Below are 67,146 nucleotides of genomic sequence, written 5' to 3' on the forward strand. Positions count from 1 at the left end.
ACTTTGAAACATCTTCCAAATGGCAGTAGATGCTGGTGGCACTGCTGGAGCTGTCGCGATGCAGGAAGATGCATCAGACCTTGATCATCCTGTTTGTTATTATTCACGAAAAAAGACAAACATCAGATAAATTATTCAACCATTGGAAAAATAACTCTTGCTCTATTGTTAGCTTTGCAAACACGTTAATTTGAACTGTACTTGGGTACTATTTTGTTTCCTATTCAAGTGTATACGGATCACAATCCACTGACCTTTCCTCATAAAAAGAATTTGAAGCTTCAATTATTTGTAAACTTTCGGAATAGCATGGATGCATGTCAAGCGTTATAGAAACCGAAACATGTGGACTCTCCTATGATGTTCTAGTGACACCGGACTGGTGTAGCACTGTGTGGAAGTGCTGGAAGCTTGTTAGACTATATAAGTAGAGCGGGTGCGTGGCTGTCTTATGGCACGTTTCATCTGGTATTACATCAAGACCAGCTTTGGTGTGAAGAACACTTTTCGACCTGGTGTTCAGCCTTGGCCTATCTCGGAAGCTTGACCACTGTTGCGGCGAGGTGATTAGTGTTCTATTTTATGCTGCCATTAAATATTGTACCACCACTCTATTGTGTAATGCCATTTTAACGACTGATGTGCAGCAATTTGTATTGATTTGTAGACGTAGTTATTTTTGTAATACAGCTGTTGATTGTATACCATTTGTTGTTTGATTTTCGGTTTCACACTAAATGATTTTACGTACAGATTTTTACCCGTGAAGATCCGGGGTAGATTAGGTCTTCAGCAACCCAAGCTTGCCGTAAGAGGCGACTATGCTTGTCGTAAGAGGCGACTAACGGGATCGGGTGGTCAGGCTCGCTGACTTGGTTGATGCATGTCATCGTATCCCAATTGCGTGGATCGATGGTCATGATGTCAGTCGCCGGATTGTCTGGTCCAGACTCAATTATTAACAGACCGCCGCCATATAACTTAAACAACAAACAAACGTATAAATTTCTGAGTTAACAAAATATTGTTTCAATTTGGGAAATTTCAGTCACTCCCTGGAATAAATAACATCCCTGGCAACCGGGTGGATTCACAGTAAAACAATTGCGTCGGTAACACTGTACATACATTTTAGAAATACATACATTGCGATTCTTCGCAGTGACGTCACTGCTGGGTGTGACAGGTAAAGTGATATTGTAGCAGGACTGCCTCCATCCGCACACAGATAACAGAAGCTACTGTTTTCTTCCAATGGCCAATGATTTTTTTCCAGGTGATTTAAGTAAAACTAAACCTATATCAGGTGTATAATGTAACAAATATAAAAAAATGTATAACAGATATACACATATAATTCATGTGTCAGATGTCCGCCTCTTCCCAAATGTGAAGAAAGAACTGTCTGGCAAGCATTATGCAAATGATCATGACGTCAGTTCTGCTGTGGTGTATATGTTGCACCACCAGGAGAAAGCGCTCTACGCCAGTGGGATCCAGGCACTCCAGCATCTTTGGCAGAAGAGTGTGGACCTCTGAAGGGATTATGTTGCTAAATAATTAGCAACTGAACCAACTCCATCAACGCAGTCAATCCTAGTAAATTGGGCCATATTGAGTCGCCGAAACACTGCACACTTAAGGTCAATACAGAACTATAATAACCGTATCAAATAAATCACCAGCGAATAACCATTCCTTCTTTGTTTCGTTTTTAGCTACCATCCAACTTGGGTGTATACTTTCTTTTGGCCGGCAGTTTACTTTCAGACCCGTGAAGATCCGGGGTAAAATAGGTCTTCAGCAACAATGCTTGTCGGAAGAGGCGACTAACTGGAATTCTAGCTGGACGACGGCGGTGTGTAAATAATCGAATCCGAGCCTTACAATCCAATCCCATAAAGAGGCATCCCACAACAAACAATGGATGCTGAAGACCAAGTCTAACCCGGATCTTCACGGGATAGAAACATCATCCCAAATACCATTGCTACATATACTTACGACCCTGAACTATGAGTTACAGATGGGAATAGCCTCCTTGGTCAGTCGTTAGAAATGTCGATAGAAATCATGTCAACTGATGCAGTGTCGTGAATCTTTGGTGCTCCGTAATCGCGCAAGGGTTGTTGCTTAACGTTATTACTAATTAATTCATAACATACGTTGGTGTTCATGCTACTATGAAAATGCAACCTATCTTTTCTTATAATCGATTTCAGAGAAAGCTGCAAACCTTATTGCCTGGCTACACCTTGCGACCACAGTGTGTGGTCGAATCAGTTATTCATGCGCCACCATTAAAAGCGACAACACCCTTTATAGGTGTCCACCATAATAATGTAAAAGCGACAAAACCCTTTCAACCCGATTCCGACTGTATGATGTAAAAGCATTGCACGATACGGGGACTATACCGACTATATCATCAGCAAATGTTTATGAATAACCATCCAATAGTGATGCTATCAGATGTTCGCGAAAAGTCGAGCGTATCCTGCCCAACCGGTGGCCCCCGTCGCAAACACATGCAAGGGGAAATCTATCGCGCACATGGAACAAATCAATATAGGGAATTGCATCAGACATTACCACATTTGTTTGTCGCGTGGGATAATGTACAAAGTTGAAGAAATCAAATGTTTTGACAAAATTGAACTGGTTCTTTTCTTTTTGCAAGCGATGTCTTTTTCTCAACGTTTTAGATAGCGTGCCAAGTTTCAGCTGGTACTAAAGAAATATAACTACACCCCTCCCCGTAAGATAACAATTTCATTACAACTCGTGTATTTCTTTTGATCACCCATACGTTTTGAAATAAACGCATTTTAATAAAAACGGTTACTAAAAGGGGATTCGTTTAGCAATCTGTAACTTTATCCTGATGAGTTTAAAATGAATGTCATGCTATCTTTAGTACGTACTTTAGCCAAACTCCACACAGCGATATCACGTTCCTGAAGCTATATATGCTGTGATACAAGGCACTGGAAAGGAGCTTGGGTATGGTGTGTGTACAAAGGGAAATAACTCGTATACGTATTGTCATTTTTAGAGTAAAGCGTCCATGTATCAAAAACGATAGTATTTGTGTTTTGAAAGGGATGTAAATTAAGATAATAAAAACTGATACAATAAGCCTGATGATGTTGATTATAAATAAAAGTGACAAAAACTGTTTCCATATGACAAGAAATCTCTATTAAAAGCAGATTCCTTTGTACGATTCCGATTATGTCCTTAGCGTATCACATAGTTACCATACAAGCTGTTCCCGAAAAGGTGAGCGCAATTTTCCCACCCATCATAAACACATGCAAAGCAAGTCAATTTGTTCACCCGAAATTATTCAATTTCCTATATTGACTTGTACTGTAAGTTCCCGTAGGGTTTTTCAAGTGAACAATTGACTTACCTTTTGACTTATCTGTTGTTTTGTACTGACCTATAACTTGGCATTAAAGAGGGATTCTGTTATTCACATGACATGAGGTAATCTGCCCCGCATGTGTAGGAGACAAAACTAATACCGGCCTATTACAGCGAACTGGTATGTACAACTGGGATCGTCACCTAAACGAATACGAATAGTACACCCCCGCTTTTCCTTTTTCGTGTTCAAAACACGAAATAAAAGAAGAAACTGTCCAAGTCTATTCTGGCCATGGCACGGCTCAAACTTCCGGCCAAAATCTATACGTTACATTAAAAAAATGTCAATGTGACAATAATAAAATTTTCTCAAATAAACTGTCACATTCACTCATATCTTCATGGTGTGAGAATTGCCCGCCCACTGGATGAGTAGGAAACTGATTGTCGTAGGTTTGCTAGGTGCGGAATAGGCCTAACTGTAGTTGCTTCTAGCAACCAGATCATCCCTTGGTACATTAGAGAGAGTTTCCTTCGTGGAATGCAAGTCTCTCTTGTTGAGACGATACTTTGCACAATCGCCAGTCTTACACTAACATGAGCGAGGTGTGTTGGTGCAAGCAGTAACGTTATCTGGCTCTTACATTGCCACGTGCCAAAGCATTCCCTGGATGTAGGGATCTGTCACAGTGATTCCTTTGGCTCAATTTAGAATCCACCATTGCGCCTTGCACACATTCACATTCAGCGAGCTCTCGTGTCAGTAAATCTGAATTGCTTGGTGCGTCAGTCCTTAGACGTCTACCCAGTAGCTTGAACCCATCTCACTTAATGCAGTGTTGCAGCAAGTAGGGACAAATAGGTGTCATCAACCCCTCTGTTTAGCCTTGAGCAGTTGTTGCTACACCGTCTGCACCGACTTCTCAGCAAGGAAACTTGCTTGTGGATACAGGGGTGAGGAGGTCATATATTCAACGTTCCACTGTTGAACAACTTGTCTGCATTCCGCTGAGGCATAATGCAGCCCTTTGTCGGAGACAATTCTGTAGGGTACACCATGTCGAGCAAATATCGATTTCATGTGAGTTATGACTATCGTTGACTTTGTACTCGACAGTAGCGCAATCTCTCAATGTATCAACTGTAGTAATCAACTACAACAAGATAGTCAAGTCCATTCAGTTGGAATAAATCAGTTGCCACAATCTGCCACAGTAGAGTAGGAATATCAAAGGGTATCATTGGCTCTTTGCACTGTTTAATCCTGTTCTGTTGAAAAGGCCACAAATCTCAACAGTTCTTTCGATGCCAACTGTCATACGGGGCTAGATTATGGCATAACAAGCTCTATCCTTGCACTTCACAATTCCCATATGGTCTGCATGTATCCTTTCTAACATCTCCTTTCACATGGAAATTGGAATGACAATTTTGTCACCTTTGTAGACAGTGAGTTTATCTCGGAATGTTTATAATTCAGTTATGCTTCTTTGACAATCATACAGATTCTCAGGCCATTCGTTGAATGATCTTTGTAAGAATCACATACTGATCATCTTCACTAGTTTCTTTTCTTATCTGTTCTTTCTTATGGTAGTTTGCTTGTCATCATGTGTATATGACTGATAAATGTTCATCAAATGATAGATCATCTTTGTTTGATGAAAATTCTATAGAATGCTGAGACAGCATGTCTGCCAAGGTAGCATTCTTCCCCGATGCGGTTTCTACATCTGCATCATAGATCTGAAGTCTCATTCTCATTCACTGAACTCTCAGAGGAATAGCATGTGATGGCTTCTTTAATACAAAATTATAATTTTAATTTACTTCAAGTTGATCAGTTCTGACTTTCAAACAAAAGAGTATGACGTCTCCTTTATTTTTTGGGCATAATTCCTTTGTGCACCTGTCACTGCCTTAGATGCTGGAATGCCCCAAGACTATTCTGTGATGCATTGTTCTTTAGCATTACTGGTTTCGTTGGGTCAAACTATTGTAATATAAGCCCTGGTGACTTTGTGATCATATTCCTTATCTCTTGAACAGTATCCTCATATTCTTGAGTCAAACAGAAGGAGGTAGCTTGCCTTGTTAGCTCTCGTAGTATGTGTGCCTGCACCGATAAGCCAGGAGCATACTGTGCCACATAGGTAAACATACCGAAGTATCCTTCTAGCTCCTATTTGAAGTAGGAGTGTTTTTGTCCTTGGCCACCTGATCTTGTTTCTTTCTATCAGCTGTTTCTTTCACCAAAGAATTTCACTTCTTGTTGACCGGACTATTGGAAATTGTTTGTAGTGACAAATGGGTACATACAAAAGATATTACTTGGCAAAAGATATTTACAATTCCGTCTTTACACCTCGTAACGCTGGCATACTGTAAACTTTGTTCAAGTCAGTCGGATCCAGGCAAAGCCGACTTAGGGAAACCTAGGAATTCCACCAACTGGTAGGTTCATCTACTTTACACACCACACCCAAATCTGTCATCCTTTGTAACTCTCTCTGAATCTTAGGTTCCAAAGCAACATGACCTTTTCTCACTGCATGTACTACTGGCACTGCACAACTCTCTCTCTATCTGTATGCAATATTCATCCTTGATACAGCCAATTCATTTGAACACATCTCCAAATTCCTTCAGTATTTCTCTTGAAGCTGGAAGATTTCGCAACCGTTAACACGACTTTCTCTGCATGGTTTGAGTCCCAATACTGGAGGTGAATGTATGCCATGATTAGCAATAATGAATCCAAAGCTTTTTGTCACTTCCTTGTACTGGCACTGTAACGTTCTCAGTCCCGGGATTCTAAGTGGAGTATCTCCATAACCAACTAGTCTGGCTTGAGTTGGACGTAGTGGACCTGCTCGAACACATATCAAGCTTCATGTTTATTTTTTGTTCACTTCTTTTTACGGTCATGGTCACACTAATCTCTTCCCTATCAGTCTTTTTCTTATCTTTCCCGACACGCTTTCATTTTGTTGCTAATGTCGTGAACAAAATCGAATCTCATGACTATTTTCTTTTCTTGCGAAACGCAGTTTTTATTAAATATGGCATACGGCATATGAATTTTCTCTTTTCTGTCAAATCCCACGTATTAAATATATCTCTTCCCGTCTGCCAAATGTGTCTGCTCGTCATTCTTGCCTGATAGTGAACTTGTCATCAACAAATATAATCTGTCTTGTAACCTCTAATTCAACTTATCATTCCCTTTCTCTTATCCCATCCTTCCACCTACCTTTCCACTCTCATAGCCCATACTTCTATCTACCATTCCTTTTCTCATAGCCCATTCTTTCACTTATCTTTACCTTTCCCTTTCCGATATCCCATACTTCCACCTACCTTTCCCTGTGTTATAGCCTATACATCCACCTACCTTAACCAGTCTCTTATCCCATACTTCCACCTACCTTTCCCTGTCTTAGAGCCCATACATCCACCTACCTTAACCTGTCTCTTATCCCATACTTCCACCTACCTTTCCCTGTCTTATAGCCTATACATCCACCTACCTTAACCTGTCTCTTATCCCATACTTCCACCTACCATCCACTTCCTCTTATTCCATCCTTGCACCTATCTTCCCCTATCTCTTATTCCATCCTTCAATCAAGTTCGATCCCCGGCCGCGTCATACCAATAGACGTTAAAACGTGGCCCTTGTTGTTACCCTGCCTGGCGCTCGTCATTAAGGGGATAAAACAAGGACTGGTCGGCTCGGAGTCAGTATACTGTATCTGATTTGTGTATTCATGTTAAATTGCAACATGGCATCTCAGTGGGCTAGCACTATGAAATCGGCATTAGACCGGACTATTGCAAACAGCCACGCACGCACACACACACACACACACACACACACACACACACACACACAAGCAAATATTTGAACGTCGCTATATAAGTTTTAAGTGCAAAAATATTAAACTCGACGTTAAACCCATCCTTCCATCTCCCTTCTCCTTTATCTTTTCCCATCCTTCCACCTGCCTTTCTCTTTATCTTATCCAATCATTTCACCTATCTTCCCCTTCATCTTATCCAATCCTTTCATCTACACTTCCCTCTTTCATATCCCATACTTCTACCTACATTTCATTTTCTTTTATGTCATCCTTCAACCCCCATTTCTCTTACTCTTTTCCAATCCTTCCACTACCATTCCTTTTCTCATGTCCATACTTCCACCTACCTTCCCCTTTCTCTTTTCCCATCCTTCCACCTACCTTTCTCTTTATCTTATCCAATCATTTCACCTATCTTCCCCTTCATCTTATCCAATACTTTCACCTATCTTCCCCTTTATCTTATCCCATACTACCACCTACCTTTCCCTGTCTCTAATACCATCCTTCCAACTACCTTTCCCTTTCTATTTTCCCATTCTTCCACCTATCTTTCTTTTTCTCTTATCCACTCCTTCCAACCACATACCCGACCCTAGTCCTACCCTTTTCGCTCTTCGCTCAGCCTTCCTTTTCTCCAACCACCTCATTTCCTCACCGAACTCGAGTCTCTTTCTCCTATTCAGCCTTTACTCCTGACCTCTTTGGCTTCTATTTACATCCATTCCCCTTACTCCCTTCCCAGTCTCTACTCCGCCCAGTCTTTCCTTTTCACATCTTCTCTTCATCCAATCACTCTCGTCGCACCTTTATCTTTCCTTCCATTCCCTTCCCTTCCCTTCACTTGTTGGGAACATTAGGGTTGGCAGATCCGCACTCAAAGTAGTTAAAAACACCTTACGGTTGTACTTCAATTCAGTTCAGGTCTACTCACAATCCTGCCATGAATTTGGAAATTACTCGATTGTCTGATTGCTCAACCAGAGGTATCGAATTACAATCACAACCTCTGTCTGAAAAAACTCATTTGACGATCGCGTCACCGCAAAAACTATTTATAGGAAAGTACTTTTTTCTCAGTCATTATCGGTGGGGATTTTTAAATGATTACATGTACAATTTCAGGTTATGAAATGCATATTTGGGGTGATTAGAATATTCAAGTGTGTGTCGAAATTCAGTTTGTGCAGAAATCACGACAGAAATCGATTGAGAGAGTGTATTTCATGCTTTGGGGACATTATAGCATACTAGTAGCAGCCCAAAAGAACCTTTGAAGTACCATAGCGTTATGTATGATATGCAGTATAAATATAGAATTATTAAATTTGTCACTGCTTTATAAGTATGTCTCTTCATGTAAAATCTGGAGATGGTGATTCTTTAAGACTACCATCTTGCTCTCAGTGTTGGTATTTTGAGAGGGGGGGGGGGGGGGCGCACGGGTGGCCCAGTCGTCTAAGGCGCCGCGATTCGGTGTGCAGAGTTGCGTCCCTTGGGCACGCCAGAAACTTATGATTGTGGGTTCGAATCCCGATTCGTCCCGATTATGTTTTTAGGTTTGTCAGCACCATACCCGTGCTCGTGGGTTTCACCGAAGTGGTAAACGTCTGAGACCTGCATCACTTCGGGCTTTCCTCCCACATTAAGCTGACACGCCGTGATATAACTGGAATACTGTTAAAAGCGGCGTTAAACCCAACTCACTCACTCACTCACTGGTATTTTGAGGAAATGATAACTTCAACTATTACACATTTCCAATGGTTATCACACAAATCTTTAAATGTTGCGCTTCAAATGGAAACACAGTTTATGTGTGTTGTGTATTGTTCACACAAATGCACCTGTTCAACTCTTCATTCAAGCATGGTACAGTGGTGACGGAATAAAAGAACAATTAAAATAACGACGCCAACAACTAAAGGTAAATTTCTTCACTGTTTTATGACACATCTGAAACAATACAGACAACATTTGAAAAAAAAGTAACATATAAATCCGCTGAATACATTGCAGTTTCCCGGGCATATTGAAGCTTGGCTAACCCTGCTTGCTTCTGCTGTTACTTTTAGATCTCCGTTGGTTCTTCTGTCAGTGCACATGGGTCCTTTTTACAATTAAAGGGTTAGTTAAGCTCTTAAGTTTCATTAATAGCATTTTGGGGAACATATATGCCCAATGCAGTATAACCTAAAATATTTCAATGTGAAATATGACATTTGACATAACCTTGCCACTGGGCAAGTATAGAAGAAAGTGTTTATGAAATATTAATCAATAAATAATGTTTTGTATTATTATTCCTTAACTCATTGACAAGTACTTCATATTTTAACAAAAAGGTTTCTGGTGACCTTCAACGTCATGGGAGATCGTTGAGAACCTTCGAAAAAACACCTAGTGATTGTGTATATAACGTTTCGTGATATTCCAATCAAAAATGCTCAAAATATTGTGCAAACAAGCTCTTCGAGACATCTACTTCACTCAGCGACCTTCGCCTAAAGTGTCATCAAATCGAGAATATTGCTTGTTGAGAACACAGGTGACGTGATAAATTCGTTTTCTAACTATGTTGACAACACTTTCCTAAATTAAATTAACAACAACTAATTTGATGTGTAACCACGCCAGAAGACAGGTATTAGTTAGTTACGATTACGATTGGAAAAGTCATTTCATTTTTATACATTAACTCGTGATTTCCTACATTTTATCCATGTTTTATATACATGTGTGACTTCCAGTGACCTTGACTTGTTACGCTGCTCACCTAAAGGCTAATGAGATAGAGACCCTACCCTAGTGACCATATATACCAAGTTTCGTCAGATTACAATCAGTGATAGCATGTACATACGTGTGTTGAACGCCTTGTTCATAAGGGGTAGCTTTTGAACTTCAATGTGATCAAATTATTAAACATGTCACATATGAAGTTATCTATCATAAGCTTATATTTGAGCAAACAAAATAAACAGCGCTTATGATTCATGGGAGACTACAACTACTAGTTGCACTACAGCTGCTGCTATTGATGCTGCTGCCACTGCTACTATTACTACTTCTACTGCTGCTGCAGTGTACACCTACTAGTTCCTGCCACTGCTACTAATTACTACTATTCCTGGTACTGCTACTACTAACACTACTGTTGCTACCACTGCTAGCATTACTGCTACTGCTGCTACTATTACTACTTCTACTGCTGCTGCAGTGTACACCTACTAGTTCCTGCCACTGCTACTAACTACTACTATTCCTGCTACTGCTACTACTAACACTACTGTTGCTACCACTGCTATCATTACTGCTACTGCTGCTACTATTACTACTTCTACTGCTGCTGCAGTGTACAACTACTACAGTTCCTGCTACCGCTACTAACTACTACTATTCCTGCTACTGCTACTACTAACACTACTGTTGCTACCACTGCTAGCATTACTGCTTCTTTCTGCTGCTACTATTACTACATTCTACTGCTGCTGCAGTGTACAACTACTACAGTTCCTGCTACCGCTACTAACTACTACTATTCCTGCTACTGCTACTACTAACACTACTGTTGCTACCACTGCTAGCATTACTGCTACTGCTGCTACTATTACTACTTCTACTGCTGCTGCAGTGTACACCTACTAGTTCCTGCCACTGCTACTAACTACTACTATTCCTGCTACTGCTACTACTAACACTACTGTTGCTACCACTGCTAGCATTACTGCTACTGCTGCTACTATTACTACTTCTACTGCTGCTGCAGTGTACACCTTCTACAGTTCCTGCCACTGCTACTAACTACTACTATTCCTGCTACTGCTACTACTAACACTACTGTTGCTACCACTGCTAGCATTACTGCTTCTTTCTGCTGCTACTATTACTACTTCTACTGCTGCTGCAGTGTACAACTACTACAGTTCCTGCTACCGCTACTAACTACTACTATTCCTGCTACTGCTACTACTAACACTACTGTTGCTACCACTGCTAGCATTACTGCTTCTTTCTGCTGCTACTATTACTACTTCTACTGCTGCTGCAGTGTACAACTACTACAGTTCCTGCCACTGCTACTAACTACTACTATTCCTGCTACTGCTACTACTAACACTACTGTTGCTACCACTGCTAGCATTACTGCTTCTTTCTGCTGCTACTATTACTACTTCTACTGCTGCTGCAGTGTACAACTACTGCAGTTCCTGCTACCGCTACTAACTACTACTATTCCTGCTACTGCTACCAATAGCACCACGGCTGCTACTATTACTACTACCATTGCTTCTAACTACTACTATTCCTGCTACTGCTGCTACTACTGCTATTACTACTAATATTGTTACAACTACAACTACCCCTGTTATTGTGTGAAGTCCGAACACACCTTGTGAAAGGGAGGTAACTGCATCTAATGGTAACTACTTGCAGTTGTCAGCATGGTTACGTGTTCGATAGTCAGCCTGAATCTGTTTGAATGTAACAATTAAAGCACTTCACAGACGTTGTTGTGAGTCCAATACAGATTGCAAATAATGAAAGATAAGCGAGCCTAGTTCAAGATCAGCATCATGAGTAAATCCTTGTATGTGAAAAACACTCTTCAAAAACTTTGAAATGAACAATCGACTGTTAAGTACATTTTGTTCAGTATCGTGAACGATTTTGTAAAATAATGTTCTAGTCAATAATAAATATAACCATCAACCTCATCCTTGCAATTTCATACGCATACACATACTACAAACATTGTCGTGTCAGTACAAAAAAAGTGATTACAGTGGAACTGTGAAACGCCAGTAAAATATACGAATGCTTCCTTTATAATCAAGCATTAGGCGCCTGACGGGTCTTTATTTATCGTGGGAGTGGATTTACGCCCAATTTAGAAATATTCCATCAATATCACGACAGACACAAAACATGGGCATCACACATCGTAGTCACGTCATGCTTTAATTAATATACTACAAGGCTATCCAAGTGCGTACTCCTTATATTGCTGAAACATTAAGGATCCGACGTATAACTTCAACCTGCTCTATGTGTATTGACCACTCCATGTCAAGCGGGTTATACATGTATTCGAGTACTTATTGTTTCTGCAATGTGTTTCTCCGATGTTAAGGCAGAACGATATGTTTATTACTATAGCTAGACGTACGTTGATTTTAATTTGTTGAGTCTCCAGGGTTAAAGTGTCAGGCATATCTCTTTGTTTTCTGGCAAAATACCTATCCATACCGAGATATACAGGACTTGAAGTTGTTCTTCCCATCGAGGCTATAAATCTACAATGGCATAATTTGGATGTATCAATCACTGGATTGTTTTGTCCAGACTCGATTACTAGTACTTACAGGCCGTTGTCATACACCTGCCATATTGCGGAGTGCTGCGTTAAACAACAAACAAAAGGTTATGGATGTATTGAAATCGTATGTGGTGAATAATCGGCAAAAGATAACCAGATTCTATCCCCAGACAGAGGTAAACGTACTAACTGGGTACAAGGAAGTAATACACACACTTTAATAGTATCCATACATTCTGCACACTGCTCGAAAAACATCCGGGGATTCAACAGGCTGTTGGCAGCAAGGAGGTCATAAAAACATGTCAATAATTTTCATATTGAATGTTTCGTGCAGAAAACACATTATTTTTCTTAAGAAGGGTTCATGGGTGCACAATGTTTACGTTTGTCAAACACACACTCAAACAAGATGTATTTACCTTTTCGTTTACTTTGAGAAAATGGTTCAATTTCTCTGTAAACACATACCTGTTTTAAAGATGGAAGTGACTGCTTTCAAAGTTCACCGTTTGCATCAAGACAGATTCACAGGAAATTTTGTTCAGTCTGACAAGTTTATTGCATCATAAGTACGAATAATTGCATGCCCAGGGTGAATACTTACAATCACACCATGAACACTTACAATCTCACCATGAACATGTACAATCTCACCATGAACATATACAACCTCACCATGAACATGTACAACCTCACCATGAACAATTGCATGCACATTGTGAATATCTACAATCTCACCATGAACACATATTCTCATTGTGAACACTTAAATTCTCAGCCTGAACACTTACATTCTCAGTGTGAGAACTTACTTTCTCAGCATGAACACTTACATTCTCAGCATGAACACTTACATTCTCAGCATGAACACTTACATTCTTAGGGTGAACACTTACATTCTCAGTTTGAACACTTACATTCTCAACATGAACACATATTCTTATTGTGAACACTTGCATTCTCAGTGTGAACACTTACATTCTCAACATGAACACTTACATTCTCAGTTTGAACACTTACATTCTCAGCATGAACATTTACATTCTCGTGTGAACACTTACATTCTCAGTGTGAACACTTACATTCTCAGCATGAACATTTACATTCTCAGTGTGAACACTTACATCCTAAGCATGAACACTTACATTCTCAGTGTGAACATTTACATACTCAGTGTGAACACTTACATTCTCAGCATGAACATTTACATTCTCAGTGTGAACACTTACATCCTAAGCATGAACACTTACATTCTCAGTGTGAACATTTACATACTCAGTGTGAACACATACATTCTCAGCATGAACACTTACATTCTCAGCATGAACACTTACATTCTCAGTGTGAACACTTACATTCTCCATGTGAACACTTACATTCTCAGCATGAACATTTACATACTCAGTGTGAACACATACATTCTCAACATGAAAATACAATGCAAACATATGTACATAGTTTAGATCTAAAAACATTGGTTCTGTTGGAATATTGCTGTCATGTAATACTCCCTCTGAGTGTCTGTGGCTTCTGTAAGTTGTGTTTCCATGTAAACTTACAGGCCTCCAAATCTCAGGGCTGGTTTATGTATGCATATGATCGCGTCACCTGAAACACATGATATTGGGCATCAGTACAGTGAGTGAGTTGGTTAAGGTCATTTTGGTGTTGGAGGAAAGCCAGTAATTGAGACTCATAAGCACAGATTTGGTGCTGACAAACCAGAGTTCATAATAAGGGGAAATCTGGGATTATATTCAAGCCCACCAATCGTGGGGAAAATTTGCACAGAAAAGAGCAACAAGTAACCCCGCTGGTCTAACAGCATCCTCTTGTCAATGAAAATATTGAGCTTCTTAAAATATCATGGTTCATCCTTCTACACAAAAAGAAGTCCACAAACCAATGCGAACATGCAGCCTTACCGCTGGTGGGAGTAGATGTTTCAGCTGCAGGATGTCTTTGAGTTTCCCCGGTAGAGGCAGAAGATGTACAACACGATGAAGCTGAATGCCGAAAAGCCGTCGAAGCGTGAAACAAGACATGTCCTGTAGACTCCTAGGATTTGAGGTGACCATTCTCAGCTTACCCAGCATGTTTCGACCGTATGTGGTCTTCAGATAGGGATGGTCATCTTCCACCGTCACCACACTCTCCTTCAAGACCGGGAAGTACCCAGCCTTCAACAGACTGCCTGCAGCACCTGCCAGTTCTTCACTTTGAAGCGCCAAAGAATATGGAGTTTGGTTATTACTGTTCACCTTGTCTAATGCTACATTTAAACCAAAAGTCAAACACCTAACGGCCGGAGTATTCCCTAACACCAGATGGACAGGGGTGTTGCCATCGGAATCCTGGAGCTCTGGGTTAGCCCCATAAGACACAAGTAGCCTCACTGTGTCTAGGTAGGCTTTATTTTTCAGGCTGCCTTTTAAATTGCCTTTGATAAATGTTTTTGAGACTTCACAAATGCATATGATGTTTATGTCAGCTCCAGCTTCTAACAACACATGGCATGAACCTGCTTGAAGATTCATAGCAGCAAGTTGTAGAGGGGTGCTGCCTTCACTACACACCCCTTTGACATCACATCCTTCATCTATAAGAAGCTGGCACATGTCTGAATGTCCTTTCTTCGCTGCATCATGAAGAGGGAAAAAAACTTGATTCCCTCTGTTTAACATTGACAAGGATATGCCCTTCTGTCTTAAATACTTAACAACACACACTGAATTCCACTGTATTGCTGTTTTTAAAGGTGTGTTTCCGTTTCTATCTGGGCTCTTTAAACTTACATGATACCTGTCTACAAGAGTTCTAACCACATCTAGGTTATTACACTGACACGCTAGGTTTATAGGTGACACACCCAGCATTCCTCTCGGAGAGAACCCCTCCGATATCAAAGCAATCATCAGATCAACATTCCCTGTGATGCAAGCGGTCTCCACAGGCCCTATTCGGTACATCGGGAGTTGTTTATAAGACTTTTCTGAAATGCGACTGTCCTTGATATACGTTATAGTTGTGTCCACATCTCCTTCGTGTATAAAATTCGTCAAAGTCCTGAGATTGTATAGTGTGACCTCATTTCGCGCAAAGTAGTCTGTATGACGAAGACACTGACCCATATTGACAAACGCGATCATTCCTTTACTGTTTGGTCCGTATCATATGCGTTGTGTGTTGTCCGCAGGTCTCGCGTTCTTGTCTTGAAGTTAATAACCCGCATTCTGTATATCAGGCCATGTAGAATGTAAATGTTCCAGAAATAGGTAACATGTAAACACGGACAAGTCCAAACAACTGGTTACATGTGTTCGATGTAAACACGGAAGTTGTGGCACACCTTATGGAAGGGAGGTAACTGTTTGGTTTGTAAGGTAGTTTATATTCTGCCGGGAGTCAGGTTACGGGTTCGAGACTCAGTGGTGAAGCTTTTTTTTTGTATACATGTAGCAAAGCTTTTGCAGTCGTTAATTACGACTCCAGTATCAGATATCAATAATGATGTCTGATTTCGGGATTTTTTTTAACAGCCACCATCTTGTGTAAATCAATGCATGTAAAAACAATCCTCTAAAACTAAAAATAAATAAATACCTATACTGTAATGTCAGATTAGTAATATAAATGATATATGAATTTTAGATAGCTGAATAAAGAAGTGTTCTTCGAATATTATTTGGTAAATCCTTCAATCAACATTCACACATACATACATACATTTCAATACAAAATACAACAGGCTCAGTAAAGCTCCTGTAAATTATTCGAATATTCGACGTCACACAGGTCCAGCGTGTGTGAGTATTGTTTTACACCGCCTCAGGCGATTAACCACAAGGATACCCACATCGCACTCTAACTGTATCAACAGCTCCTAATCGATCGATTATTTTCGATTCTTCTTTCTAATTGAAAACGGTTTATGTGCGTAACCAAGCGGTGAAGGTAGAAAGATACGTGATTATTAGAATTATATCTAGCTACATGGGCGGATACAGCTTTTTTGAAAAGGGGGGGGGGGGGGGGGGGGGGGGGGTGCACAATTAAGATCTATTTATTGTCTTTGGCGGTAATCTATACAGAAATAAAGATTTTTTTCGAAATAAAAAGGGGGGAGGTGAGCACCCCCGCACCCCCACCCCCACCCCCTCTGTATCCGCCCATGAGCTAGATACACGACGAGTTTTTGTTGCAGCCTGGTTCGCTTTAACAGTGCATCAATTTGGGGATACCCTCTCTGTACAATATACCGATGTGTCCTGAATAATGTGATGAACCTGAAGCAATGTTACTCATCGATGACAAGTATCTCCAACCACAATTGAAAGTCAATCATCGCTGTGTCGAAATCTGATGTGCCGTCGGTTTTAATTCTTATCCCGGAGAATGGTAATCAACGTGTTTGTTCATGTGAATAACGATCTTCGGGTATTACGGCCTTTAAGGACCAATTGGAGCTAAATATAAACAAGTCACTAAGCACGCGGCTGCTTTCTGTTCTCAGAATATGTCATGTTTGTTTATTGTTTATTGTTTTACGCCGCACTCAGCAATATTCCAGTTATTTGACGCCAGTCTGTAAATAATCGATTGACACCATGAACATCGATCTACGCATGTGGGACACTATGATATGCATCAGCCAAGTCAGCGAGCCTGACCACCCGATCCCGTTAGTTGCCTCTTTCAATACCGCATTGGTTGCTTCTGCGCACGTATCCTAGTGCATACACTACTGGAGGAAAGGCTATTATATACCTATCATGACGCACCAGTATATACCGCTTATACGGACTTCAGATATCCGGAAACCTCGGTTCCCGGACGGTTTTCATTCAAAACGAAATAATTACTATATAAATTTACCCGTATATACGGAAATGTACTTATTAAGATATTACTTCTAGTAAGAATTGAGGTATAAACCTGTAATAATCCGAGTTGTGGGTCCCAAAAACAAAGTTTGCCGCTTGACTGTAAAAAATATTCTGTCTCAAAGAAAATGTCAGTCGCCAACCAGGAATATTTAAAGGCTGGTCCCTTACGTTGGCCATCGACGTTTATAATAATGGCGACGGGACTATAACAATGCACTGTTTGTTCTCTTGAGCTTTATTCACATAACAATTATATCCCACAAGAATAAACATGATGAGACCATATCAAGTAAATATAGAAATCAATACCGCCTTGCCTCAATACATGTACTTAAACTGATAACATCTGAGGTACTGGTGTACAACACACCCTTCTGTGTTCACGTCATGTATTGATTTTGAATCCATTAGCATGTTTAAATCCACCTCGTTGCTATTCAACAGCTGATGATATGTATTAATGTACAAGGAACTTCCTCAATAAAAAAACATTTGTCTCCACGCTGCCGGTTTACTATTTGATTTTCTTATTTTTCTTATTCTCGAAGATTATTATGTCATATTGATAGGTCGTTCGAAAACATCAAGACAACAACGTGCCAAAAAATGAAAATATCTTGACCTTGAGTTCATCACACTGTCTAGTTCGATTGTATTTTGTTAGACAGGAAAGTTTTTTTGTACCTTGGTGGGAAAATATAAATATGTTTAATAACAGTAAAATGTCTTCGTTATCCTACATGCAGCACGTCGATTCCGTCACAGGTTTCTGGATTCAGAGGTCATTTCAGTAGCATCACTGATTGATGTTCTGGTGTTTACATCTGAAACAAACAAGTGCTTAGAATTTACTACAGTATATGTGTTGGCGTTTATGTAGGTATAAACAAACACCGGTGTGCTCACGTTGTGTAACTTTACACAGTATTCACACTGGTGTTTACGTTTAAAACTCCATAAACGCAAAGAAACATATTGAAGTCAATTCTTGTAAATAAAAACGTCAACAATAATAACTTCACCGAACGCTTATTCAATTATAACCACACTGCAGATACTGTAGACAACAGTACCAAATCAGTGACAGCATTCAGTGCAGTAATGCAACACAAGTCACGCCCGTTCTGTTATCAGCCAATCAGGAAATAGTAGTCCGCCATTTGGCGTGGCCTGTTTCTTTTTGGTTTATGGAAACAAACCCAAAATACATTTCTGGTTTGCCAAACAAAAGCCACGGAAGAACTTGTATTGTATTTAGGAAACACTGATGCAGTTCAAAGTGACATTTAAACCGTGCCATTATTTACCATAGACAACAGCTCGGGGCCTACTTCCAGTCTTCATTGTTCCCGCAGCTCTCTGAAAGGTCAAACAAGAGTAGATCACTTAACAAAACCGTGTTTGCATACGATGTGAATCATTAAGGATTTATCATTATTAGCAGCCCAACCTAATATTTAATCGTCAGTAAAATATCGATATAGTTTCTTCGTCAACTGCAACACCGCTCATGCACGGACACGCGCATGTGTTATGTTTACTCCGCACATTTACATGCAGTATCTGTCATAGAAAATGAAAGGGGAACGTCATGTATATGTACATTAGCAAAGCATAATGTACCCCCGGTACATGTACTTAAAAACTACCAACAAAGAGTTAACATAAATAAAAAAAATTATTATCCTTCACGAGCGAATTTGATTTTGTATTGAACAAGCTCTGGCGATGACGTTTCAACAATAATTCACGAGGGAGAGATTATCCGTATTCCAAGGTGCAAGGAGGTAATTCCACATACAGTGAAGTCCCGTTAACCCGACATGGTTGTTTGCATAAGATTGTGTCGGATTAACGAGTATGTCGGACAAACGACATTATGTAGTATCAACGTTCGTGATCGACAAGCTGACAACTACATGCTAGATAACGACCCAAACAGGTTGTAACAAACAAAACTGAAGAAGGAAATATTCAAATTGTTATGTTATATTGTAAGCAGAATGTTTTCCAAACATGCAACCTCAAAAGCTTAACACAAAACATACTGTGACGGGACTGTTATGTTACTGTTATGATTGATTCAAAATACCTTTGAAAGCGTAGTCTGGAAAGGATGTGTACAGTATATATTACCCATAGCCTGTTTCAAGAGAAACTTTCATCTTCATCTTCATCTTCTGCCAAAAACTTCATTTAATTTTTTTAAACGGTTTAATACAGATTCAACCCCTGAGGTAAGAAAAAGCTGAGGAGGAATACGTTGATGTTAAGAATCATATTATCTGCTGAATGTTATCAGAGATATTTATGCTAAAGATATGACAATAATCCATAAACATCCTTGATGATTAAAACGTGTTATAATCTATTTTGTCATTAATGTACAGCTTGGTCCTTTGTTTGGTTAATCCATATAATTAAGAAGATAACAGGCAGGGGATTAGCTGTGCACTAAACTGCGAACTTTGTTGTAATTAGTTGTGGGTGGTATGGGAAGTGAGGGTTTGGGGAGGATACCCTCCCTACTGTTAGAATCACCTTGCTTAAAATGCTCTCTAACGTCATCAAAAATAGATGACATTATCTTGGATAATTGTAAGTAATATAAACAATATTATTTGTAAGCTTTCAAAATGACGAAAAAGTTAGCGTGGGAGAGTCAATCAGCGTATGGCGAAGTAATCATTCGCGGTGAGACAAATTGATACTAATTCCCCTGCTAGCCATGCTCTACGGGTAGTCTTTCATCCCTTTGACATACTACACCTCAAGGACACGTCGTCATGGTCTCACTACAATACGCTCGACTGGTAACCTAGCGCGTCAAGCGTTGGTTCGTCGCGCCGAGGACCCGGGTTCAATTCCCCATAGGGGTACAGTGTTGTGAAGCTCACGTGTGGCGTGCCTCGCCCAGGTATTGGTGGAATGTTGCTTAAAGCAGCGTTTAAGTATACTCGCTGACAGTTCTACATACCTGTCTCGTGATGGACGGTAAAGTGTACAGTATAGGGTTGAGGGCCGAGTTGATTGGAAGAATGAACACAGCTGTCCATGCATACACCTCTCCCTGTATGGAGGTTCCGCTCAGTGCCACTATTCCTTTATACACAGAGATGTACATATATCACAGGGGTTCGTTTCCACATAGACAGTTAAAAAATATTACGTGCTTACGGACCGATTACTGTTATATTTAGCATGGCGAGAAAGAGTTGCCTGAGATGTATTTGCCAAGAAACCGTTACAAAAATGTTTGAAACTTTGCATCAGATGTTACATCCAAAAAAACATTTTTTCACATTGTGTCCTAAACAATTGCGTTGTTGGTCAAACAAAAACTGTTTGTCTTTTCAAGATAAAGTATGTCTTGGTAAAGTGACAGAATGTTAAATGGCTGGACCCCTCCTGTCATATATTTTGTTTTATTTTTTTGACGCACTCAGCAATATTCCAGCTATACGAAAGCAGTCTGTAAATAATCGAGACTGGACCTGAAAATGATTAACTTAATGAGCATCAAATCTATGCAATTGGGATACGAAGACATGACCTCAACTAAGTTAGCGAGCCTGTACATTGAGTCGCCTCTTACGACAAACATGGGTTCCAGAAGACCGATTCCGGATCTTCAAGAGGGTATAATTACCACACAAAACAGTATTAATACTGTGCCAAATAACTAGAAGTGGCAGAACGATGTACATTGAGCTCCCATACACGGGTACCCTTGAAAACAACATGCAATACGCGATGTACGTACATCAACCAATGAATGAGAGACTATGTAAGGTTATCTTAACAGTATAGGACATGAAAATATAAGCCCTTGACACAGAAGCTGATGAAATTTCTAAAAGGTTTATGGTTGAAATCTTTTTACCTGGGCCCACTTGCACAAACCGATCTTACATGTAGCCTTGCGAACATTGTAAGTTCATATTAGAATAGCAGACTTTACAACAGTTTTAGTGCTAAGAACGTTTTGTACAAGTGGGCCATGTATCTTTCATGCAGCCCTGACAATATTACGAATGTCTTATTCAAAATTATAGAATATGATACTCTTTAGGAAGTTGTGCAGGACTTGAAACTATTCTTCTGGTGTTCCTAGATACCTGAAAGTCCTACAGCAATGTTATGTCGGTATGTGTCCGGACTATAAATCTTAACTGTTTATTTCACTCTTATTGTACCGATACATTTGTATAATGTACTCACCCATAATGCAGACGGGAAACCAACACATGAAGTCCGTCATTGCAACAAAGAACAGTTTCTTTGCAATTCTCAAATCTTGCTGCCGCCTTTCCTTTCCCTTCAGGAAAGACCCCTCTTTGATAGAACTATAGACGGTCCATTGACCGATAGCAATTAATACAAAAATGACAAAGTTGACCGCAATAAAGATTGATACAGAATACTCCCACCCAGCCAGTCTTTCCTTACTCAGAGGTAGGGCAAGACATGCCCCGTTCCTGCCATAGAAGTTCCAGCCTCTCAACGAAGGAAACAGTGGAATAACAGACAAGAAGATCGCTAAGACCCAGGTACCGACTACTAGAATCCAAATACAAATTCTATTCAAGCGAACCTGGCGAAAGGGGAACTTAATGACCAAGAAGCGATCGAGCGTTATCAGACAGACAAACACCACAGATGCTTCTGACGACAGTGTAGCCAGTACACCAGCTACCTTACACAGTGCAGAGTTTCGCCATTCATAGTCATTCCATACGTATACACCTCGATACCGAACATCTGCACCCGCTATGATCATCATGTACATGCCCATCAGTAGATCTGAGAAACCAAGATTGACAACAAAGAAATCACATCCATTGGTAGTTGACCTTCTGTTTACAACAATTCTATAAATGATGACGCAGACATTTCCCAACAAGGCTAGTATTCCTAGAATCCAAAGAAAGGCTCGAAGAATGTCTCGATGCATAAGGTCCTTACATGATGACAGAGAATTAACAGGTGCTTCACATTTGTTATCCTCTATTGTTGAAGGTCGAACTTTTGAGCAGCAAAGTAGGTAGTTATCTGTAGAAAGGTACGTTAATGAGTTCAACCCGCTGAACACCTGCTCACTAAATTGCACTACAGGATTACCAGAAAGATCCAGATCCATTAAATATGTTAAGCCAGCAAAAGCGTTGTTTTCGATAAAGTCAATGACATTATCTCTCAAAAATAATTTTCTTAATGCTTTGGTGTACTTCAATGTCTTGTGTGTCAATTTCGCTATTCTACATTCCGAAATATCAAGGGAAACTAGACGGCCTAGTCCTTTGAAACCTTCAGGATTAATCCTATCAAATGTATTGCCGGATATATTTAGTTCTATTAGTTGCTCAAGCGATCGAAACACCCTCCCAGGTAACGATGCCAATATGTTATGACTGACATCAAGGTATAACAGATTGGTTAGTGTACTGAATACGTCCGGAATAACTATCAAGCCACATTGTGACAAACAAAGCCTCATGAGAAAAGGCATTGTAGGGAAATCAGTTAGTTGTGGTATGTATACTCCAGTCATATCTAATTCTCGCGTGTGGTTATGAAGCGAAGTCATGTTGAAGTCATTCAACTTCACAGATGTTCCCTTGCACTCGGCCTTGGAGGGACATGTCATATGACAGTAACGTTCATCATCACCTAATGGACATTGGAAATTACCATCACAAATTTTATCTGGACTGAGACATACTTGTGACTGACTACATCTGAAGAAGAATGGACAAGAATATGCATCTGAAAAAAGACCGAAACGGTACTTAAGACATGTATCCTACTCTAAAAAGGCACCCGATTTTTTATGTGACGTTTGTTAAGCTGTTATGGCTAGCAAGTATTGTAACACATAGCCTTCCAATTGTGGATGTTCTTTATCCATTTTTTAAAAGTGTACTTGCAATTTCAACCTTCTCCAGAAAATTGTAACTTGACATTGGCAGTTATGCTATCATCAGATGGATATCGATTAGACAGATTAACATATACTAGTACTTAGTTTTTCTTTATTGCTAGTAAACGCACTTTTATGGTCAGTACACTTCAAAACATTATTTGTCAGTAGTAGATAATGTTTTAAACATACCACAGACGTGTTCATCTTCGCCTTCTTTACAGTCTCTTGTCCCATCGCAAACGTTCTCAGCAAATATGCATGCGCCATCACCACACTGAAACTCATCTACAAGACACTCCCGTTCATCTGAAACCAACATTATACCAATAACGGAACGTTATAGTATACGTGTATTGCTAGAATAGGAATAGTTGTTCGGAGACGAGAACAGGGATAAAAGTGCATAAATGGTTCGGTGATATCAATTATACTTTATGGATGATGAACATATTCACACTGCTATGCCGATAAGCCCATATTCATTGCACGTGTGTGGAGAAACTTAGCATTAACTGCTGATTAAAAGAAAGTATACACCCATGTTTGACGGTGGCTAAATATAATACGAACAAGACAAGACATGGTTATTCGATGGTGATGTATTTGATACGGGTATGATATCCTTAAGTTAGCAGTGTTTCGGCAGACAACAGACAATTTGTACACTTACCACATGGCTCTATGGTAGATGGTGCAGAGAGGTATTTGCCGAAACCATCCGGAACTCTCTTGCAGTATTTCCTTGAGTCGTCAGCGGTGACTAAAGGAATGGTACAATAGTATTCGTGTACGACTTATGCATGTTAAATCATTTTAATTTTTAATTTGTAAAGCAAGATATCTCAAAAGACGAGTGTTTCTGTTCATCGCAATATTCAACACAAGTCTTCAAGTTACATGTAATGCTTGCCTGTTCAACGATGTCTGTTATCAATCCATAAACAAATATATCAAGGAGGCATCTTCCCTTAACACCGGGAGGAAAACATTGTACAACAATCATATTTCGAATTTTGTGGTTATAAGATGACATACACCACCAGTATATTGGGCTCGATCTTTTAAAATCGCAGATATGATGCCTCTTCGCTCCCAACTCATCCTCTTTATTGACGCCAGGACAATCCACCATCCCATCCTTCACCCAGTGCATGGGCAGACACGTGCCATCATAGCACTGGAACTGCTGGCACAACCCTGTTGAAAACGTTTATTTGGGCAATATAAATATAGTCTTTGAAAGGCATTTAGAAGTGATACACATGAGGAAGAGAATTTATGGATGTCAACGTCTTTATTATGAGGAACACAACGTTTCGGAGTATATGCTTACTCCCTCATCAGGTGAACCATTCACCCGATGAAGGAGTAAGCATATACTCCGAAACGTTGTGTTCCTCATAATAAAGACGTTGACATCCATAATTTCTTCACCTGATGAGAGAGTAAGCATATACTTCGAAACGTTGTGTTCCTCATAATACAGAATTATATAAATTATCTTCCTAATACTCATATATAATTATTCTTTCATAAACAATAAACTACATAAACATGCGATACTGCTGTGTTGGCAAAAATAGATGTCAGCTTTACGATTCACACAGTACAAGAATCAAGTTAAGAAAAGTACTGTTAAGCAACTCTTCAAAAAGGTAGGGGATACCCAGAAATAACTTAAACTTTCCAAAATTGTAAGCGATATTAGTTTTTCGTAATAGCTGTATGATAATAATAAACGATTTGGGAACACATTACAACCGGTAGTGAAGTATGACAGTAGATGTTATGACCGCCAACGACCTTGAAGGACGATCAATGGGAAATGTCACGTTTTAGAATCAGTATTGCGTAAGACCGCCCCGATTTGTCAAACATTCATTCACTCGACGAGGGATACTGCGTATGAATCTCCCAATGGCGATTTGAGGGAGTCTGTCCCACTCCTCTTGCAGCGCCTGGCCACGAGATCGGCTGCCTATGACGTTGACGCAAACGTCTCCTTATCATGTACCTAACGTGTACAATAGCTGCAATGTCTGGTCTCCTTGCTGGCCATGGCATTCTGTGGATGTTGTTCTGCTTCAGGTGAGCATTGACGATTTGTGCATGGTCAGCACGGGCGTTGTCGTCCTGAAAGACAAAACCTGCACCCACACGACTTGCAAGCGGGACAACAAAGAGTGTCAATATGTTGTCCCGATAGTACTGTCCACAATACTTGCACAATATTGAGAGGGGTTCGGTCAGGCACAGTGATGCCATCTCACACCATAACTGATCCGGACGCAAAGCCAAATCTGTCATGAGGTCTCAGGTTTGCTTGACGTTCATTTCAACGTCAACGACCACGCCTATCAAGGATGTGCAAAGTTAATCAGGACGCATCTGAAAACGTGACACGTGACCAGCGACAATTACCCTTGTTTCGACATTGTGTAGCAATATGACGATTTCTAAGGGCCGTTGAGCATGGAGATGAGCTGCATGTAGACGATTTCTAATCGTCTGACCCATATTTCGTACTCAAGTAGCCTGATGAAAGTTTACAACAAGTTGATTCTCCGTTTGCGTTCGATTTGGTAGAGCCTGGTTTCAAATCAATCGATCCTGTACTCTTGTCATTGACCTTGGACGCACTGAACGGAGTCGATCGACATGTTAGGTTTATTGGTACATGTTCCATAGTCTTCTAATCACAGACTGTAAAACATTGAACGTATTGGCCAACTGACTTCTGACAGTTTCCTGCACACCAGTAGCCCGTAGACGCTCGTTGCATACGCCGCATCGCTTGTTCATACATTAACAATGAATGGAATCTAGTAAATCACAACTGTATGATAAGCAGAATGAATAACACTGATAGAAATAATGGTCCACAGAGATCAATCGACCTTCCTTGAAAGTGTCAAAATCAGAAATGACACCCCTTGCGCGTGTGTGGCGCTGCTGCGTGAGACACGTACAAACTATAGGATGAATTTGATGTTAAGTTTTACAGACATAAACGATCTTGCATGGAATGTTGGTCGTCAACACTTATCTTTGTTCCAATACTTGGTATTTACATTTCTATTTCATGATCCCCCTTTTTAGAGTATATATTTAGATAAAATAAAAGATAGAATAAAATTGAGTTCATGGCAAACGTTATCTACATCTAGATACATGAACATTGAGTGCACACCAGTCTATTTACCTGGGTAATATTAATGAAGCGCCGTGAGCATTCACTTGGTAATGGAATTTGGCGCATTTAAATGGATCAATAATGATTATTATGAGGTGAGTGGTTACCTTGTCAACGACTCATATTTCAAAAGTTGGTATTTGGATTAAATACAGCACATATTGGTACAGGTTCGCAACTGCACATAACATTTACCTCTTCAGTCTCCATATTAAGTATTTTTTTCTAATTGGACCTTCTATGATACGTCGAAATGAGTGTATCTCTCAGCAGCTGAGTGTATAATTATATCGTGCATCAAACTGTGGTTGTAAGGACGTGGGCTTGGTGACAACTGCCTTTGCACCAACTACCGTATGGGACGTAATAAGCGCTCCGCTCTAATAAGCGCCCAATGCAATATTTGCTAATATATTGGCTAGTGAACAATCCCAATTAGCACCCCTTCCGACTAATCAATGTGCACAAGACTTTTCATTCGTGTATAATACGTGTGTTATATGCATCCTTAATTATTGGAAATTAAATTCTGGAAAAATATATCTGTCGTATATAAACATTTCATGCTGTCGGCATAAACCACGAAATTAACGATCTTTCAACTCTGTTGTTTTTCACCAAAATAACATTCTAATAAGAAACCCCTTTTTTCTAATTTTGAGAGCGCCCTGGGCGCTTATTATGTCAAATACGGTAACTCACCTTCACAGCTTCTCTCATCTGACCAGTCCTGACAGTCGTTGAAGAGATCACACACATACTTGGAGAGTATGCACTTCCCGTTCTGACAGCGGAATTCATCAATGGAACACGGCGGGAACACTGTGTAACAGAAGGGAATAGATACAAGAAACGTCACCATTGACATCCGTGTTTGTCGGGGGTGTCAGTAGTGTTATAAATATAAAACATCAACGACAGAAAGCAATCAGTCTCTCGATTATTCCACGTAACAGATTTCATTGGTCGTAAAATGCTGAATAGCGGTGAAACTAATATGAATGGTTTGTTGACAATCAGTGATGCCACCACGAAAAGAGCTCTCCCATTCTCTCTGAATGGTTATTGTTTATATATATATATAGTTGGCCCAATTACTTGAATAAACCTGACTTGACTGGTGTGGACTAATGACGATGTTCTAAGGCTAGCCCGCTGAGATACCATGCTACAGGTTACATAGACACCCAATACAGCCAAGTAGGCCTTGTTTTATCTGCCTAATGTCAAACACCTAGCTGGGAAATAGACCGCAGAACCTATATGAGTGAGTGAGTTTATGCTTTACGTCACATCGGCAATATTTTAGCCATATCGTGACGACAAAGAACCATTTCATTTATATTTTTTAATACGTGTTTGTATCGTTATCTTTCGTGTAATTGTCCGATTATCGACCACGAACGTTGATACTACTTAATTTCGTTTATCCGACATACTCGTTAATCCGACATAATCATATGCAACCAACAATGTCGGATTAATGGGACTTGACTGTACATGGATTCTATCGGGACAAATAATGCTACATCCCAGAGCACGACAAATGAGTAAAACAGTTACAGATAAAGTAGTCTTATAGACCATCGCAAATATATCGAGTCCTCTATAGTTAGAGCAAGTGGAGTGTCGGATGAGGATTCTAATGGGATCATATTAAAAAGTAGCATGTTTGCAACGACAGAAAGACTTTGAGTTAACGAGGTTTCGCTGCATTCGGGCTTCTTGTGTGACGCGATATGTGGAACAGAAAGACTTCTAGTTTATGAAGTTTCGGCATACCGCATGATCGCTCGTCTGAGTTGTCCCCGCAGTCATCCCTGAAGTCACAATACAAGCTCGAGGAGACACAGCGGCCGTTGTCACACGCAAACTGGTACTGGGAACAGTCGGGCTCTTCAAAAATAGGAGTGAATGTATTAGCAACATGATGACGGCGAGAGTGTTTAGTAATATTCCAGCTATATGACGACGGCCTGTAAATGAACGAGTCTGGGCCGAATAAACCAGTGGTTGATATTGTTTGCTACACCCCACGCCGTAGGAATAGATGGCACGCAATCAGACAAAGCACCAAGTCTGACCATCAGATTCATTTACTCGTTTAGGGCAAATATTTGTTGCTTGGGACCTATTCAACCCTGGAAATCCTAAAGAGTTTTTGAAAATGTTTATGGCATATGCACGATGCCAATAGTTGTTTCTGGCTACGAACACGTTATTTTATACAATGTGTATGTTTCTTTCATCTTAGCAAGATATAGATGAGACACACATATTTATGTATAAAGTCATTTCTTCATAGCCTGAAGTAACTTGAATTGAGTCAGTGGTTGAGATTTGACAGAAACCTAGAAATCGTATAATTATGTAATTATGACATATGTCTCACTCATTCACTCATTCACTCACCCACACCCCTTTCCACGTGCACTGATATACTTGGGAATCAGTGTTAACAAATACCATTTAAAAATGTCCCTTACTGCACATGTATTCATCACTGCCATCTTTGCAGTCCGACAGACCATTGCAGACACTGTGTGCAGATATCAGCTCCCTGTTGTCGCACTGAAACGTCAGCCGTCCGGTCTCGTTGAGATAATCAGCAGGAGACAGCAGTTGAAGAACTGGAACTAACATGACATGGCAGTGCGTAATGATGTTTAACAAATGTAAGATTGTTTTATACAGCTTCAAGACTTAGATAACTTACAAATGTAAGATTGTTTTAGGCAGCTTCTAGACTTAGATAACTTACAAATGTAAGATTGTTTTATACAGCTTCAAGACTTAGATAACTTACACATGTAACATTGTTTTATACAGCTTCTAGACTTAGATAACTTACAAATGTAACATTGTTTTATACAGCTTCTAGACTTAGATAACTTACATATGTAAGATTGTTTTATACAGCTTCAAAGTTAGATAACTTACAAATGTGAGATTGTTTTATACAGCTTCACGACTAAGATAACTTACAAATGTAAGATTGTTTTATACAGCTTAAAGACTTAGATAACTTACATATGTAAGATTTTTTTATACAGCTTCAAGACTTAGATAACTTACATAAGTAAGATTGTTTTATACAGCTTTAAGACTTAGATAACTTGAGTTGACGGTTTTCATTATTGATAGGAGCAATAGGGTAGTCTAGTGATGATGTGGCTCGCTCTTGTCTTGGTATACCTCGAGATTGATGGGATACTGCAGGATCAGGCGCAGTTAACTTTGATACAGCCTACAGGTGTTACAAAAATGTTCTAACAAGAATAGTACATATTGCTGATGGGAGGTAAGCTGTGTAAATATTGCATCTACGCGCTAGGACATTAAATTTTTCACAACTCCAGGATGACACAAGATAATATAACACAGCATTACTACAACCTAAAATTAAAGTTGTAAGACTAATGTTCGTACCTTGGTAAGAGCGAGAATGATTTCTGGCGGACGACTCACACAGAACTCCAGCCTGTAAACTGCTGGCACAGCCCATGTCATACCAGCCACCTTCGCGTACAGCAGTACACAACTCATACAGCCCGCCGTCAGGCTCCGTAGTAGACGAGGTGTTACCGGCCCTGACAGACACACAGGCAAACTCATCATGTTCGCATCCTATTACGATTTGTTACAACCCATACAATTTAATTCAACTGCAAACTTATCAACATAAAGTTCACCCCCTTTAGGAATCCAGGTTAGAATAGGTCCCCAGACATTTATGCTGGGAGTAAGAAGCGATCACTTGGGTCGGGTGGCTAGGTTCGGTGCCTTGGTTGACAGCGAGTCCTCGTATCCACGGCAGCATGGACCGTTGTTCACAATATCAATAACTAGATCCATTCTTGATATTTTATAGGCTGCTGTCTTAAAGCTGGAATGTTGCTGAGTGCGGCGTTAAACCACAAACAAACAGACAACACATTAAGTTTGGTGAAATTTATGGTTATTGTCATCCCCCTATACCACGGTATGAAGAGAAAAACAATTTTAGGTACGACTTTTGTTTTACCCAAATATGAATTAAAACGGCAATAAGGTACGCTGGTCCGTCACGAAAAGTGTCTGGTGGGGCGAAGTAGATCAATATGTAAATCCCTAAAGGCCATATCATATGAATTATTATAAAAATTGTAATGGTAATTTATAGGAGGTAACGTCTTGTCAAAATACATTTTTGGAAGATTAACCGACGTACATGTACAAGATCCCGCAAACGTGTGGGGAGCGCCTGCATGTTTCAATTAGAAAACACTATTTTTACCAGTTGTTATAAAGTAGAGGTCGGCCATCTTCCCAGAGAAATTGTCCCTTGAAAGTAGTTTGACCGAACGAGTACTTCCGAAGGCCTACAAACAATAAATACCGCAAGTATTGTAAAACCAATATTCAGTGTCAACTGCAAAACTAAATGCGACATACAATGTGCATGCAAGTACGTCATTAATAGATATGGACATTTATATAATTAACTGAATCATGAAATCAAGACAGAAACACAAGGTTGTCTTTGATTGACGTTTAGAAGTTGGTAGACAGGAATGCATGTAGTTGTTATGGTAAGAATTTATCTGACTTGTTGGCCTCAACCACGTGAATGAAACAATAAAGACTGTAGTATTTCTGACATCAATATGAAGACATATGCATGCCTTCAAAATAAGGTGTTTAATGGCTCGCAAACGAGTGTACATGTTCTACAACATTCCGAATACCTACACCAAGCTCAGTGCAGATGCCAGGGTGTGGCATGAGTGACATAAAGAAGAGTATGTATTTCCCATATTGAGTAAACCAACTGAGTAAAATGATTGCATGATACAGAAGTATAAAACGTCAACGCTTAACCAGTCTCGATTACTTCGATCTGGTATCTACATACAACAAAGACTTATGTTCGATCCCATGGTCAGTCTGTGACGTAGTTATTTCCTTAAGTATACGTACGTACGTGGCATCTGAAACAATGGGATAACACCTACACACTATCACTTCTATTGTATTTGTTGAATTTCCAACACATTACCCGGCTGCATCATAACAAAAGACGTCAAAAGATATTACTTGTTGTTACCCTGTGTCTGAGTCGGGTATCCATGTATAACTGCGGCATGGCATCTCAGTGGGCTAGCACTATGAAGTCGGCATTAGACCGGACTATTGCAAACAGCCACGCACGCACACACACACACACACAGAGAGAGAGAGAGAGAGAGAGAGAGAGAGAGAGAGAGAGACATGCTCACACACATACAGATATGCTCTCACAAGCGCATGCACGACGCTAAATAAGTGCAATAATCTTGAACGCGAAGTTAAACCCAATTGCACCTCACGTCGCCTGATTAATGGGATTCTCTTCGTGCAACTCGAATGTTGGGTCTCTGTACAATTCATGCTGTATCGATTTCCCTTCAAAAGAATACCTAACAGAAAATAGTATTCGATTGTTTGGCAAGATGTAATTGCCACGATGAAGTGAAGTATCAATGATGCATTGAGGCCTGCATATTAGTGCAAAAAAAGGATTGCCAATGTACGAAACACAGCATTTCACCTATATACACAGGCTGTGAGTTGACGAAGCGCTCCTTGATGAATTCATCTTCGGCTTGTGATGGTATGGAGGCCAAGGAGTACCTGCGAGATGAACATAGGTCCCTGGCCTCCAGCCACGTCCTTCTCAGGCGGTTGTTGTGGTAGTAACACAGGCCATTGTGGTATACGTTGTACCTGTCGCATGTTGCTGGAAAAAAACGACATTATGATGCAAATATGAAGATAGATGTTGTTGGTGTTTCGATAATCTCTCCAACAAGCAATTTTCCCAAACCTCGTTTAGCTGACATACAATACGATTTTACAAAAGGTCATCGGTGAATTGCGATAAAATGTGTGTAAACAACACGATTATACAAGACGATACATTAATACATGATTGTTCTTTTGTATGAAAAGTAATTGTAAAATATCATTCTGTTGATATATGTAAGACAACATTCACTCAATCAATCACTCATTCGACCAACGAATCCAATCGTTAACTTACGTGGACACAGCTGGTGATGAAGAGACTGCAGACCTCGAGATAAAGCTGACCCATTTTCAACCTTCCATAATCCTTCCTGGTCACTGACAATGTGGCGCAGGAGGTCGTCCTGAACAGTTCCAATAACAAGAACCTGCACGTGTATTCCGCTCTGGTGAAGATATTGCGCTGCCAAGACATCAACTTCACCAAGTATTTCTTCTCTGTCTGTTATCACAATAATCATGTCATGTCTTCCAAGCCTGTCCCCTTTCTTACTGGTGAATACATACTCTTTGGCCGCCCTCAAGAAGTCTCCAAAACTGGACCGTTCGTCTTGAAGCGTGAGGCTACCCAGCGCCTGTCGTATCTGATCTAACGATTGACCGTCCTGTAGGTACAGCCATATTTCACTAGCGCCTGTCATCAAAGCAATGCTGGTGTACGCGAGATCTAGCTCCGATATATAGAGTTGTATAGCTGCTGTAGTGGCGGCAAGATTTTTGTCTCCTATGTCAAGGACAATGGCGACATCGAGGTTCATCTGGCTGCAGTGGTCGAATCGAAGTGGAACGGATGCTAAATAAAATTAATATAATGGTGTAGCTAAATACTGAGCGAATAAAACATGACGGTTCACAATATGAAATCTAATATATTTGCATTTGTGACAATAAAAACATCTTGGCAACTGAAACATAATAACAATTGTGATTAAATAGAAGAAATGATTTCACACAAGTTTCAATCATATACTGTGCACACAACAAAACAAATATCAGAACTGGCAGGGACAGTTGTCGTCATAAGGGCGGGTGGAGTGAAACGGAAAAGTACATCTTAAATTGTCTTTCAATTTCAGTTTCATCTTAAACTGACTTTCTATTTCAGTTACATCTTAAATAGACTTTCTTTTTCAGCTACATTTTATATTGACTTTCTTTTTCAGCTACATATGAAACTGACTTTCTATTTCAGTTACATCTTAAATTGACTTTTCTACTTCAGTTACATCTGATACTGACTTTCTATTTCAGTTACATCTTAAATTGACTTTCTACTTCAGTTACATCTGAAACTGACTTTATATGTCTTATATGTCTAAACTGACTTATATTTTATATAAATTGCCTTTTATTTAATCTACATGTTACATTGACCTTCCATTTCAGCTACTTCTTAAATTGACTTTCCATTTCAGTTACAACTTTAAGTGAACAGTTGTCCAATATTGTCCTTTTCAAAAGTCTCTAGGTGGTCAACAAGAACATGATAAGTTTATTTTGCATTTGAGTATATAACCTATATTTATAACTTTGAACTAACTTACCACTATGGATCAACCTTTCAACATCTGATAGTGTTTGATTCATCTTCTCAAATGATCCAACGATGATACAGTCTCTGTTACTGGCAATTCCATCGAAATCCTCCTTACGCAGGTCGCCTAGAGCAACAACTATAACAGATACCGCCGCTCTCCTCACCTCCTCGGCTTCCTGAAGAACAGATGACATGTTGTCAGGTGGCTGTGTTGTTACCAGAACTGCAAGATTAGGTCCATATCTGTTGTTGTTCCTATCTTCATCCTCAAACATATCTTCTCGCATCATCCGCAACGCGTCCGTGATATTAGAGCCTCTGTTCTTCATAACTATACTTACAAAATCAGTGGTCTTGTGATAAGAATAAAAATGATGTTCTACCCGGGCCATGTCACTGTACGTGATTATTCCGATGGCATGTGCGAATGGTAACGTTGACTGCAGATTTGTTTCTAGATCTTGTAAGGCCTTTTTGATGAGAGCGAAGTTGTCCTCTCCTGTTTTGTCCGTATTGTGGACCATGAAGACTACATCACTGCTGTGATTAACGCTATCGTAGGTGTACCTGGCGGCTGCAAAATGATTTATTGGCTGAATATATACCGCTGATGTGTTAATGCAATACTGATACCTTTCCATTGTCGCTATATATTTGAAATGTGTTGATGCAAAGGTAGAATACTGAGTCACTTGAATCAAATAATACCTTTATCATCCATAATCGATTAATAATTGTAAAGAAGACGCAGCGTCTTCTATTGAGAAAAAAATGTCGATAAACTGACAGTATCTGCATGACGTCAACAATGATAGAACTTCACTATCGAATATGACGTCACTAAATCTCACGTCAGCATGTCTGCATTACGTCAACTTAGGTTTGTATCATTAAGTTGGTTATATCTTGAATTACATGAATAACATTGAGTAGAAAGAGACGTGTGAAAATGGCTTTCCCATGCCCTACAGTACTGTTGATGTAAGTGTAACTCTTTTGGAACCTAATACAGACGCTTATGATGACGTTGTGTATTGACTTCACGGTAGTTGTGACATCACAGCTTAACTGTGATGCCATCAAGTGGACTATCTCAGCTTCCGAAGACGGTTCTCGGCCAGGCAATGGCACGTTTCGTAAAGTGTGAAACACCAAAACAAGAGCGACCGCCTCCGTGGTCTAGTGGAAGAGCGTCCGCCCGGAGAGCGGAAGGTCCGGGGTTCGATCACCGGCCGCGTCATACCAAAAGACGTCAAAAGATGGTACTTGTTGTTACCCTGTCTGGCGCTCGGCATTAAGGGGCTAAAACAAGGACTGGTCGGCTCGGAGTCAGTATACTGTGTCTGAGTGGGGTATTCATGTTAAACTGTGGCATGATATCTCAGTGTGCTAGCACTATAAATCGGCATCAGTCCGGACTAGTACAAGCAGCCACGTCGCTATATAAGTGCAATAATCTTGGACGCGACGTTAAACCCAATTTCACCTCACCTCACCACCAATACAAGCGCCACGATACCATTACTAATATTGTATAGAGTGTGTGAGTGAGTGACTGAACGATACTTCACACCGCATTATAGTTTACTAAAAAGACTTATTTTGAATTTTCAATGTCAATTGTGACAGACAGAAAGGCAGATACTGGTAAAAAGGGTGTACTTACTGTTAGCAATACTGAAGGGACACATGACTTTACACGTAGCTAAGCCAAAGGTTAGCAGCGACAGGAGGAACATCCACAGCATTATCAGGCTCGGTGATGTCTGAAAGTGAACAGAATGAACCTGACTAAAGTTTGTAAATAGATGTGGTTGATTTTCATTCGTGACCAATTCGTGTTATTCCGCGACAAGCCGAATAGCGACTCGTGCCCCTCTCATGGCCATTTTTGCGACTGGGTTCCGTCTTACCGCAAACGGGCATACCTAAAACAATTGTCAACTCGTTGCGTAATGGTTCACATATATTTCCCCATATATTATATATATTTCAGATGCAATTTAAAGCACATCGGGACGTGTGGAAATATACAGTATGATTGAACACATTTAACTGTGTCTTGGGTATATTTTTAGATTCAGGACATATGTAAAATCAAAAATTATTTCTGAGGGATTATTTGACAAAGTACTCGAAATCATACGCGCATTCTGATTGGTTTGTCGTATTTTCGCACATAACATTCATCGATAGGGGGACGATTCTTCTTGCAGGGGTTACGGAAAGGGGCGAGTGGTGACGAATGGGTTGATTTTGCGTCATTTGACAAGAATCCGTATATTTAAAGCATGAATGGTTTCTTTCTCTTGTTCGTAGTAGTAAAGTTCATTTCTGAAGTATAGTTTATTTCTGTACAGAAGGTCACCGGCCCATAGTACATAATATCTTTGGGAATTGTTTGATTATAAAATTTTATAACATTAAATGATATATGAATATAGAAATATTTTTGACAGTACAGATATGGTGCGAAGAAAACAGTTGAAGAGTTGGGTTTCATACAGTTCGTGTTTAAAGTACTTTCTTCACAGACATTCATATTTACTTCATATTTATTTAAGTGTGTTAACATTTAAGCATCATTGTTTACACAATTTCATTTCTCTTGGTATATTAAAGCGTCTATCCTGTTGAATCATTATACCATGTGAACTACATCTAAACGGGACCAGTGCAACTCTAAACCTTTTCAGATATTATGTCAAAGAAATATCTTTCGGTGTAGATATGGAATTTGAAGCAAATATGAAGAGTATTGTCATGGTGCAAGTACAATTGAAGACCAGTTTTGAGAATATATATTCAAAAGTCTTTGACGTATATCCGATATAAAAATATAAACACACTTTGGTACATGTACTTGCTAAGCTTGCCAAATCTACATTTGTTCCGTAGACATTTTACATGATTAGCCCAATTGTGATAGCAATGTCTTTCATATAACATCATATCATAGCATTACTTAGGTAATCTGTGACATGACATTAAGCAGTTTCATCCAACACTTCAAAAGTTGAGTATACATTGAAATATGTAAAGCGGTATTCGTCCACATCTGACGTACATTGTTGGACAAAAAGAAATCTTTTACATACATGTCGGTAAATCATACATTTCATTGAATAAAGTTATTTAAAACCCTAAATTCAGATCGATACAGAAGTATTGGCGCAACTTCCGTACGGAATATTTTGAAAACATTTGATAAGAAATATCTTTGCCACTTTGTAAATTTGTGAAATACAAATGTATGCTTTCTTTGCTTGGGTTGAGGCACTCCTGAAGTGAGCCTTCCGTGATAATCTGTTCGTAAATGTTACTGTTAAATATGATTCCCGACATGGGTACAATGTGTGAAGCCCATTTCTGGAGTCCCCCGCCGTAATATTGCTGGAATATTGCTAAAATCGGCGTAAAACCATACTCTCTCACTCACTACTGCTAAATATTTACTGGAATGTTTGACTTTCGCCTTGTAATACCCACATTTCGTTTCTTTTTGAAAGCTTTTCTGAGGTCTTGAATGTTACTTATGATCACATTTTGAGCAAATGTCGTAAGACGCTCTTTGAAATCTTCGTAGAACAGGCATGCCCGACTGTACCTCAAAAGTTGTGAAACGTAGACACCAAAGACTGGAACTGCAGGAATATTACTCGACATAAAAGGAAAGTTGGCCATTGGAAAGTTGAAGTTATCCCTCTCGTCATAAAGTCTTGTAGAGAAGAATTTTGGTCACTCTGAATCTTTATGCAAAGATGAAAATCAAAATCAGATGAGTCGGTTTCACTGGTTTTTTATTTCTAGTTCATTTGGGTACATCAGTGAAAGGGGGGCGGCGGTCGGGTAGCATAGTGGTTAAAGCGTCTGCTCGTCACGCCGAAGACCCGGGTTCGATTCCCGACATGGGTACAATGTGTGAAGCCCATTTCTGGTGTCCCCCGCCGAGATATTGCTGGAATATTGCTAAAAGCGGCGTAAAACCATACTCACTCACACACCAGGGAATTGGTTATTTCATCATTACTGAACGATATCAGATCATCGATAAGCCTGAAGCCTAAGTTAACATTCTTGGCCAAATTGCCTTGTTTTTATTTTCCATATCAAATTCCGATTCATATGCATAAAGAAACAGATCAGTAAGAAGGGGGGCACAATTGGTGCCCATGGGAATGCCTATGTTTCATATAGATGTTATTTGTGTGGAAGTCAAACATTTCACACATTGTTTCATTACAAAACTTCACATGACATTTGTCCTGAACCTATGAAGATAGAGGTGTAACTATATATGTGGTCACCGCGTAAATAAAAGCGACAGAAAGAAATCTCCTCTAAAAGCAGAGTCAGTTATATCACTACATCATGAGCATGTGTTTATGAATCACCTTAACCTGCCCCACCAGTGGCACCTATCACAAACACAAATGTCCCATGGATCAAAAAATGGATTCTTTGTAAATGGATTTACTTTCCTTTGACGTGTGGGGATAGTGATAAACAAAGATGTAAAAAATCAATTGTTTTGCAAGAATTGGACTGAGCTACTTTCCCCATTGTACTACAAATGCCAGTTGAGCGAAAAAGTGCCGACGTCTAGTTTCTATTTACAAAAATAAAAGCTACATCCAACGAATATTGCATATAATTTACCACCTTTACTCTGTATGTACCTGTCGGTTAATGTATTTATTGTTATTAATGTATATATATCTTATTTCTACCTCACATGTTGAAAAGACACATAAATATTAACAAATTTAAATGGTTATTTTCATTTTATAACATTGACTTCAGAGCCACTGTGTTGGGGGTGAGATGAGGTGAAATGGGGTGTCACGTCGCATCCAAGATTATTGCACTCATATAGCGACGTGCATGCGTGCGTGCGTGCGTGCGTGTGTGTATGTGTGTACTTGTCGGCACTAATGCCGATTTTATAGTGCTAGCCCACTCAGATATCATGCCGCAGTTTAACATAAATGTCTCACTCAGACACAGTGTGGATCACAACAAGTAATATCTTTTAACGTCTTTTGGTATGACGCTGTCGGGTAATGTGTTGGAAATACAACAAATACAATAGAAGTAATAGTGTGTAGGTAATACTCATGAGTGCCGCCCAAGTGAACTCAACACAGTTTGCACATACGTTCCCTCGTGCTGGCCGCAGTAGCTGACACTGTGAAGTAGGTGTTATTCCATTGTTTCAGATGCCACGTACGTACGTATAGTTATGGCGTAACAACGTCACAGACTCACCACAAGGAATCTTATTGTATACAGATCCTTTATTACCGGACACTTAATGTGGGAGCAAAACCCGAAGTGATGCAGGTCTCAGACGTTTACCACTTCGGTGAAACCCACGAGCACGGGTATCGTGCTGACATACCCAGAAACATAATTGAGGCGAACCTGGATTCGAACACACAATAATAGGTTTCTGGCGTGCCCAAGGGTCGCAACTCTGCACAGCGAATCGCGGCGCCTTAGACGACTGGGCCACCCGTGCCCCCTATAAGTTATGAAAATATATATGCACATTGTAAATATATACACCAATATATATACATAACAAGTAGTTGTTTGACACTATGTTGTGCTCTCTTTTTATAGATTCGATGCAGTTGCATGTTTTCCAAGTTACAGCCTGTTACAGCCTTCTGTGCTTGCCTCCTTGGTTACAAAGTATTATCAGCGAACCAGATATCAAAGTAAATATTAAACATCATTCTCATTTGGTGTACAGTCATTACAGTTAAGTATGTGAATAGTAATACAGGGCGTGATGGTGACTACATTTGTGACATTGCTGTCTAGGTCCTTTCTAAATTATAAATGGATAATAGGTAAAAGCTTTCATTTTCTTTCTCTGTGTTTTAAGCACTTCAGTCATGTTGAGAGATTGTTCGTGTGTTGACTGTCTTGTACCATTAGTCAGGTCACTGTTGAATGTGAATATATCACAATCATGCATCTGGATGGGACTTAGTTATGTCAACATAGATACCTTGGAAAAATACATTGATTTCGTAGTTATGTGCAAAACTGTAAGACATTCACAAATATTTATTCTGCTAGAAAACTGATTGAAAACTGTTAGAATAAATATGTTGGGTTTATGTACTTCATACCGTGTTACATAGATAAATTGGCATCTTGTATGTTAAGTGTGCTCACATATGTGAAAATGTTTGACTGTCTGAATTAACATTTATTTGACCCTTGCTGTCAAAACCGTCTGAACAGAAACTAATTTCCCTCTTGGTAACAACTGTACACCACTTACTGCTGACTTGTTTTGTGACTTAAGAATCAACATTCTCATTTCAGCTGTGGCAAAACAAAACAACTGAAGTTAACACCCGATCCAATTTAGTCGCTTCTTTGAACACGATATATAGTGTTAGTGACCCTTTCAACCCGGGTGCCAAAGTGGGTTTCTATGTAAATAGGATAACCATTCCCTGCCTATCAACATAAGACACCCCAGTGGTTTATGGGACAAAGCGTATGCCCAGAGAGCGGAAAATTGGTTGCTCGAACTCCGGCGGCCTTTTTCCAGAAGATGTTGAAAGATGGCACTTGGTGTTACTCTGTCCAAGCTTGACATTAAGTGGCTAAATCAAGGACTGTTTGGCTTGACTGATGGAAGTGATCAGGATCAAATACAAAAATACAGTGGCGATAGCAAAAATCAGTGATGATAGCATATTTACCCAGCAGCGATAATTCGAGATCGCCTAGGCAGGGAATCAGAGGGTGATGAGGGTTTTTTTACAAGAAAGCTGGTCTTGATTAATGAAATGTGTGAGAGATGAGAGGGGCACGATCTTGTCGTCTTATATACAATCTAATCTTACAGAAATTTCCACACAGTGCCATCACAACACAGAATATTCCACATGTTTCTATAACGCTCTATCACAGTCCACAGTATTCCGAAATTTACTCCACACACTAGCATCTAAATATGTTAACTTCCTCACAACTGCTTACATTAAATAGTACTACATTCCAGACAACTAACCATGGTCCAAATACAATGCAATAAGCTTCTACCGAATCTCAACAGAAACAATGTAACACAGATACAATCATTATTCAACAATAACATGCCATATAACACCAATCATATTTTCACGAAAAGGAAATACAAGATTATGGCACTCGTTTCGTAAAATCAGTATGACACACATGCCAGTATAATAATCTCCATTTCCTCTTCCGCTCTCACTTTGAAGTTGACTAAATTTAACATACGTCACGTAAAATAAAACACTGCACAGTTTTGGATTCCACAGGACACTCTGCACTGTAATAACATTAAGACTTAGTTCATTTCAGGTATTTGAAATTCATTTACACCTCAAATAGGACATTTAATATTCTACATTTCCTATAACTACATAACTGCACTATTAGAGGTAGGACCAGTGCCATGCAGCCAGTTCCAAACACACATACTTTCACAACAAATTAAACGTTATATAGAACGGACCGACACTATAGATAATGAGTTCAGTGTCAATAGTCACAGTCGATTCCTGGAAGATTGAATATTCAATAGACAAAGCAAATGACATCATGTTCAAAACAGGGACATAATTTATGAACGAAGGAAACTAATGTTATTGTATCAGGAATCTAAACAATGTGTGAATTTGTGTTTGTAGAAAACACTTCAAGAGACAGACAGTCGTTATTGTTTCTAGTTTAACTATTACAATAGACAGCTTACGTGCGAGAGGGGTATGCTCCAGGCATATCAACTCATCGGTCTGCATTCTAATTACAATTACAGCTGCCTTGGGAATTTACAACACTCGGATAGAACATTTTCTGTTGGCAGCAACTGTATTACTTTCATTAGTGTTTTATGCTTTACATGGTCCACCGTTTCAGACAAGCATAGGACCGATGGAGCCCAGGGGCGGAATAGGGCCCCAGCGCCACATAACAGCACTGGGTTGGGTGATTACAATGTTTGTTCTTTCTGACTGTGTATCCAATGGCGACGTGGGTAGTTGTTCTTGATGTCAACTACTAGTCCGTCTACCCATGATGTGAGCACTTCAAGCGGATTGCTTTACACCGACTCTGGGTCTATTTCTAATCCAGGTCTGGATGTTGAAGTTATGGCCGTGTGAAATTAGTATGTGACGGATTAGTGTTATAATTAACTGCCAGTTTGATACTCATCATATCAGGACTGTACATTTGCCTGAATCTAATGTCTTTTGGGCCAACACAAAAAGGGTTTCTGGATTTTTGGTTTGGACTCAAATGACGCGACAAACTCATTTGCATGATGAACTAACACAGACCCGAACGGTACAGTCTTCACATTCTGGAAGAAACCCATCGGTGTCTTTGGAAATAGAATGCCTTTTACGCTGAGATGTCGAACCTTTTGACAAGGCTAGTGGACTTCATAATCTCACCAAACCCTTTCAATACACTCACTCACCCACACAGCCTGCGTCATGCGGCAAGCATGTTAGAGTTAGCTGCCCTTGTTCTTGGCCTCAATGCCGCCATTATCTAACTTTCATATTGATGACTGCGGTGGAAAGCAACATTCACACACTTATATTAGTATACGTGTGATATATACTGAGTCAAATTAAAGACTTCACATTTGTAAAAGTAATCCCATATATGATTTACAACGGACAAATGTATCAGAGAAGGTAGTTTTTAATCATTAATGTCCAAAGAAGGATTTTAATTAACGGTGGTAACCATAATTTGTTCCAACATCAATAACATCAATAGTTTAAATCATAAGTCCTAAGCACGAGAATCTGATGGCACACAAGTTGCCACGGATGACAAGAAGCATGGAACGTGCATTGCCACAGAAAGCACCCCACACCATGACACTTCCGCCTCGAAATCTGTCAACTTCCTGTACACAACACTGGGCGTAACGTTCATGACGGCGCCTCCACACCCTCGCCCTACCATCAGCAAATCGAAGATTCAATCGGGATTCATCACTGAAGACGACTTGATGCCAATTCCTCTGAGTCCATCGTAAGTGTCGCTGTGCCCACAATTGACGTTGACGTCTGTGTAATTGAGTCAAAATCGGCCCGCAGTATGTCCGTCGTGCTTGAAGGTGAGCAGTTCTCAGACGGTTTCGAACAGTTTGCGCACTCAGTCTACCCCTAAACAGTTCATTTCTGGTTGATGTAGCCGTCAAAAATCGGTTACGGAGGTGACGTAAGACAATCTGACGATCCTCTGCATGTGACGTCACACGTGGTCGACCTGGCCGAGGGCGATCAGCGGTGGTACCCGTTTGCTGTAGACGCGTCTGTAAATCATAAACAGTCCGTCGTCTACAACCCATAGTCCTTGCGACTTCAGCTACGGACGTTCCCGTCTGCAACATGCCGATGGCACGTTCACGTTGCACATTTGAAAGGCGTGGCGTGACAAATGGCCGTAAAGACTTTTGTTTTCTTGTGTTTTTCTTTTTTTTGTTAATGACTGCTAACAAATATGGCTGAAAACACGTGCGGTATTATGGCTTCGTGACCAGTTGCACGTGAAAAACCACTTTTGCCACTTTAGTGCTGTGCACATGATTTTGATCGATTCACCTGCACAAAAACGGGCTTTTATCTGAAGACAATACGTGGCCATTACTGTTTAAATACACAATAAAGGCCCACAATGATAACTGGTCAAAATGTTAAAATTTTAGGATTGTGAAGTTTTTAATTTGGTTCAGTAATATTATGCCGTGTTTTTTCAGCCTTACCTGTTAGCAGTCATTAACAAAAAAAAGAAAAACACAAGAAAACAAAAGTCTTTACGGCCATTTGTCATGCCACGCCTTTCAAATGTGCAACGTGAGCGTGCCATCGGCATGTTGCAGACGGGAACGTCCGTAGCTGAAGTCGCAAGGACGATGGGTTGTAGTCGACGGACTGTTTATGATTTACAGACGCGTCTACAGCAAACGGGTACCACCGCTGATCGCCCTCGGCCAGGTCGACCACGTGTGACGTCACATGCAGAGGATCGTCAGATTGTCTTACGTCTTGACGGCTACATCAACCAGAAATGAACTGTTTAGGGGTAGACTGAGTGCGCAAACTGTTCGAAACCGTCTGAGAACTGCTCACCTTCAAGCACGACGGACATACTGCGGGCCGATTTTGACTCAATTACACAGACGTCAACGTCAATTGTGGGCACAGCGACACTTACGATGGACTCAGAGGAATTGGAATCAAGTCGTCTTCAGTGATGAATCCCGATTTAATCTTCGATTTGTTGATGGTAGGGCGAGGGTGTGGAGGCGCCGTCATGAACGTTACGCCCAGTGTTGTGTACAGGAAGTTGACAGATTTCGAGGCGGAAGTGTCATGGTGTGGGGTGCTTTCTGTGGCAATGCACGTTCCAGGCTTCTTGTCATCCGTGGCAACCTCAACGCTGCTGCTTACCGCGATCAGGTACTGGCACCAGAACTTCTGCCTTTTATGGCAGCACATGGACCCGGTTTGATCTTCCAACACGACAATGCCAGACCCCACACAGCAATTTTGAAAAGGAATTTCTTTCAGAATGCGGGAGTCAACGTCATGGACTGGCCGTCAAGGTCTCCCGACCTCAATCCCATCGAACACGTCTGGGATGCTCTTGGCAGAAGTCTGCGCACTCTCCAGAACCAACCACAGAATTTGCAAGATCTTGGCACCATTTTGCAGCAACAATGGCGTCGTCTTCCCAATCATGTGTTCACAAGCATCACAAGGTCCATCCGGAGGCGTTTTGTGGCAGTTGTCAACGCACATGGTGGCCATACACACTACTGAACTTGTGTGCCATCAGATTCTCGTGCTTGGGACTTATGATTTAAACTGTTGATGTTATTACCGAATACCGTAGGTGCTTGGAACAAATTATGGTTACCACCGTTAATTAAAATCCTTCTTTGGACATTAATGATTAAAAATTACCTTCTCTGATACATTTGTCCGTTGTATATCATATATATGGGATTACTTTTAAAAATGTGAAGTTTTTAATTTGACTCAGTAAATATACATTCATTTGTAGTTTCTAAACATTGAGTTCAAGATTTTATTGGGATATCTTATATGTTGGTAAATAAATATTTCTGAACATTAAGGACGAAAAAATAGATTTAAGTTTTTAGTTATCTTTACAAAATGTAGCTAAAAAAACCTTTTTGGTTTTAGATACTACTTGATTAAAGAACCAAGATAATTACACTGCATGACGCCAGGCTAGAATGGTTCATGTGTTTAGATAGGCTACTTGAACGCGTGAGTTAATGCATCGAGATTGTAAATTTCACGGTCATCAATCCCAGTAAATCTAAGATTACGCTTCCGTCTCAATACAATTAAGTATGAATCAATAAAAGCATCTGCGCCCCAAGCAGATCGTTATACAAGTGAAATAATTCTTCAAGAAACTACTTTCTTTTACGCCATCATCAGGAAATTACTCTCTTTCACCTCATCTTCAGGAAAAGGCTCCCTTTCACCTCATCTTCAGGAAAAGGCTCTCTTTAAGCTCATCTTTCACCTCGTTGTTGATGATGCATGACATCGATCCCAATTGCGTGGCTCGATGCTCATGATATTAATCACTGGACTGTCTAGTCCAGACTCGATTATTTACAGACCGCCGTCATATAGCTGGTATATTGCTGAGTGCGGCGTTAAACAACAAAGCAACTAAACTAAACCAACAATCTCGTTGTTGAACACATTTTAAAGTATTCAAACCATCTTTCAATCTCAAAAGTATTTTCACATTAATACAAAACACACTTATTTTCTTCAAGGTAGGCCAAAATTATTTTCAAGCAAAAGCTTGTTTCAAAATTCTCATTTCTTCTGCCGACATGTTTTCTTACAGCATTTCGTAACCTTGAGGATATCCTTATCTCTTCTAAACTTGTTTAAAAATGAACATCTCTCTTTAGAATTTGGCATCCCTCGTCATACCACAGCTGACTGATCAGGACATATTACCTGTTTTAAATACGCTCCGGAAAATCAAAGTGCTTCAACAATATACTAAATGCTATCATCAATGCTGTGTACACGGAATCAAAAGCTCAATCGACGAATGATAAAAAAGGTTGATGATGTCATATCTAATAGAAATATTTCTTCTTTGTTCATTTTCCATTTGGACCTAAATGAACCAGCCGTGTATTAGAAGAAGTATAGGCTTTAACGGGTAGTGTGTGAAATTACCTTTACCCGAGTCACTACCACAGCGGCCATTCATGGTATAAAGTATGTACATTGAGAATTGCACAGAAATCAATAAAACTTCTACCAAACATATTCAAAAAACATCTTCAGATGTCCAAGAAAAAATCCCACATTGAATTATCGTTTCCTTCTGAATAGCTTCGGGGCGGTCGGGTAGCCTGGTGGTTAAGGCGTTCGCTCGTCACGCCGAACACCCGGGTTCGATTCCCGACATGGGTACAATGTGTAAAGCCCATTTCTGGTGTCCCCCGCCGTGATATTGCTGGAATATTGCTAAAAGCGGCGTAAAACCATACTCACTCACTCTGAATAGCTTCGAATATCATCTTCAACATAATCAGCTTCTCTTTCTCTACATCTAGCATCCAAATTCTCTTGATGACATGATTACTGGTTGTAATGGTAGCTTGGGGTGTTTATTTTAGTGGTTAGAAATACGCAGAGTTGCCTCCCCTTCGAACTCCGCATACAAGCTCCTTCCCAGCGCGACACTTTCGTTACACTCTCGGTAACATGGCTGCCACCTGTTTGGGCGCGGCCATTACAATAATCTTGAAATTTGCCCCTCTAACCCCAAATCAGAGACCATATAATCTATTATATGGTCTCTGCCCAAATGTAGTAACGTTTTTACTTCTGTTTATTTTTTGGGGAATGCCATCATAGTTCATTTTGAAAAGGTTTACGACTGGCCATATTTTCCAGATGAATTTACTTTTTCGTTTGTATAATCAGATTGGTTCGAGGTTGCAGACTAATGAAAAATCATTTAACTTAGAAATTCAAATTGACAAACAAAGAAAATAATTAAGCTGGGGTAAGATTATTCGGCCTCGCGGCAATCATCACTTGTTTGTAAACGGTCTTTCGGTTGCGAGTTCAACTCCAAGCATGGTTGTGGTCACCTATCACAGTGGGGAGTTTTGACTGGTGGCAGCGATAGTATAGAGAGCTCCGCGAACGTTCTATCGCTGTAAGGAGCTTGTTCTCCATGTAACAGTTTCCTATGCTTCCGTTTTCCGCTTTTATGTCGCGAAAATCCTGACAGTGCGATGAAAACGATGTCTTACGAAACTACCGTATGCTGTTCCTGTAATAAAATACTTAGACACAGAAGAGGAACTCACGACCTGCATCAACTGCCACACTTTGTCTTAGATTCTCTCTCTGGTGCTGTCGAAAACATTGTCCTGAAGATGTTGCGACCTCAGTTATCCATTGCATACTATTCACATTCTGTTATTATAAATGTCATTAAGATATTGTTACGATAGATGTTTTTTTCGAAAGTCACGACTCTAACAATAGACGTCCAATGAAATTACACCCACGTGGGAGAGGAATTATGTGGGAACTTCCTGATAAGAGATTGTGATGCTGACGTTACTTCCTACAAGTGGAGATTGCTGCAGAGCATCAATTGTTCCCCGCCATATAATGTCACATGCAGAGGAAGGAAGTGTAAGCAATGGGAGGAGAGGATTGGTGTAAAGTACAAATTGGTTGTTATTAATGTGGTTATCTTTGGAAATTACAATAAAGGAAACAGTGTCTTTAAATGGTCAGCACAAGAAAAAAAAGGCAGGAAAGCACATAACTGAGCCTGTCAGGCAGAACTTGGTATATACCCACTACTAGTACCAGTAATATATAAAATAATTAATAATTAATTAAGTCCTATATATATATATATAACACAAGAAATGTTATTCCTAACCATGCATTGACAGCAAATATCAATGTTTCTGGTCAAAATGTTACAAAAAATGTAATGAATCCACTGTAAATAGTTCAAATGTCAAAATATGTTCACGCATTTATTAAGGGATTCCCATTTATCACACAGTAAGTTAAGAACATACAGGTCGATCAAGTCATCTATGAATATTGAGAATTATCTTACATATCGTAAAAAAAAAAAGCTCATAGGTCACATTTCTCAAAACTTCGTTTAAGTAATCACAAACTAAAAACTGAAACCAACCCCATTTGAACAATGTATCAGTGAAACATGTGATGTCTTAGATGAGCAACATTATGCACTGCTTTGCATAAAATACAACCAAGAAAGAGGATCACAAATAATCCTCAATCATGATAAAGAATTTGGTACACTCTGTTAAAAGGAACGATTCTTAATATTTTTTTACCAACAGTTATCCAGAAAAAAATTCCAAGATCGGTTATCATATGTACAATTATAAACAAATTCCTTGTATGTTCAACATTACCATAGTTTTGCTCAGTTTTCATTGTGTTTCCATATCCTTATAATACACTTGTTTTAAAATAAAATTGTTATAATGTACCTCCTTTGTATTTTGAATGTACCTGTGTGTTTTGCACTTATTGTGCATATATTTTGAAGTTTGTGCCACTGTTTCTTCACTTAATACACATATCATCTAAAACATCTTTGTAGTATGATAGTTTGTTACATTTTTGTACGGGGGCACGGTTGGCCCAATCGCCTAAGGCGCTGTATTCACTATGCAAGAAACCTATGACAGTGTGTTCGAATCCCGGTTCGCCCCGATTATGTTGTCAGCACTATAACCGTACACGTGGGTTTCACCAAAGTGGTGAACGTCTAAGACCTGCATCACTTCGGGCTTTCCTCCCACGTCAAGCTGACACGCCGTGATATAAGTGAAATACTATTCAAAGTGGAGTTAAACCTAACTCACTCACTCATTACTCTTTTGTACGGTTCCGTTTGGTTAACTTCCGGTTGAGATTTTTGTTAACTTCCGGTATGTATGTTTAGAAGAATGTTACTATGTTCATCCCAAACACCGTGAATATATCATTCAACCGTATCGTGTTTAAGGAAAGTAATTGCAAGCTACCGTCCAACCTGTTGATTTCCTATGTATCCAGAAGCAAAGCAAATATACGGTTGTAAAATCCCTGTCGGAAGTTTTTAAAAAACTGTCAAAGCAATAAAGCATGCAGAACCGTAAACCGCCGCATGAAATGATATGAATCATGCATTACATACAGTGAACTACTTGAAAGAAGTTATTTTATTGAAAGCATTTGAGATAAAATTAATTATTACTGGCAATTGAAAGCAACTTAAAGGGAGATAACTCTAAAACGTTTGGAAAGGTTATTCAGGTCATCGGCAGGAGTTATCCTTTCCTGTCTAACTATTAAAGCGAGCTACACTAGGGTTACATTCAATACTGTGCTCAACTGTGCAAAGCAAGCACCAAACATGTGATTATGTGTGAGTGAGTGAGTGAGTTATTATTTAACGCCACATGGGCAATATTTCAGCCATATCGTGACGAGAAGTTACATTTATGATACATTTATGATACATTTATGATACATATATTTAAACTGAATAAAAAGCTGTCAACGAAGGACAGTAGAATAACTAGAATATCACAGACTTGATTTAAAACTAGTCGAGAATATTAAAAGGCAGTAAGCATTAATGAACACCACAATATAAAAATGGACTAGAAACCGTCAGCAACAGAAGGGAGATCACCATACTGGGGACCATGGGGACTTACAGTACTTTTGCTTCCTGCATGGACCCCGGCAGGATTTATATCATCCCTTCAGTCACTCGCGACAGTGTACCAGTTAAGCCTTAGATTAAAAGAACGAAGATACTACGTTTAAAGCCTAGTGTGCAGAAAAATACTTCGAACGATATGGGACTTACATACCCTCTTAGTGTGATTATGAAGACAACGGAGATAATCACTCACTCTCGGTGATACAGCTCGAATAAGATACGATGTACAGCATTGCAAGGTCAGTGCGTGATAAAGTTCTATACTACGCCTACAGCTAAAGGAGATAATCGCTCATTGCGCAATAGATTATTCTTAAAAACTAAAAAACTCTTATTCTTTACTTTTAAAAAGAAAATGAACAAATGAAATGGATTATCTACATCACGAAATATGACTAAATCAGAAAATGAGACAAGCGATTGGTTAAAGCATGTCCGGATTAAGTTACTCTCATTTCTTTTTTAAAACTCCAAAGTTTTAGAGAAACCAAAATGGCGCACTCCTTCAGTCAAAAACAAACTAACCCTTATACTTCCCCGCCTTCAGGGCGGGGAAGAATAAGAAACTATGGTTGCGAATGGGTCCAGGATATTTATCATAAAAGAATCAAAATAAACACTGGATACACGACGATTAATAAATATTGTTGACCTCGAATTAAATCATCATTTTTTATCTACTTTCCATGTTGAAAAGACAAAAAAAAATATTTTAAAAATATATAACAGCAAATTTAAATGGTTATTTTAAATTGAGAACATTAACTGCGTACCCACTGTGTTGGAAATCTAAGAAATACAATATAAGTGAAAATGTGCAGGTGATACTCACTGGTGCCGCCCACATGAACTCAAAAGTTTGCACATATGCCCCCTTGTGATGGCCGCAGTAGCTAACACTGTGATCGAAGTAGGTGTGATTCTACGTTGTGCCAGTTCTCTTATAGTCTCGACGCAGTTGCGTGTTTTCAAGTTACAGCCTGTTACAGCCTACCGCCCTTGCCTCATTGATTATCAAATGTTCGCACTGAGCTAGAGTTCAAAGTAATTTTTTTTAAATTGTCTCATTTGGCGAACAGTCATAACGGTTATCGTTAATGATGTGTATAGTCATACAGAGCGTGATGGTGACTAAATTACCTCTCGGTATACAGCGAATGTAAAAAGCGAATGTAAATATACGCATATAAAGATAAGGTGTTGTATCATGGCTGATGGCATTGTTGTCTGGTACCTTTATATGTATTTTATAACAGTTGTCAACAAGATAATGGACATGGGTAAAGCTTTTGTTTTGTGTCTGTATGTTTCAAGCACTTCAGTCACGTTGAGCAATTGTTAGTGTGTTTTCAAACCGTTGGTACCATTAGTCATGACCAAACAAACGCATTCTGTCCCAGCCATCTGTCATCTGAAGTCTGGCTGACCTACAGGAAAAGTTTGTTGTTGATCCCCCTGAAAAAAGCCTCAAACAACATAACCATTTTATGTTAGCAAGTTCAAGTTCATTTATTCTCAAAAACCACGTTTGGTGGTACAAGAGCATATACAGTATACATAAACATATACAGCATCACAACATTAACTGTTTGATCAAAGACCTTGGTATGAATGACCTATCAAATAATGCCACGTATAAGGCCAGTATGTTAACTGAAGGAGAAACCTGTCGGAACCATGCATCAACTATCAACATGTGTTTTTTTCAGGGGAACAGTTGACTTGCCTTTGCATGTGTTTGTGACGGGTGCCATGGGTGGGGCAGGATACGCCCACCTTTTCGCGAACACCTGGTTTCATCACTATTTGATAGTGACTTATAAACACATGCTCATGATTGATTCGGAATCGTACTATTGACTGCATAGATTTCTTTTGGATATAGAAAAAGGTATTGTCGCGTTATGTGTTAAGAAAAAGGTAAAGAGACAGGTAGGCTTTGACAGGCAAACCAGATTATTACAGGCATGCTTCGTTTTGCTATTACAACATTAAGTTCGAACATTTGGGGTGTTTTATGTAACTCGGAACAACACATGGATGAGTATATACAAATATTCATAAAATAGAAAGGGCAGTAGCTGTGTGTTCTCAATGGAACGGGACAAGACTGGATTGAAGACCGTACATATAGAACGTCAACCACAGCCTCTGCTTCAGCCGTAATACAAGTTTAAAGCTTACAGTTGTGTTATTATTGCAATAATAACACAGGGGGAGGAAATGCATTAATAACTGACGAACAGGCCAGCTTCCTGAGACCAGAATCGACCATCTATTAACCCTCACGTTCTTGACATGAGAAAGAAAAAGAAACTTTCTATCTTTTGTGCTTTTTTAGATTTCTATGAAGCATATGACTCCATTGACAGGAACATATAAGGACAAAATTTAGAAAACCTAGTTCCACAAGGTAGAATGTTACATACAATATATGCCTTTCATAGAAATGTCTATAGTTTTGTTCGAGTGAACGGACTGAAAACAAGCTGGCTCAGAGTAAGAAGAGGTGTGAAAGAGGGGTGTTTGCTACCCCACTGCTCTTCAATGTGTAAATGAATGACCTGGCAGCTACTCTTAAAGACCTAGGGTTAGGGAAAATGTGTGTTTATCCTGGTATGTGCTGATGATATCGTTCTTATGGCAAAGAATGAACCGGGCCTACATTTTATGCTTGAGTGTCTTAACATGTGGTGCTCTGTGAACAAAATCAGTGTTAACAGTGAAAAGTCAAAACTCGTACATTTACGTAATCCTGCAAGACAAAGATCCCATTTGTCTTCAAATGTGGAGATTCACATCTAGAAACTGTCTCCATGTACCGTTTCCTCGGACTGTGTGTAAGCAGATTCCTTGACTTTGCTGCAACGACAAGGTATGCAACCCAGTCTGCAAGCAGAGCACTAGGTCTTGCAATAGCCCAAAGTAAACTCCTCGGGGATATGGATGTTAATGTTTTAGAAGGTTAAATGACAGCCTTGTGTTACCAGTAATTACATATGGTGCAGCTGCATGGGGCCTCAAGGAAATATTCATGCATCAATGCCATTCAGAATCGTGCATGCAAATATTTTCGGTAGATATACGCCGACAGACGCAGTGCTAGGTGATATGGGACGGGTACAAGTGAGTATCTTTCAGAAATGTGCCTCAGTCAGACAGTGGCTGGGACTGGTGACAGTAGGCAGACATCGGATCACCAGAAAGATTTTCTTATGGGAAGATGAAAATAATTCCGCCCGATGCAAAAAACTTGAATTTCGAATTGCGGAATTTCTTTAGGACTGTGGATATAACTATATGCGCAGCTTCATGGAACCTGAGAGTTAGTAACAACACAGGAAAACTCCAGACTCTAAAGACTTCTAAAAATGAATATGTTACAGAAAATTACGTAAGTGGAAACATACCGAATCATTACACAGCTGCCTTCTCTAGATGTAGATCCAATCAGACTCAAAACTGGACGATATGAAAATATACCTGTTGATGATAGACTGTGTCCAATGTGTGATAACAATTGTGTTGAAGACAAGTCGTATGCTATTCGGAACTCTCCAATTTATGATGACCGTAGAAGAATCCTCCTTAATGAAGCAGAATATTCTTATCCAAATGTCTATGTTTTACCAGAAGCAGATAAATAACTAGTGCTCAACCTGAATTAAACTTACATTGCGCCCAAACTTGTTTTAATATGTTAAGAAGACGATGATATTTGTTTATATAAATGATTTTAAAACACTTTATATACACCTGTAGATTAATATTTAACATTTAATTACCATACAATTTTATGTATTAATAATGTGTTTGTGCCAAATCTGGGAAAATTAACTCAAAAAAGGTGAAGCTCACTCCCGCTCATAATCTACGACTCGATCACCAGTTTGTTGCTCTAAGGATCGTGACCAAGGAGATTTTCCTACACAGGATCGACGCTCAGGCTCATCTGGACGTTTTCAGGATCAGCGATCGCGGGATTCACGTTCAAAGAATGGCACTCCCAAGGATCGGAAATCAGACGTTCGGCTTTCGAAGGATTGGTGCTCAGCCAAAGATCAACACTCTTCTAAAGATCAGGCTCCTCCAATGATCAGTGTTCTAAGGACATGGATAGGCAATCGGGAGTTCCGCGCTCTCAGGATCGACGCTCCTCTAGGATCAATACTCCACTCAGGATCGACACTCCAACAGAATCCACGGAACAACTCACTTCCAAAGACTGACGCTCCCCTGAGGCTCGTCACTCGCGATCTGAGGGTCGCTTAAACACACATCATCGTCCATGCAGGGACACTTCAGATACTTTGCCTAACGCTTCATAAGACAAATACTATACTGCTTCATTGGAACATTCATTGACTTTGGGCTGCTCCTCATCCATCTGTACCATTATCACCAACGGGATCAGCCTCACTCTCATGATTACCATCATCAACCAAAGGATTGTGAATGGGAACGCTTCCCTTCGCATATGGAGTCGTACCCTCCTTGGTGTGGGTACTCTTATGATTCATCTTATCCGGATTACAAACCCAGGGATTCGTTTATTCTGGTCCTGAAGGAAGGCAGCCTCAACTTCAGCATATTTTCAACATGAAACATTCAGCGCAATGTACATAGAGGAACCGCTACATTTCCGGATGACGTCAATCAAACTTCCTCATATGATCATTTGTCCCACCGATTTTATGTTCAGTCTCGACCTGCAGGACGTGTACCAGCACATTCCCATCCATCAGAGTACCGCCATTTCCTCTGGTTCATTGTCTAAGGCTGCCACTACAAATGAAAGAAGTTCCCATTTGGAATTTCTTCCGCGCAGTGCCTATTTACCCTAATCACCAAGCCTATCGTGAAGTTCCTACACATCTGAGGAACAGTATTCTTATCATACATCGACGATTGCATTCAGGCAAACAAAGATCCAGACATACGTCTTTAACATCTTGATTTCACATAACGTGTTCTCCATCAACTCGGTTTGCTTGGCAACATCGGCAAGTCCGAGACGACTCCCACTCAACGACTTCAGTTTATCATTGCCCTCTTCGACACCCACGTGGGCAAGATGTTCGTTCCTCCGGATCGATGGTCATTGGTTCAACATCTCATGATGCTTGGCACTCAAACCACCACCCCTGTTATGACAATGGCAACAGATCCTTGGCTTTGACGTTGACACAAGCACTCACTTCGAGGGGTCAACTTCGTCTTCAGCTGATCCAGCTTATCGTCCAGAGCGACGATTTCCATACATGATATCCCTGCCACTTCATCTGTGTCGCACCTCCATAGTGGCTAGTAACATCAAATGTTTGCGTTAGATTGTCATTGAGGTCATACGCCCCGACCCTTCACCTCTTCGTCAACGCATCGACTGTTGTCTGGGGAGCCCACTTCTACGATCGTCAGATAGCAGGCGCTGGTACGCCAAAGAGAGTGACTTCACATCAACAATCTCGAGTTAAAGGCAGTCATCATGGCGATCTCCCATTTGTCAGACCTTTTTCCATTTATCATACATTATGATCCAGTCGGACAACAGCCGCTACACCCGTCGCTCGATGTGCTCCATCTTTGCGTCTGACGCATCAACTGATGTCCCTCGTCGCCAAAGGATAATGCAAAGCGGGTAGCCAAGACAATTACAGAGGATCACCGTTCCTCTACTAAGACCCTCTACGACCATAAATGAAAGGTGTTTGAGGCCTTTTGTCGTACTCGACCTACTATCACGGATTCGAAAGTTTCTACCGTTGCTGAACTCCAGTCTCTCATTCGATACTACTGGAAATGTCATCCCATGTCCAACACACACACACACACACACACACACACACACACACACACACACACACACACACACACACACACACATTCGTCATTTCACTTTGGCCGATAATCATGTCAGAGAGATCCATGCTCTGGATGTCAACAGCACGAAAGGTCAGAGAACAGGAAGGATTTTCTGGTCCTTCGCTGGTATTGAAGATTTGTCCTTATGTCTGGTTGGAGCGCTCAGAATCTACTTGACAGCTGCAAGACCACTTGGGCGCTCTCGGAAGAGACTCTTCATCCTCCCCTTAACTGCAGCTTTAACCAAAGTTTCCCGTACCACGATCTCCTTCTGGCTCTGGTCGATCATCCTCCAGGCTCACACTTTTCTTGAATTGCCCTCCGCCAATCGTGAAGACCCGAGCAGTCGCCTCTACTATGGCTCTACATAGCAACTGCTCTCACGCCCCCCATTTTGGAAGGCAGTTTCTAGAAGTCGGACACAGTCTTCGCTTCCCACTATCTTCGTAACATCTCCGTTACAGACGTTGAGGGCCAACATCAATTTGGTCCCTTGGTCCTGGCACAGCAGCTCTCTCATGGAGGTGTATCACCGATACTGTTCGTTGCCCTTCGCCTTGTGTATATACAGAATACAAATCTTGGTATTTTAATTTCTTTGTTTATTATTATTTATTTAATTTTCGAACTCCCAGATTGAGTACCCAGCTGGAGTGTGGATTCATCAAGGACGTCGCTGCGAGGCGCGGTCGTTTTTAATGGTGTCACGACCCGTTATTCCGCTCACCTGTGTTTGATGCATGTGTTGACAGGTATTTGTTTGAAGGTCCCTTTTGCGGACTTTGTCTATCCTTCCTCTTCTCGTTTTAGCATGTTTCAATCCCTCGGGCGTGATTGATAACTTCGACGATGGGTTAAAAGAGATACCGAGCAGGAGACAATCTCATTAAAATCAGATCTTATTTCTCGCTACCGCAAAACAAAGATCTGAGGACATTCCATTACGGGTCATGTCAGAGCGACCTTGCTCGAACTTTGACTGACCAATGGAATGGCTGACAAGAAGTCGACATTAGCCAATCAGTGAGCTTCTCGTGCTTAACGGAATTGATTTCAAATTGGCGACGACGCTTCGTAACATATTTTGACAAGTTCTCGATAAAAAATTTGAAACCTGAACAAAAAAACATTCTAGAGTGACTAATAGATGGTCTACAAAGTAAGGATTCAGTCGTTAAACCCGTAACTATCGTTCGGAATACCCCATGTTAAAGTTTTCAAGTATGCATGATTAGAAATCACATTCCGACTGTCACTTTCATGATCTGGTAAGCGACGCTCTGATTGGTCGGATGAGAGGTCGTTCTGACGTGACCCCTAATTGGATGTCCTCAGATCTTTGTTTAGCGGTAGCGATAACTAAGATCTGATTTTAATGAGATTGAGCAGGGGAACTCTACTGTCTGTGGGAGATAGTGTTGTGTCTTGTCTTGTTTGGAGACCCCTTCCGGGTCGTTTATAAGCCGTACGCTGTATCGATTATTTTTTACAGCTACGCGGTCGTTCATGTAACGATGTCATACGTCAAAACACGTAACACATCTACATCTACCCGAATTCTACTGTCATGTCCGACTAACGTATAAGGATCATATCACCTGTTGTGATGTAATTTCCCGCTAACGAGTTACTGTGCGGACAGTGTTATATGTCTTTATTTGGCTGTTTCAGTTTCCTCTGTATGTTCCACGGTTGTAGTCTAGCCTAGGCCACAGGCAAGGGTATCTGCGCACCACCATCAAACCATGGGATAAAATACACAGTGTGAGATAGATAAGTTTACAAATTTGTAAATTTTACAATGAATTGTATATTTATGATAACTATCTTATCTCAAAGGCTATATGCCATCCCGACCATCCCCGCTTCACAGCTCCCCTTTTCTGTTAGTTCTATGAAAGAGAATGATTTGGCAGAGGTAAGTATGTAAGCTTGTGGTAGGTCACAGCGCACGGGACTTCAGTGCAAGACCCTATTGTTTGGGTGGTGACCATGGTGATGCTGGGATGTGTTCGGGTGAACTGTGTTTTAGAAGCTGGGAACTTCATTCAAGCACGTTTCCACATAAGGATCGAAAGAAGAAGGAATAAATGCGTAGTGTGTGAAAGGATAAGTATTATAAATATACAGTTTATTGTAAAACCTACGATTATGTGTTTTAAGTTGGGATCCAGTCAGCGCCTCTTTTACTGTTGATTTGATTAATCATTTGGTCAGTTACAGTAATAAATGAGAACGACAGAATTAATTAAAATCCTCCCTTCTTCAGAAGTATCATATTAAAACGCCCCATAGCACGCAAGGCGTTCATTTGCTTGCATATATAGTAATGTGAGTATTCAAAGAAAGGCCGAAAAAGTATATTTCTAGTATATTTATTGATATTTTCACCAGCAGTGTAATAGCATGAGTGCAATATACGTGCAAGTATTGTCTGCAGCTAACCCTTCATATACTTTTACTGTTGTATGACTAATCTAAAATGATTAGTCATTCAACTGAATTTTCCAAATTCATTCTCAATACTTTTTTTATTATTTTGGGAGACGTGGGGTAGCCTTGTAGGTAAAGCGTTTGCCCGTTGCGACGAAGACCCGGTTTCGTTTCCCCACAGGGGTACAATGTGTGAAGCCCATTTCTGGTGTGCCCCGCCGTGATGTTGCTGGTATACTGATAAAAGCGTGTACAAATCAAATTCACCCACTCACTCAATCATTACTCACGTATATAAAACTGTTACTAAAGGGTAAAGCTATTTTAATCTTTAAAAATGATATTTTAATTGTTATTTATAATAGATATCTGAAATATTATTACATTTTGAAGGATTATAATAATCTATTGATTATGTATCCATATTTGCGATTTCTAGATACGCATCTCCTAACGACTATCAATAATAGTGTTACATGCATAATTTTATAATAATTAATTATATTGGAAATTTATTATCTTATTTCATGTCATGCATATTCAAATATTCATTTGTTTTGGAAAAGAAATGCCAGTGTATTGAGAAATGTTCAACAAGAATCCAGATGAAAAGAAATCATATATTATTTCTGAAATTCATTGCTGTATTGAGAAGATTAGTTGTATCGTCTAACAAAGGTTCGTGTTCCCTGTGTACGCGGTTTCAACCACAAGTCCTCGGTATAATCAGCCGGCAGATGCCAGCTCAGCTGAGATACCATCATCCGACAGGGAGAGAGGCCAGCTTATTGGGGCAGTGTTATCAGCTATCTGACAGATTAGCTCTTTGCTCTAAATTGCCCCAAAACACAGACCACAGTGGCCACGGTGCTGGCAGCTAACGACATTCTGAACTGGGTAGTTCATGTTTTACCACAATGCTTCTAACAAATGCTATCTAGTCGGCACATCTACTCCACACATGCGCCAGAGAATCATGCCAGAACACATACGTTGCGTTCACTATAAGTGTTTCCCTGTCTAAATCTATGTTGGCGTATATTATTTCAAGTTAAAATATTCAGTTAAAATATTGCAATAACACAAACAAAACAGTTCATGAATAACTGAATGTGTGTATTTTTAAGCGTCTCTCAAACATGAAAGTGCCGATTTCTCAAAAATATTGGGGGAAGAAGATAAGTGATTCTGGCTCTAAACCCTCGTATACAGTCTCTCATAATTTCTTTGGAATAGCTTGCGCATTATTTAAATCATGTCTAATGTATATGTCAAGTCTATGTAATGCCAAGGTCGGTGGTTGAAATGACATTTGAAAGTGAAAGAACTAATGTTTAATTTCATTTATGCCAAGAAAGAAATATTTCCGTTTTGATCAAAGATAAGCCGTTTTGTTCTATGTATTGTGTTTCTAAAATAATGATTACTCCCTGTTGTTTTGTGCGCGCTCCAGCGATGAGCGTGAGTGACACGCGATGGTCAAATGTGTGAGAATGTCTGTGTATTGCAGAGAGATAAAGGCTGAGCATTAATCTTCAGGTATAAATTACTGTTTTTTGTTTAATATATTATCATGTTATAAGAAATATGTCAACTTTATCGATAATTCATTTTGCATTTTTCAAAGAGCGTGTTGTTCAATTTTCGATCATCTTTGAGTGCTCAAAATATATGTTGAAAGTATTTCTCATGTTTTATTTACCGTAAATGTGAATTTTCGAGCGAGTTAAATTTAGCGAGAAATCCTTGTTTCAAATGTAATGTTAACTTTATTGTGGTAATTTTTGGGTGAACTTTATGAATATTTGAATACGTTTCAAGAACTGTAATTGATTTATTTGCTTTATTATCACTAAGGAGTATATTGATTTCATTTTAAGAAGCTATTTAATGTTACGAAGGACTCGGCCAATAAAGAGTTGAACACTATCTTCTCTTCATCATTTGTACCAGTTAGACTTTAATTGTCTGTCTGTCTGTGTGACTGTGTGTCACAGATCCACGGCGACGTTGGTAGTTATTCGTGATGTCAACTACTGGTCCGTCTACGCGTGATGTGAGCACTTAAAGGGGTTTGCTTAACACCGATTCTGAGTCTATTTCCAATCTAGGTTTGGATATTGAAATGAAATGCCACATGAAATTAAGTCAGTATCTGACTGATAAGTGTTGGACTAAAATGACCGACGAAACGTTTTTTGTTTTTTTTACGACAAACCCATTTGCATGATTCAGCAACACTGACCCAATCTTCGTATTCTGGAGGAAGGGACATTTATGATAAGTATAGAGTGATGCCTGAACAGCTCTTGACACGTCCAACAGCCTCATTTACTTCCCTCCCCTCTCAACACACACGGCGCCACGGGTGGCCCAAACGTCTTAGGCCCCGCATGGGGCATCCCAGAAACCTACAAAGTAGGGCGGATTTCCGGTTCGACCCGATTATGTTTCGATGTATGTCTTCACCATACCCGTGCCCATGTGGAAACCGGGGGACACGGGTGGCCCAGCCGTCTAAGGCGCCGCGATTTGCTGTGCAGAGTTGCGTCCCTTGGGCACGCCAGAAACCTGTCATTGTGGGTTCGAATCCCGGTTTGCCCCGATTATGTTTTTAGGTTTGTCAGCACCATACCCGTGCTCGTGGGTTTCACCGAAGTGGTAAACGTCTGAGACCTGCATCACTTCGGGCTTTCCTCCCACATTAAGCTGAACCGCCGCGATATAACTGGAATACTGTTAAAAGCGGCGTTAAACCCAACTCACTCACTCACTCACTCATGTGAAAACCGTTTGAGTCACAAACTTTCCTCCAACATTCAGCTGACACGCCGTGAATTATACTGTTCACAGCAGCGTTAAACCCAACTCACTCACTCACTCACTCACTCACTCACTCACTCACTCGGCGTCATGGGCAGTCTGTGCTGTCGTTTTGTGAAAAGAAGGTTATAGTTACCTGCCCATGTTTCATTCCTTAATGCGGCCGGTTTATAGCTTGTGTTTTGGTGACTGCGGCAGAAAACAACATTTACACACTAAGGTGAGGTGAAATTATGTTTAACGTCGCGTCCAAGATTATTGCCCTTATATAGCGATATGTGTGTCTATGCGTGTGCGTGCGGGTTGTGTGTTTGTGATACCATGCCGCAGTTTAACATGAATACCCCACTCAGACACAGTATACTGACCCCGAGTCGACCAGTCCTTGTTTCAGCCCCTTGATGCCTGGCGCCAGACAGGGTAACAACAAGTACCTTCTAACGCTCTACGACGATAGACCACGAAGACGGTACATGTGTCAGTATGTCAATGGCCATAAACATGATGAGATGTGTTTGGTGTAAAAAAATTCAATGTACAATACAGAAAACCAGAAGGCAGTACATGGATATATTGTACCCATTCGTCACCACTCGCCCCTTTCCGTAACCTGCAAGAAGACTCGTCCCCCTATCGATGAATGTCATGTGCGAAAATACGACAAACCAATCAGAATGCGCGTATGATTTCAAGTTCTTCGTCAAAGAATCCCTCAGAAATATTTTTTTTATTTTACATATGTCTTGCATCTAAATATATACCCAAGACACAGTTAAATGTGTTCAGTCATACTGTATTATTCCGCATATCCCGATGTGCTTTAAATTGCATCTGAAGTATATATAATATATGGGGAAATATTAGTCTGTCTTACAGACCCTGATACAAATATATATCAAATACAGCCCATGCAAGTCTATAATGTTTGGCAAGTCTAGATCACTGCAGTATCAGGAAGAGAGTCACTGGGCTCCTTTTTATTATATTTTTATTAAGATAACTGAACAACTGTTTTTTTATGTACGATATGTTCATTTCAGAGACTAGATGTTAGTCTTGGGAAATATATGTGAACCATTACACAATTTAGGTATGCCCGGTTGCGCTAAGACGGAACCCGGTCGCAAAAATGGCCACGAGAGGGGCACGAGTCGCTATTCGGCTTGTCCCGGAATAACACGAGTTGGTCACGAATGATATTGTACCAGCTGTACTTGTACCCAGTAGGGATTCCGGATTAGAAGATTTCCCCAGCAACCTAGTATGTTTGGCATGAGATGCGATTACATGAATCGGGTGGTCAGGCTCGGTGACTTGTTTGCGTGTCACCAAGGTGATGGGAGGCTGCTCATGATATTATTCACACGTTTGTCTGGCGATTATTTGTGGCCACCGTCATTTACCTGGAATAGTGCTAAGTGCGGCGTTAAACCAAAAACATTTTTGAAACAAACATTTTTCACTTGAAAGAAAGCAAGAATCTTACTTACCAGTAATATCAGTCCGATGTATACATAAACCGCCTCTGTGTTAAACGGTCAGTCGAAGATTGTACTATAAGAAACCAATCCCGCAATATCACAACGGAACCGTCAGTACTTCTGAATAATATGATGTTAAACACCAAATCACAACACTGCTCACATCAACGTTGCTGCTTCAACTGGCACGTGTGGTAAAACAAACTGAGATGGCTTTAACGCCACGAAATCGCGCAGTCCTGGTATTGCTACATGCATTTATTGATTCTATTTCAGAATATCTGTCGTGAACAATGACGCGAACGGCAGCAGTATTAAATTTTAACTTTTTTCTATATTTGATTATCTTTTTGTGGTTTTACAAAGAACTTCATAGTCTTGACAGCAAATAATATTGATGAGATTAACACAGGATTAATCGGATGAGAGGCCCATAGTTAAAACGGGAACCGATAATGGATTCCATTTGTGTGGAGATGTTTGTTCCTCGTACGAGACATAATGTTTAGTTTCTAAAAATTATTAATTAAATTTGATATCTTATATGATGCTGGGTAAATATTTCTGAACATAAATGACGGGAAAATAAACTTATGTTATAAGTTATCTTTTAAAATGTAGTGGGGGAAGTGAAAGGTCCACTTGGTTTTGGATACTGTTCGATTGTACAACCAACATAATTACACTGCATGGCGCCAGGTTGGAATGGTTAATGTGTTTAGATAGGCTAAGTGTACGTCCTGTGTGTGGTTAATGCAACGAGGTTGTAAATATCACGGTCATCGATCTCAGTAAATGTAACATTACACTTACCGTCTTAATACAATTAAGTATGGCTCATTAAAAGCACCCGCGCCCCATGCAGATCGTTATACAAAGGAAATAGTTAATGCACAAATCAGATTTCTTTATGTGTAAGATATTTGGAGAAAGAAATAATGTTCCACCACCACCTCTTCTGTAGATAACTCTCTCGCATCTTCATATGTGGTACACGACCCTTTTTTACAACCTCATCTTAGCTCCCTTCCACAACTTCATCTTAAGGAAACCGCTCGCTTTCACAACCACATCTTCGGTTCGCAATTTTATATATATGGCGCGATATATATATAACACGTGAACACAGGAGAATAGTCAGTCTTGATTATCCGCCGAAATAGCTTCCATTTGGTTACATTCCAAAATAGCTGTGAAAATAATATGAATGGACTTCTGAAAATCAGTGATGACACCAGGTGTTCGCTAAAAGGCTAATCATGTCCCGCCCTACCGGTAGTACCCGCCATGTACACAATTTGCATTAAATAGTAAGTCCATGTATTTTATTGCCTGACGCTGCACTGCAGAACTCCTGTCATGCGACGTCCATTTGGTGTAAAGGGCAAAATATATGTGAAAATTATATGAATGGACCACTGCAAATCAATGACACCAGGTGTTCGCGAAATGTGTAATCATGTCCTGCCCTACCGGTAGCACCCGCCATTCACACAATTTGCATAAAGTAGTAAGTTTTTTATTGCCTGACGCTGTACAGCAGTACTCTTGTCATGCGACGGCGGTCTGTACACAAATGAGACAAATGAAGTGACCGATGGACCAGAACAGTCAGTGACACAACAGCGCATTTACTATTTTTGTTGTAACCAATAAAAACCAAATATTGATTTTGAATTACGTCTCTTCAGGAGACATTTTCAACCTCAACGTAAGGAAACTTTTATATAGTTTACAACCTCATCTTCGGGAAACTGCATGCTCTCTTTCACAACATCATCTTCCAGAAACTGCTCTCTTTTACAACCTCATCTCCAGGAAACGGTTCTCATTTACTTCCTTAGTTCAGGTCACAACCTCATCGTCACAGATGATTATCTTTTACCTCATCTTCAGGTAACAGCTCTCTTTCACAACCTCATCTTCCAGAAACTGCTCACTTTCACAACCTCGTCTTCAGGAAACGGTTCTCATTTATTTCCTTAGTTCAGGTCACAACCTATCTTTCACCTCATCTTCGGGCAACGGTTCTCTTTCACAACCTCACCTTCAAGAGATGACGTTCTTTCACCTGAACTTCAGACAACGACTCTTTTACCTCATCTTCTGGTAACAGCTATCTTTGACAACCTCATTTTTAAGAGATGATTTTCTTTCACGTCATCTTAAGGAAACAGCTCTCTTTTTCACAATCACATCTTCAGTAAACGGTTCACTTTCACAATCTCATGTTCAGGAAACGGCTATTTCACCTCTTCTTCAAGAAACAAATCTCACCCCACCTTCAAGAGTTGACGTTCTTGTACCTCATCTTCATGCAACGTAGCTTGTATCTCATCTTCAGACAACAGCTATATTTGACAACCCCGAAAGGATGTCTCTCTTTCACCTCATCATCAAGAAACTGCTTTCTTTCACCCCATCTTTAGGAAACGAATCTTTTCACCTCGTCATAAGTCATTTCGCATAATATCAGAAAATGTATACCTTCTAACGCATGAGTATGTCAGTTGTTTAGTCTACCATGTCCCTAAAGAACGGGGCAGAGAAACGTGTTCAGTGAAATACCTGAGTACGCTCATTTTTCATCTCAGCATAATTTCAGAGGCACGTGTATTGATAAAACTAGCCCATTAATAGCCCACGTTGCATGAAAAAAACGTTTTGAGCGAAACTTTAGCATTAAACTACATTTTATTTTTAGATGTTCATGTGAAGCGACATACCTTGCTTTGGTGCTGAACATTTTTGTTCCGATGAAAACGCTGTAGCATAAAAATGTTTGCGTCAGTGAATGCACTGCTAATATCTGATTAGAATTAACAATGAACGTATAAATGAAGGGTATAAGGAAATATAAGTAAGATAACAATGAATCGATAGCTGTAGTACATTCTGAATGTATATTTAGTGACAGTGATGATTATTCAGATAACTGCCGAGGTTTTTTTTAGATTCTTTCCGCAACTGGATTCATTTATTGGTAGTCGAGGGGGAACTGCTCGCAAGGCCGTAGTTAACTTTTTTTGACAGGGGGGGCAAATAAGATTATTCATTTCTTATTCAAGTTAACTTTCACAAGGAAAAATGTTTTCTATAAAAATTCCAGGGGGGCAACTGCCCACCCTGCCCTCCCCCCCGGCTGGCTACGGCACTGGCTCTAACTTATGTTTATCCAGAGTAATGGTTTCAGCACGCTATGACATATAGCCTTGCAACGTTAGAGCTGACCCAAATAAATCGAGCTACGGCTGCTTTGCGAAACGGGCAAAACTTCGGACTAAGGTAACCTTTATTTTAAACTTAGGTTAACATTGGCTGAGGTTGTTTTGTATGACGGGGTTTTTGTCTGTCAACAAATAGCTCATGTGCACAATCATTCCAATAGCTCAAATAATATACCAACAAAACAATCCTTAATGGCGCGCGGCAGCCTCATCAGTAGCACGCACCGGGGACACTTTTCAACATAGTATTTTTCATACTTTGGTTAATGCAAATGGAATTTACTTGTATTTTAAAACAAGGACTTGTGTTTGGGGCAAGTCCTCAAGCCCACTGTTAATTTAGCGAGACGGTTGAAAATGGAGGTTGAACCTTTACCAATGGCGCACTCCCCATCCCAAATTGGCAGAAGGTATCTGGTACACTGCAGTCTAACCTGAATTGGAGTCACTGCGGAGCATTTGTGGTCATAAAAAGGCCACTAAATAGGATGAGGTGGTCAGGCTCTGTGGTTCTGTGGTTGATGATGTCATCACGCCCCATGTCGTAACTCGGTTACGGTGTTTTCAGTCACTAGTTCTCGACTACGACGTGGTGGCTTGAATATTGCTGACAGTTGTGCCAACAGCATTCACTCACACTCTAGAAACCAGGGATAATCTAGCTACATACACTCATAAGGGGGATCCGGCTACAGATAAACACATGACAAGTTGTACAAGACACAGTCAAATGGATTATCTTCAGACAGTGTAACGACAGACTCACTCAATCACTTTGACCTCATTCAACTTGATTCAACAGATTGGGTAAGTGTGATTTGGTTTTATACCCACATTTATCCGTATTCCAGACATATCTCAGGTGGGAGCACCAAAAATGATTTCAACAATTGTATCCATCTTGAAAATAGAACCGCGTGCTTCATTCTGACAAGACAACCCTTCATCCACCAGGCCACCCCAATGCCCCTTCCGCAAAAATTTCACACCAATCAAAGTGAGTGAGTTTGGTCTATCAGCACTTTTTACAGTTTTCCAGTGATATCATGGCATGTCAACTTAGAGCGGGAGGAATGCCCCGTGATGCAGGTACCACTTTTGGGAATCCCATGAGCATTGTATGGTGCTAACGGACCTAGAAACAAAATCAGGGCTAACCAGGATTCGAGCCAACAATTACATGTTTCTGGCATACCAAGGAGACGCAACTCTGCACAGCAAATTGTGCAGAGGCCAACGACTGGGCCATCCAGGCCCCCACACCAATCAAAGACATACATACATGTATCTATGTACATCTATGCACCAACACCAATAAAGTTCATATGGTCTTTCGTCTGTCTTCCTGAGGGGATTCTGGTTTAGAAGAGGTCCCCATCCACCAGTGCGCTTCATAAGAGGCGACCATAATGGATCGGGTGGTCTGGCTCAGTGACTTTGTTCACTGTGTATCAACATACTCCAACAGCATGGGTCATTGCTCATAATATCAGTCACTGGATTCTCTTGTCCTGGGTTGATTAGTTAAAGGTAGCCATATACGTGGAATATTCCAAAGGACTAGATTTTTTACTTTCCTTT

The 67,146-nt window shown here is 40.1% G+C and overlaps 3 protein-coding genes across 3 annotated transcripts; all 3 read right to left on the bottom strand.

The window, feature by feature from the left end:
• Nucleotides 1-13,102: 13,102 nt before the first annotated feature.
• Nucleotides 13,103-15,915, bottom strand: LOC124145059 (ankyrin-1-like). The gene is made up of 2 exons (XM_046514727.2): nt 14,484-15,915; nt 13,103-14,166 (listed from the first exon to the last, which is right to left on the bottom strand). The coding sequence occupies exons 1-2, from the start codon at nt 15,705-15,707 to the stop codon at nt 14,131-14,133; spliced, it is 1,260 nt and encodes a 419-aa protein (XP_046370683.2). The 5' UTR covers nt 15,708-15,915; the 3' UTR covers nt 13,103-14,130.
• A 1,794-nt stretch (nt 15,916-17,709) lies between these two features.
• LOC125371624 (G-protein coupled receptor GRL101-like) lies at nt 17,710-29,070 on the bottom strand. The gene is made up of 10 exons (XM_048380752.1): nt 29,047-29,070; nt 28,343-28,439; nt 27,263-27,382; nt 24,403-24,564; nt 24,038-24,127; nt 23,557-23,673; nt 21,666-23,210; nt 20,422-20,546; nt 18,752-18,803; nt 17,710-18,268 (listed from the first exon to the last, which is right to left on the bottom strand). Exons 1-10 carry the CDS (start codon nt 29,068-29,070, stop codon nt 18,204-18,206), a joined length of 2,397 nt encoding a protein of 798 aa, XP_048236709.1. The 3' UTR covers nt 17,710-18,203.
• A 2,524-nt stretch (nt 29,071-31,594) lies between these two features.
• Nucleotides 31,595-34,460, bottom strand: LOC124145022. Its single transcript, XM_048380764.1, has 4 exons — nt 33,931-34,460; nt 32,622-33,179; nt 32,130-32,318; nt 31,595-31,602 (listed from the first exon to the last, which is right to left on the bottom strand). Exons 1-4 carry the CDS (start codon nt 34,445-34,447, stop codon nt 31,595-31,597), a joined length of 1,272 nt encoding a protein of 423 aa, XP_048236721.1. The 5' UTR covers nt 34,448-34,460.
• Between the last annotated feature and the right edge of the window lie 32,686 nt (nt 34,461-67,146).

This window comes from Haliotis rufescens, unplaced genomic scaffold (genome assembly GCF_023055435.1).
Source record: "Haliotis rufescens isolate VD_foot unplaced genomic scaffold, xgHalRufe1.0.p SCAF_1, whole genome shotgun sequence".
NCBI classification, from domain to species: Eukaryota; Metazoa; Mollusca; class Gastropoda; order Lepetellida; family Haliotidae; genus Haliotis; species Haliotis rufescens.

What these genes read in the sequence shown, in the direction of transcription:
- LOC124145059 (XM_046514727.2), bottom strand. Translation starts at nt 15,707, where the DNA reads ATGATCGCGTTTGTCAATATGGGTCAGTGTCTTCGTCATACAGACTAC. An exon ending in AACATCTACTCCCACCAGCG is followed by an intron (nt 14,167 to 14,483) that starts GTAAGGCTGCAT and finishes CATGTGTTTCAG; the next exon opens with GTGACGCGATCATATGCATA.
- LOC124145022 (XM_048380764.1), bottom strand. Translation starts at nt 34,447, where the DNA reads ATGGTCCACAATACGGACAAAACAGGAGAGGACAACTTCGCTCTCATC. An exon ending in TGAAAGGTTGATCCATAGTG is followed by an intron (nt 33,180 to 33,930) that starts GTAAGTTAGTTC and finishes AATTTTATTTAG; the next exon opens with CATCCGTTCCACTTCGATTC. An exon ending in TCATCACCAGCTGTGTCCAC is followed by an intron (nt 32,319 to 32,621) that starts GTAAGTTAACGA and finishes GTTTTTTTCCAG; the next exon opens with CAACATGCGACAGGTACAAC.
- LOC125371624 (XM_048380752.1), bottom strand. Translation starts at nt 29,070, where the DNA reads ATGGCAGTGATGAATACATGTGCA. An exon ending in CAGTGATGAATACATGTGCA is followed by an intron (nt 28,440 to 29,046) that starts GTAAGGGACATT and finishes GACTGTTCCCAG; the next exon opens with TACCAGTTTGCGTGTGACAA. An exon ending in GCCCCGAGCTGTTGTCTATG is followed by an intron (nt 18,269 to 18,751) that starts GTAAATAATGGC and finishes TGTTTGTTTCAG; the next exon opens with ATGTAAACACCAGAACATCA.